The sequence below is a fragment of the Panicum virgatum genome, chromosome 6N, assembly GCF_016808335.1.
Source record: "Panicum virgatum strain AP13 chromosome 6N, P.virgatum_v5, whole genome shotgun sequence".
NCBI lineage: Eukaryota > Viridiplantae > Streptophyta > Magnoliopsida > Poales > Poaceae > Panicum > Panicum virgatum.
This window is the reverse complement of record NC_053150.1, coordinates 52767606-52838932: the sequence shown is the minus strand read 5'-3', so window position 1 is coordinate 52838932 and position 71327 is coordinate 52767606. Positions and strand designations below refer to the sequence as shown.

General features: G+C 48.6%; 4 protein-coding genes and 1 pseudogene across 5 annotated transcripts in view; 3 read left to right on the top strand and 2 right to left on the bottom strand.

The window, feature by feature from the left end:
- Positions 1-470, bottom strand: part of LOC120680254 (protein RGF1 INDUCIBLE TRANSCRIPTION FACTOR 1-like) — a 1902-nt gene extending 1432 nt beyond the window's left edge. The window contains exon 1 of one of the 2 annotated variants that reach the window (XM_039961864.1): positions 1-470. This exon is cut by the window's left edge and continues 264 nt beyond it. In XM_039961864.1, the coding sequence (XP_039817798.1) occupies positions 1-284 (284 nt within the window). In that variant the 5' untranslated portion in view covers positions 285-470. The other variant, XM_039961865.1, reaches the window with a different exon arrangement.
- Positions 471-26369: 25899 nt separating this feature from the next.
- Positions 26370-32773, top strand: LOC120679194 (annotated as a pseudogene).
- A 1540-nt stretch (positions 32774-34313) lies between these two features.
- LOC120679617 (serine carboxypeptidase-like 51) lies at positions 34314-39184 on the top strand. The gene is made up of 7 exons (XM_039961251.1): positions 34314-34564; positions 34648-35135; positions 35306-35373; positions 35474-35627; positions 36287-36339; positions 36463-36601; positions 38897-39184. The coding sequence occupies exons 1-7, from the start codon at positions 34438-34440 to the stop codon at positions 38966-38968; spliced, it is 1101 nt and encodes a 366-aa protein (XP_039817185.1). The 5' UTR covers positions 34314-34437; the 3' UTR covers positions 38969-39184.
- A 9987-nt stretch (positions 39185-49171) lies between these two features.
- On the bottom strand, positions 49172-51729 carry LOC120679908. Its single transcript, XM_039961566.1, has 2 exons — positions 51285-51729; positions 49172-49661 (listed from the first exon to the last, which is right to left on the bottom strand). The coding sequence occupies exons 1-2, from the start codon at positions 51599-51601 to the stop codon at positions 49280-49282; spliced, it is 699 nt and encodes a 232-aa protein (XP_039817500.1). The 5' UTR covers positions 51602-51729; the 3' UTR covers positions 49172-49279.
- A 34-nt stretch (positions 51730-51763) lies between these two features.
- Positions 51764-52712, top strand: LOC120679909 (polcalcin Phl p 7). Its single transcript, XM_039961567.1, has one exon. The coding sequence runs from the start codon at positions 52012-52014 to the stop codon at positions 52252-52254; it is 243 nt and encodes an 80-aa protein (XP_039817501.1). The 5' UTR covers positions 51764-52011; the 3' UTR covers positions 52255-52712.
- Positions 52713-71327: the final 18615 nt, after the last annotated feature.

Genomic DNA, 71327 nt, shown 5'->3' with positions numbered 1-71327 from the left:
TTGCATTCGCATTTGCATTGCAGAGACGAAGAAGGAGAACAAGATTGAAACAAAGAAACAAGCAGCGGGCAAACCTGGATGACCCTGTGGGATGCGTGTCGGTGCGCGCTGCAGTAGTAGCAGAAGGCCGGCGGCGGCGCCCCCCGGCAGTCGAGGCAGAACATGTTGCACTCGTTGCGCGGGGACGCCGGGTGCGCGCCGCAGGCCAGGAAGAAGCGCGTGCTGAGGAGCGCCTCCAGCCACTCGGGCACCGGCGTCGACGAGGCCACGCGCCGCAGCATCATGCTCTCTGGCTACCGGCGGCGGCGGGCTGCAGGCTGTTGGGTGGGCAATCTGGAGGCAAATAGGCAATGGCGGCCGCGGCCGGCCTTCCTTCCTCCCCTCCCCTGCCGGCCGGAGCCCAAGGGGGAGAGAGATTGAGAGAGATGGGGGAAAAGAGAGGGAGAGAGGGTGTGGGGTGGGGTAATGAGAGAGACTATGAGAGAGAGAAGGAGATGGGGTGGGGGATTGGATGGTAGCGTGGGCTTTTCGTTGCTTCCCCTGGCTTCCTTTTGGTGTTTGCTTGCGAGGGATTTGCAGCCAAGCCAAGCCAAGCTCGTGCGCATAATTTGCATTGCTTGGACAATGGACACGCACGCAGCCAGAGTAAGTAGTAGGTGCCTGTGACTGACTCACTCACTAGCTGCTGCTGTTGCCTTTGCCTGGTGGTGGTGGGGGCTCGCCTCCTCCCGATGCGGATTCACGTACTTGACTGCCGTCCGTCTCATGACTGGACTGACCATCCATCCGATCCGGCACCAATCCCGAGCTATCTATCACACACACCACAACTGAAACTGGGCAATGGTGAGTCACTGACACGCTGCCCCCCACCATTGTAAAAAAAAGGGGACAACAGTCGATCAGTATTCAGTACAGTACAGTTACAGTCAGGACAATCGGACATGCATGCAGCAGCACCTGAAAGAATCGAGAATTCCATGGCATGCCGCAACTGACCAAACAAAAGCTGACTCCCACCGCAGTGCAGTGCAGTCCAGTGCACAGACTTGTTTGGCTTGTTGGGCCGCTACTCATTCCAAAGCTGCTTTCCTCTCTCAAAAGCGGGATCTTTTCGGTTTTAACCACGCAAGTTAAGCATCTATCCCCCCCTAGCTAGCAGCTCGACCACACCTTCCTTCTCTAAAAAAAACACACAACACATCAGCTAGCACCTAGCAGCAGCAAGAAAAAGAGGAAGCAGACTGGCTTTCAGTTCGTCTCAAGAAAAAAAAAAGAAAAAGGTGGCTTTCAGTTTCAACACAGCAGCAGCATCGATCAGTTTGAGCGCAAATGCAAATGACCATGGCTAATAAGTTTGCTCCCTTTGCAATTCTAAAAGGAACAAGCCAAGCCAAGCAAGCGTCTCCCTTCTCTGCTCGCAGTGCTGCATGCTTTCTGCAAAGTTGCAAGCAAGGATTCCTCATGCCTTCTTTGCTGCCGTCTCCATCTCTCACCCAAGCAACTTGTGCACTTACTTGCCACGCCACAGGCCACTGCATCCATCTTGTGGCTGCAACTCATATATATGTGGCGGCCCACCTTAGCTTGTTACTTAATCTAATACACAAATAAATATATTAAAAATACTGTACAAATTGTTATGTGGGCCTCGATACATATATCTAATATATGCTCATGGTGTGTCGCCTCCATATATGATGGCTATAGATAGTCAAACGTGCCGCACGGCACGGCACAGCCCGGCTCGGCTCCGGCACGGCCCGGCTAAGCACGAAGGCTTAGCCGTGCTGTGCCGGCACTGCATGCCACCTTGCCGGCTGGCACGATAGGCGCGATATCGGCCGGCACGGTAGGCATAGGATGCTTACCATGTAGAGCGATAGAGCGAATCAATGCCGATGTAGACCATGCTTGCAAAGGTTGCGACTTCTCCAAACATGGCTCCGGCTTCGGCTCCTCTAGTAGAGCTGAAGCCTCATTTTTACACCTGTTTTGATCATGAATTGCGATTTTACCCCTATTTTTTTAGAACGAAGAGAGAGTTTATCCCTACTCTGTGAACAACACTTAACGGTGTGAAATGAGCTGGTAAGAGACGAGTTTACCCTTGAGAATTTGCCTCTAATTGTGCAAGTACTTTGTGATTTTACCTAGTAGTGGTAAAGGGTCTTAATTTTATTCTTGATAATCTAAGGATCTGACCCTAAAAGAGTGGGGCTATAATCTTATACGATTTTGAACTAAAATATGAAGGGCCAAGTTGGATTGTGAAGAGAGCATTAGGGTCATTGCCCATTACCACCCCTAATTGTACTCTTATTTTGACATTAAACAAATGGACAACAAATTGGCGGACAATGGCTGTGAATGTCCCCTATATTAAGGGATGGGGTATGGGTGTGAATGTATAAGGGGTATTGTTGTCTTTCCATACTATTATGAAGGATAAAATCCAAGAGTAACAAGACATTGACGCTTGCTTGAAGATTCCCTAGTGCCGCGAAGCACAAACTCTTGATGCAATGCATTATGATGCTCTCGCACTTACAAGGCCGCAAAACCCATCGAAATAGAGTTATCGCGAACTATCCGCCTCATAAAAATTGGAGTCCGTCATTCAAACCCAATGGCTAGAAAGCGCAATAAATGGGTCAGAGTCAACCATTTTAGACATGGCATCCCGTCAGCCTCACAAACAGCGAATTGTCCGCAACACAAAAATTATAAAGACACAGAACTACTCGAGTTCTGATTGGTTATAGGAAAAGATCGGCGGATCATCTGCGCAACCAAGGAAGACCATCGGCAGTTCATGTTTCACCCACAAGAACCAAGCTCACTTCTATCTGAAATTCTGTTAGCTGGCTGACTGACCGCCCATTAGGGCCGGACCATCTGCGGTTCATGTTTCGGCTCCAAACCAGAAACACCAAGTTTCTGTCCAAGATTTTACAAAGCTCGTGGATTGTCTGCCCCTCTGGATTAGATAGTCTGCCACTTCATGTCAGCACATACCTTTTCAACCAAGGATTACCATTTTCTCAAACGAAGTTAGCCCTCATGCATGCATTACAATTGTTTGAGCAAAATAGCACTGGAGAACTGTCAACTTAAGCTAAATCGTGTGATCTTTTTCAATTGTTGGTATCCTAAACTAGTCCTTTTATGTTATATGGAAGTGAGCAAGTTTCTCAGGCAGCATGCACGGACCATAGCTGGGAAGTCTCAGTTTTTTTGTTTTTTTATTTGCTAACGCCCTTGAGATATATCTTTCTGGCCTATTCTTTTCCATCCAATGTATATTCTCCTTGACTTTTTAAATCGTACTTGATGGAGGAGCTTTTAAGATGTGTCATCAAGGGTTGCTCAGATTTTAGAGCTCAAACCAAGGGTGGAATAACCTACGTAAGCCTCATAGTTCATGATTCGTACATCTTGAATGGGTAAACAATTATGTGTTTGCAGAAATACACGCAACATTAGAATTCACATATATCAATAGTTGAGTGCACGATGTCCTCCCCTCGGATGGCGCCAAACTATCAGTTCCGGAATGGCTGACTGCTAATCCTACTCGTTAGCATGTGATGTGCACCGTGATCAGAGGTGGTCTAGCACACAATAACTCGAGATTTTTATAATAGTTCAGATTTGAATGCTCTACATCCAGTCAGGGGTTGCTCTGTTGTATTACTCAAGCTTAGGTGCTCAAGAAAGTTGGGGAGTTACAAGCTCATGAGCGAGTATGGATGAGAGTTCTTGGTCTTGGACCGGATTTCTAATGTCTATTCGGATGTCTTTCTACGTGGAGGGCCCTCCCTTTTATAGCCTATAGGGGGCGGGTCCCCTTACAGAGAAACTAGTAAGAGATCGTGCGAGGAAAGGATTTAATGCTCCGCTAGTCGGGCCTTCCTGCTCCAACAGTCGGGGTCATCAAACTCGTCAGTCGGAGTGTACGAGCGGCCACTACCTTCATCCCTTGTCATGGGTCAGTCAACCCTGTTCATCATGCTTCGTCAGCTGGAGTGGCTGACCCGAGCGGGTATGGTGTGGCAGTCATTCGGGCTGTGCCCTGTCACTCCAATTGGTGATGGCGTGTCCGCAGCGTGTTGATGGTGTTGAAATGATGACTTCCTGCTCCATCCACTCGCGAGGACAGGTAGGTAGAATAGTGTTCCTTGCTGAGATGATGGGAAGAACTATTACCCTCGTGGGAGGAGTGGTTTGGCTTGTACGACAGTTTTACTTGAGCATTCATCCTTATCCATCGCGCCCATCCATGGGTTTGTCAGTGCGCTGAGTCCATCCGTGACCCCCGCCCTCAGTCGGGGAGGATGCCATGTGTAAGGTGGTGCTCAGTCGAAGTCCGCAAATGGGGTCATGGTACTTGCTCCTTGCCCGGCCGTCCCTTAGGCTGAGGATGTAAGTCCTGTTCCTCCCGACTGGCCGGTCGGTCAGTTTTGTAGGCCCAAGTGGAATTGCGGCCCATAAGAGCAGACGTTCTGCCAGGGGGCTATCTTAGCTGAGCGGATATGTCGGGTACCACGATTAGGGATACCCTAATCGGGGTACTAAGACCACCCTAAAAACGCAAACACATATTAGGCAACTGAGCCCACGAAGGCCCACGGCCTCATTCCCAATCTGGAAGAAAGAAAGGGACTCAAAGAAGCCCAGCACGCGGCCCATCCGCGCCCCTCTGGGACCCGCGGGGTGATCTCCGCCTCGCTCGAGGGCTCCGATCGAGACCCTCGACTGCGCCCCGCATCTCCGCCCCGCTCGAGGGTAGCGAACCTACCCTGGAGCGGGCAAAACATCTCCGCCTCGCTCGAGGGTAGCGAACCTACCCTCGAGCAGGGCGAATCATCTCCGCCTCGCTCGAGGCCACCCGTCGACGTAAAGGACAAACGGCCCTTCCGCTCACCCGCCCGTTGTACGGAGGCATTAAATGCCAACCACTCCTCCACAGCGCCCAGGACAGACGGCGTCAGACCGCCATTCCCCACAGTGGCTACGACCGGAGTCCCATCCGCCAACTCCGGTCACTGCTCCACCATCCCAGACGCTGTGGCAGTACTATGGAACCTACGATGCGGGATGAGACGTGCTCGGCACAGCTCCCGTTACTATTCTGCCAACTCCGGCTGTCCGGACTCCACCTCACTACACGTATGGCCCTGGACCCGCCCCCTGCTCGGGAAGGGGTCCGGTGTCGCCACGTGCCCCTCAAGGAGGGACGCTCAGCACTAGCAGCCGGAGGCCCGAACCTCCTCCCTCGAGGGGTCTGGGATCTCCATGTGACTCCCGGGCCTCCTTGGTGCACACGCCAGCACTCCGTCCAGGGGGGTCCGGGACCGCCACGCGCCCCATCACCGCTGGCGCACATACATATGCAAGACCCTGACCTGCAGGGCCCACGGAGCGCCACCACGCCACATCTGGAGGACTGTACACCCTACAGCGACGACCACGCTGACTGCTGGGGCAGGTAGGACGCCGGCGCGATCTCCGCAAGACCAAGGACGGTACCCAGGACGACTGCCATGCCCGACGCCATGCCCCACAGTGTACTTTCCACAGTGCTCGACCACTGCACCCCCGCGATTCGGGGGAAAACGACGACTTCCACGTTCCCCTGCGCATGTACACCGTCCCTCCTTGTGACTATAAAAGGAGGAGGCGGGCTTCCTTTAAAGGGGACGTTCGCGATCATCGTCACGCAATCTGATCACTCGATAGAACACAACACTCAGCACCCGATATTGGCACTCGCCTCAATCAACTTCTCCTCTAGCAGAGACTTGGGAGCTTCCCTCCCTCTCTCGCCTCGCCTGTACCCCTACTACAGGCACCTCCGGTGCAAGATAATACAGTGCCCTCGCACACCCCCTTTGCTCGACGTACGGCCCCGCGGCCGGAACCAGGATAAACTCGTGCGTTACTGTGTTGGCTCTTGCATCAACATCTGGGACGAGGAAACACACAACATTACTAGTTGGGATCCGGACCGCTGGGCCAGGACACCGACAGGATACTTCTAGAACGAAGTGGGTCCGTTGGGGACCCCGAGTCCTTGGATCACATATACACACTTCTTTATAAAATATCTAAGTCTAGCATTAATGCTTGCTTACTATTCTTTTGAACCAACCTATACTCATTTCTTCATTCTTCTCAAAAAATTGTTAGTCCACAAATATTTTTATTAATTACCAAAACTAGAATTAGGGTCTAGTTACTTTCATGCGCTCGCACCACCACCCCCGTTGGCTCGCCGCCCGGCCTCAGGCCTCCACCTCCACCTCAGTCTCGCGCCAACGGTCGCTGCCACCGCCTCGAGCTCTTGCCTGCTTGCACCTCAAGCTTGTGCCGAGGTCCGCCACCTCCGCCTTGGGCTCGTGCTGGCAAACTGCCTTAGCCTCAAGCCTCCACATTGGGCTTGCACCGGCAGCCGCCTCTATGCATGCCTCCTGCTTGCACCACGGACCTCCGCTCGTGCCACCCGAAGGTCAAAAAGATAAGTGAGGGGAAGGAGCCACGAGGAGCTAGTTTTTTGGGCTCCTCCTCCACCAAATAGCTTCAGAGAGAGAGCTGAAATTTAGGGGCTTCTCAGCCAGAGCCGCGCCTTAGGAAAGGAGCTGAAGCTGAAGCACTCCCAAAGAGGCCCGTAGTTGTACGAGTAAAGAACACATGCAGCAAGGGGTGGGCAGGAAATGGTCGAGGTCACAACATTCATCTTTTCAGCCAGCAGCTTCCTGTCGGGTACCAACAAAAGCTAGCGATGCATGTATACTGCGGCAATGCAAGGAGGAAGCTTCAGGCTTTGGGTCCATGAGTCGAAACACAATCCCTCCTTCCAGCTCAAAAGGCGCTAGATGCTTGCTCCCCGAATTATTAAACTTAAAACTTAATTAGTCTGAAATTAATTGAACTACTTGAAGCACTATAGATATGATGAAACTTTTCATCAGATGGATTTAGCCTAAGGGGAAGATATGATAGACCACCCCTACGTGCATAAATGGCATGCACATGGGAGATTGCAGTGCTTGCACGATGGGGTTAAATTTGCTCCTATATTGTAATAAGTTGCATCGTGATTGTAATTCTGTACTTGGAGTGCCCGTACGAGGCATCCAAACTTAATAAACAAACCTAGCTAGCTAGATTCAGCATACCCATGCATGAAGCGATGGCACGTGCTCCATCCGATCCGTCCGCTTGTAAGAAATTAAACAACTACTAGTAACATCAGAAGAATGCCTTTTCAGATGTTTCCTCTCATGGTGGCAAAAACAACTCAAAGCCCAACATATATAGTGATATATATGAATCTATACTATATATATGCACATGGCCAATGAAATTTTTCAGCAGCCTAGCTATCCCTTTTCACAGAATAATGCATTATATATTCTATCAAGATAAACAATTAATTGATGATTCAAATACCCAACTTGTATTGCCACTTGTTATTAGCCCCCGGTGCGTGTGTCAAGTCCTTCTACACCTTAGGTGTAGTGATTTATTCAACACCGATAGCTAAAATGGGCAGAATTACTGAGCAAATCTTCAGTAGTTCAGTAATCGGTGAGCTATTATTAAACATTGTTCAATAATTTGGTAAATTTAGTTCAGTATTTTGATGATTATTTCTACTTGTAATAGAAGGTGGATGTAGAATAATTATTTATATATATATATATATATATATACTATTCTACACCTTAGGTGTAGCGTTTATTCTACACCCAACAGTCAAATGACTGACCGAACTGACCATAAATCACTGAACCGAGTTACTGAATCACGTCAGTAAAATGGTGTTCAGCAATCTCGCTCAACGGTTATTACTGAAAATTTGTTCAGTAATTATTTGGGAGTAGCTACACCTGTGTGTATACTGTGTATGCATATATGTACATTGTATACTGCTATGCTAGCTAGTACACATGTGTATAGATATATTGCAGAGAAGGGTGCATAGAGATAGCAAAAGGCATGCACATGCATGGCATGACTGATGGTACGCGACAATGTCCAGCTAGACACAAAAGGAGACATTTCAGAACACATGTCTAGCTAGATCACAAAGTACAACGACTATATATCACAGGATCCAGTTCATCTTTTCAGAAGAAAATTCCACCATTGCCCGTGCAACGGATGCAATATAAATCAAGTACTAGTTGTGTCATCAGTGCAGTACACAGTTACTAGTAGCTGACTCTTAGGACTCACAAATTGATGAGCTCGATCATTTCCTACCATTGAAAAAAATAATTTTAGCAAAAAAAAACAAGAACTAGTATGTTACATCAATCTAACCAACCACTGCTACAAAACTGCACACTAGTACTGGTGAGGAACCCTCGATTAGTACCGGTTTTCAGACCGGTACCATCTGGTTAGTACTAAATGCACTTGCAATTTGTAACGGTTTGCTTGACTGATACTGAATGGTACATTTAGTACCGGTTGGTTACACCAACCACCAACCGGTGTCAGTGGCGCACTTTAGTGCCGGCTGAAGGGTAAATAGCTCACCGGGGCACTGTTCTTTTCAGCCCAGTACTAAATATGCGCATTAGTACCGGCTAAAAGGTAGCCCGGTACTAACAGCCGCAGACGAATGTAAAATTTTCTAGCAGTGAACTGAGCTAGCACAAGAGTTACTAGCTAGTACATAGATGATATATAGTATCATTCTGCTTGCGTATATATTTCTTCAGAATTAAGATCACTAGTACTCCTTAAGCCCGAAGCATGCATGTGCATTGCTAGGTGAGTAGCTAGCATGACTTGTCAACGGCAGGACAATATATATAGTACGGTTATTATGATTTATGTATGCACATTGAACCCTACATAATTACTTGGAGATTTTGCATTCACAACTTGCATTTGTGATACAACTCTTGCAAGAAATAAAAAAGGCCAAATAAAGACAAAACGCTGCCTTACTCAGATTAGCTGGAATTAATTTGCAGAAGAAATCAGTAATGGGTCATCAATCGCCTTAATTTTCGATGATGGCCCTACCTCACATGCATGAATATCATAATCAACAAATTAAACTTTTCTTATGATCAGTACCCCCCCCCCCCCTCCCCATTCTCCACTTTGCATGCTTGCATTGCACACGTGGCTCATTTCAATATCCAAACATGCATGCATGTATCCGAGAACATTGGAAAGGAACCCCCCATGAGAGGCAGCATATATGCAAATGCAATGCAGGTGGTAAGGTTCTGTGCAAGCTCACAAAAGGCTTATGTGGCACATGCATGCATGCCAGCCATGACAATGGATATTTAAATTATGGCATTTCCTACTCTTTTTTTTTTGGGAAAAAATGTGTATCTATCAAAGGAGGAGGGCCCATATGCATGCATGGTTAACTTAATAAATATACAAGCAGGCTCGATCTTGAATAATGTAATTGTTGAACAGCTGGTTACTACTTGAGCAGCTGACAGGCCCACGATGGGCCGTAAGTCGAGCACGAATCGGAATAAGATCAATACACATTCACCAACATGAATATGCACACACAACTCTACTTCTCCTCGCTGTTAGAGACTGTGCCAGCTCCCTAGCTAATTGAGGTTGACAAGTCACCACAATTCCTCTGCAATTATTCGAGTTACTGTTAGCCACAGTATATGATTATATTGTTAGCTTTAATTTTGGCACTAAATCATCAATTGGGCTTCCTTTAAACAAAAGATTGACTGGGCTCATTGTCAGTTTCAGCCCATGCGTATACGACATTTTAGCGCTTTTTTCTTTTTTATATTTAAAAAAATCAAAATTTCAAAAATATATGACCATTTTGAAATATTTCAAAACTACCCCCGGTCGCCCTGTGGGGGGCGACAGGGGTCCTATCGCCTAAGCCACGGGCGACAGGACCCTAATGTAATTTTTTTTGGAATTTGCAAAGAGGTCCCTGGTCCGGGGGAGGGGGCCTGTCGCCCCCCACCCTATATAAGCCCTGGCCGCCATTCCCTTGTCATTTGAGCCTAAAAATTCAGAAAAAAAGAGGGGTGAGGAGAAGAAAAGCGGCAAAGCTCTGCTGAATTCCGCACTTGTGATCTACCGGTAACTTCCATATGAATCCGTTGATATTGTATAACAATTTAATTTAATTAGCGGATTAGCTGAATTAGATTTGGTGCTTTAGAACACTCGTTTAGTATTACAATTTGAGTACTATTACAGACTTGTTTTTAAATTAATTATGCATTAGAATAGAATTATGACAGTACCTTATTGATATTGCTGCATAAGACAATAGAATTATGACAGTACCTGTATTTTCATGCATCGATTTGGTATACGATATGTGCATTATTTAAATCATTGTTCGTCATTTGGCGCACCACACTATAGCGCCAATGTCTTCATCAGGATCAACCTACATTCCGTGAAGCAAGTGTGAAGCCACCGTACCTGAAGGAATTGATGTGCCAATGTGCTTCTGCGGTTCGTTATGGAAGTTCATGTAATCTGAGGTTTTAGGAGATGACTACGACATGAGGTTCTTTATGTGTGAGAACTACGAATATGATCCATCTAAGCGATATGGCAAAGACCGGGCCAAAGTTGCAGGACAACATACGCTATTTTTCTTTGTTACCTAACATTGAGTTATGATTCTAACTTTTGTTGGACAAAGTCTCCTCCGCCTCTTTGTGATTTTATGCAGTGGTTCGACACCGTGCAGTCGCAGCAGGCAAAGGACTTTGTGGAACAACAAGCAAGGTGGGCTGCAGAACGTTGGCGCCGAATGAAGCACGAGGAACAGCAAGAGGAGAAGCGCAAGAAAGAGCAAGAAGAGATCTGCAAGAGGATGGAGGAGGTGGATCGTAAGGTGGCGGCCGAACGTGAAGCTGACAGGGAAAGAAAGCGAGAGAGGGCACGCCGTGCGAAGGAAGCCGGGCCCGAAGCAATTAGGAAGGGCAAATATCCTCGGTGCACTCAGTAGAGTAGTACCATGTAATCCCGGCATTTTACATTCCATAAGGCATGGTAGGTTTAGATGCAATAAGAAATTACCTTGTCGCGCGCACATGCTACTGCAATTAGTTGTTTATGTTTTCAGTTGAGAGCTTGACTCTGTGTGTTGTAACTTTTACCATTAATTTGCAGTTGTAGCCGAAAATCTATGAAATCTTTGAACTTGTCCTTAATATTTTCGGAGCTTGACTCAAATGAGGAGGAAATTGGGGTAGAATGCTTATATAGGGAAGCAAGCCCCGGTCGCCTGAGAGGGGGGGGTGACAGGCCCCCCTGTCGCCCGGGGGGGACATGCCCCCCTGTCGCGCCTGTGGGCGGGGCCCTCCGGTCGCCGGGGGGGGGGGGCGACAGGTCCCTTCATTTTTTTCGGCCAGGGACCTCGTTGCAAATTTGAAGAAAAAAAATACATTTAGGGTCTGTCGCCCCCCATAGGGCAACCAGGGTATATTTTTGAAATATTTCAAAACGGACATGTATTTTTGAAATTTTGATTTTTTTTAAATATAAAAAAAGCGCCGACATTTTAATAATATTGATGTTTCCATGGGCCATAAATATGCATAAGCCAGCCCAGCCCAACGGCATCTTTTTTTTTTCTGCCGGTTGAGTTGAGTACTGAAAGACCTAGCCTCTGAAAGAAAGAGTGAAAGCATTTTGCATTTCAGCACCCCCAGTGTAGTAAGTCTGAAAAATCTATATATAGGCCAGTTAACAGAGAAGAGGAAAAAATATAATAACCATGTGGCGCAACCAAATTTCTGGCCAAAAGATCCTTGAAACATGTACAAAACAGGGCTGGGTTCTTGAGTACTAAGCATGCATGTACCCGGACAATTGTGGTTGCTTAACTAACAAATTAGTGCTAATCAGATGCGTCCACGAACCCATGTCATGATTAACCCTCCTAGCTAGTACTTTTTTTCTTAAGAAATATCAAACAATCAAAATGGCTCTCTAAATTGATCTTTTCTGACAGGGAGCCCGACAAGACAAGGTAATCATGCTTGAGAAAATCCGTGGACCGCCAAGTAGCATCATCTTGCCCCACAACCCACCATATAGCGTGTCTGAACAGCTCTTTTTTTTTAAAAAAAAAGGTCTAGATTTAATGGGGGTTTTATTTTCAAAAAAGTTTTCTACGTAAAAGAGGTCCTTGCTTTCCACTAAAATATTTTTTTGCGAAGGTCAAAACGATTGTGCACACTGCTAGATGAATGTGACTAATTTCTAAAAAGAAAAAGATGTGGCTGCTACATGCCTAGTGGGAAAATGAGAAGCTGACTGATAAAGCAAACAAAAGCATCTCCTTCACTCCATCCCACAGTTGCAATCGCGTGTCGGGCTTCAATTTTGGAGTGCAGACGCATTGTCGTGGTGTTGCAAACCACGGCCGGGTGGCGGAAGGCACCCGCCCTAGCCCAGAGGGTGTGTACTCAGGGGGTAGCTAGTCTTAGATCGATCTCCCTCCAGAACACAAGAAACACAGCCGGATTTAGAGTGGTTCGGGCCGCCGGAGCGTAATACCCTACATCCACTGTGTGTTGTATTGCCTTCCCACAAGCGTGAGGAGGTGCGAGAGCTTGAGTCTGAATGGATCTGTCCTGTGCACAGCGAGCGCCTCCCTTTTATATCTCAAGGGGGCGCGTACACAGCCGTTGGATCCCCGACAGGTGGGTCCAACGATGTAGTATAACCTAACGCACTGTTCTTGCATTATGGCGTCGCAGGCAAAGGAGATCTTCCTCTTGGATTCCCTCGCCTGCTCCCGGAGCCCTTCGTCCATCATGTCCTAGCGTCGTCTTGTCAGGTCAGGCCCGTCGCAGCTAGTGACACCGCCCGTCACATTGCTTAAGCGGGCGGTGTAGCTTGCGGCGTAGGCGGCATGATGGAAAAGTGCCGTGCTGTCGTATCCGTTTAATGCTACAGGCGGGCTCTGCGCGGGCGCGGCTCAGGCGGCTGCACTGTGCTCCTTGGTAATACGCGGCGCGCAGCGGGGCCTGACAAAAGGCTGTCTTGTGTACCACGGCGGCAGAGCACGCCTTGTCTATCGCATTAAATGCGGTAGGTGGGCGAGTCTTCCTCCGGAAGGCTCGCGCACGATCCCACGCCTCCGGGACACGTGGCGGCTTCGGACCCCTACACGGTGAGGGGAGTCCGGACGGGCGTAGGAGGTCCCGGACCCCTCTGGGGGTCCGAGGCTTCGGCGGTCAGCTTGGAGCTTCCCTTCCATGGAGACACGTGGCGCCACCGGACCCATCCTCAGGCGGGGAACGGTCCGGGGCCGTTGGCCTGGTGAGGGAAAAGCCTGGCCTGTGGGGCCTGGCTACTCCGTCTCTCCCGCGCGGCTACGGATAACTACGCGGGTCCTGCTTTGCTGCAGTAAGAGTGGGTATCCCTGTTGCAGGGTACCGACAGTGGCCCCCGGGCCCACCTTGGGGGAGGTACGAGCCCACAGGTGGGGCCACTTCTGCGATTTGGCACTATATAGCTTGAAGCTCCTTTCTGCAGGTCTTGACCGGCTTTGACTACCCATTGGGTTGGTTGCTGCCTCATCACGTCGCAACGGATTACTGACTAAGGGCCCCACGATAAGCGGTTCACTTAGTCACACGCGCGACGTTCGGCATTGTTGCGGCCGGAGTAAACGGATCATTTACCACCGGCGCAGCTCCCGAAAAGCTCGGCCACGCCTATGATTAATGCGCGCACGTCAGCTCGGCTTCCGCCTTGCTTCACGCGCGCGGGCGACGGTTCGGATCCCGCCTTTTCGCACCCCCGTTGATTACCCACCCTCCCTGACAGGTGGGCCTGGGCCCCCCACGTCATGGACTGGGCGGCTAACTCCTGGTGCGAGCGTCGCTTGAGTTCCGGCGACGGTTCCGGGGCGCGCTGGTTGAGACAGGCTTTATAACGGGGCATACCGTATCCTACGGTTGCTTTCCCGCATTCGTCTTCTTCCTCCAGCCTTTGCGCCCCTTTGCCTCCGAGCCTTCCTTGACCTTCTCTCCCCCCTACACAGGCTCCTTCCTCGCCCGTCAGGAGATGGCATCCCTTGTTCATCCCCGTCGCTTCCAGACCGAGGGAGAGCTGAACACAGTGCGCCGCCTGCTTGGGTGGAGCGCTCAGGAGACCGGCTGGGGGGTGCGAGCAGGCTCGGTTCCCCTTGGCAACCTCCGCGCCGGGGAGTTCGTGCTATTTACCTCGCACGTCTCCGCCGGCGTGGGGCTGCCGATTTCTTCATTCTTGCTGCTGCTGCTGGAAGACTTCGGCCTCCAGCTTCAGCATCTGACGCCCCACTCCCTCCTCTTGGCGTCCATCTTTGTGCATTTATGCGAGATGTTCGTAGGAGTGCGTCCCTGCGTCATCCTCTTCCGCTACTTCTTCATCCTGGTGAGGTCCGGAAGGAGCAAGGACGAAGTGGGAGGGTACTACTTCCAGATAAGGAGCGACCTGCCGACTCCTTACATTCCGGGCCTTGCTGGCAGAAGGTGGGAGGAGTGGCGCAGGGATTGGGTGGTTGCCACCACCGAAGCCAACGAGCGCCTTGTCCTGCCGACCGCGGGGCCCGCCTCCGACAAAGCATCCTGGAGGGCCAAGCCATCGCTGCAGCCGGAGTTCGACTCCGTGCTGGATAAGATCAGGTCACTGGCAGGGAGCGGCCTCACCTCGTGGCATGTGCTCGGCGACTTCGTGAAGCGCCGGATCGCCCCCCTGAAGCAGCGGCCGCGACCGGCGTGGAGCTTCACCGGCCTCAACGATTGCAGCAGGACCCACCGCGGGGAGGGAAGCGACCTGACCCAGGAGGCCTTGGAGGTCCTGGTGCGGAACGTGACAGGAGACACCTTCATCGCAGAGAATCTGATCCTCCCGCAGAGCATAGTCCCCCTCTGCGAGGACCCAGCGAGGGTGGCGGTGCTGGCCACCCTGCCAACCCTGGACGACGGGGGACTGGCCCCGCGGCAGACCGGGGGTGACCCGAACCGTGGGCTCCGGATCCCTGGCTCGTCCGGGAATCAGGCTACGCTAAGCGCTGCGGGGTCCGGTGCCACTACGAAGGGGAAACAGGCCGCGGCTAGCAGCGCGGCTGCGGCCGGCTCCAGCCGGGCCCAGAGCAGCTCCGGTGTGTCGTCAGGGGACGTAGGCCGGCGGAGGCTACTCCGGGGCGACGGGACCCTGGTGTCGGAGCCCGCCGCGAAGCGCCTGAGGTCTTCCGAGGGCGCAGGCCAGGGTAGCTCCCGGGCTGCTGGCCCCCACGGGTCCTCTGGCGTAACTGGACCACCACCATCGCCGCCGAGGAATTCATCGCGCCGGCAGCAAGAGCAGCATCAGCAGGAGCAGCGGCAGCAGGCTCGCGGACGGCAGCAGCAGCAACAGGAGCGACCCCGGGTTGCACCCATGCCGCAGCCGCAGGTACAGCAGCAACGGGCGCAGGCCCGGGTTACGCCTGTATCGCAGCTGCAGGGACAACAACAGCAACAACAACAGCAGCAGCCGCAAGAGAAGAGGCCCGGGCTCCGGGGACGCTGGGTCCCCGGTTCTGCTGGGTTAGTGTCATCTTGCTCTCCTCCCTTGCGCCGGTGTTCTGTTCTGTTTTTTTTTTGTGTTGACGGCTTTTCTGCTTTGCTACCAGGGCTTCCCGCCCCAGCGGTTCTTCTACCACCGTTGGCACATCAGCAGGTGCCCGGGCGGCAGCGACCTCGGCATCGACAGCGACGGTGGCAGTAGGTGCGGGACCCTCAGGTACGGCATCCTGTTGCTAACTCCGTGACACATGATGCGATGCTGACTGTCATGCCATTTCCAGACTCTGCAGGGCTCAGTGCAGCAGCGGCAGCGGCGGTGGCGCCGGTGCTGGGTGCAGCCGCTCCTGACGTATTGGTGGCGGGGGCACTCGATGCGGCCGCGTCTGCCACGGCGGCAGCGGGAGCACCGAGGTTAGGCTCGGCCGCGCCCGACTTGTCGGCAGCGGGGGCACCAGAGCTGGGTCCGGCCGCGCCCGACTCGGCGGCAGCGGAGGCGCCGGAGCTGGGTCCGACGGCGCCCGACTCGGCGGCAGCGGAGGCGCCGGAGCTGGGTCCGACGGCGCCCGACTCGGCGGCAGCGGAGGCGCCGGAGCTGGGTCCGACGGCGCCCGACTCGGCGGCAGCGGAGGCGCCGGAGCTGGGCCCGGCCGCGCCTGACTCGGCGGCAGCGGAGGCGCCGGAGCTGGGCCCGGCCGCGCCTGACTCGGCGGCAGCGGAGGCGCCGGAGCTGGGCCCGGCCGCGCCCGACTCGGCGGCAGCGGAAGCGCCGGAGACAAGTGCTGCAGCGGAAGCCCCTACCTCCAGCTCCGGTCCTGCTGCGGAGGAAGAGTTGGAGGTGGTGTTTGGCAGGCGGCTCCTGCAGCTCCAATCCCCGGAGGAGGATGCGACTCCGCTTCCTCAGGTGCTGTTGCGAGTTCGGCGTTCGATTGAAGAGGCAACCTCCTCCGCCGAGGTGGCCTTCCGGCGGGAGTGGTCTGCGCTGGAGAGCGAGCGTCAGCGCCTCTCCGACTGGCACACCCGCCTGGAGGCGCACACGAAGGCGGAAGCCTCCCGCGCTGCGGAAGCTCGGTCGAAGCTCAAGTCGGACCAAGAGGCCTACCGAGCCAGCCTTAAGAAGGTGTTTGACCGAGAGCTCGCAGTGTCGAATCGGGAGAAATCCTTGGCACAGCGGGAGCAGGACTTCACCCTGGAGGTTGTTGGGTTTGCTGCTCAGCGGTCCGGCCTCGAGGCTCACCTCGCAGCCCAGCAGTCAGAACTGGAGACTCGCAGCGAGGACCTCGAGGTCCGGAGGCAGGAGCTCGACGTCTTCTCTGCGACTCTGCAGGGATGGCATGAACAACTGCAGGAGAGGGCCCGCCAGCTGACTGCCGACGAGGCGGACTTGGAAGAGGACCGGAAGTCTCTTGCCAAGCGGGAAGCTCACGCCACCGCCATAGAGAAGGAGCTTGGGCGCCAGCGAGAGTCGCTCAAGAAGCGGAAGGTATACGCGGAGCAGAAGGAGACCAAGCTGGAGGAGCGGTCCCGCGAACTCGAGGAGAGATCCCGCGAGCTGGAGGAGAGGTCCCGCGAGGTGGAGGTGGCCAAGGCGGCCTTGGACACCCGGGTGCAGGAGGCTGTCCGGGAGGCGGTCCAGAAGCACCAGGAAGACCAGCGCGCTGGAGCTCAGCGGATCGCTGACTGGGCGGCCGAAGCGAGCCTCGCACTGGTGCCATTTGGAATGAGCCCGATCCAGGTGGCGGAGCCGCCAGCTTCGATAGCTGACGCCCTCCCAGTGTTGAGCTCCGCTTCGGATAGGCTCCAGCGCCTGGGGCCGGTCCTTACTGGACAGCTTGAAACCGAGGGCCGCGAGCTGATCCGGATGGTGGCGGAGCACATCCTGACCTGCCTCCGGAGCCACGACCCGGCCATCTCGCTGGCGCCCGTGGTCGATGGCCCTGTAGCAGAGACGGAGGCCGCCGCTCGGGACAGCGTGCGGGAGGTCGTTGACTTCGTCGCCGCCTACTTCAAGCGAGAGCCTGCGGACCCTTAGGCTGGGGATTGTATCTTTTTTCTTTTGCATTATGTAACAAACATTGTATTAGTTGAAAGTTTTTGAAATAGAAGAAACTTCAACTTAGCTGTTTGGCGGTTGTTGATTTGCGGTATGCGGCACCCCGGCGCCCTGGCCCCCTGGCGGGTAGGTTCAGTTGTTTGGACCTGTCTGCCACCTTGGGCATAGGTGTCACAAAGCGGATGCCTGGGCCCCCTGGGAGAGAGACTCAGCTGCTGTGAGTCTGTCTACCACCGAGATTGGCTCTTATCCTGCATGAAAGCTTTGAAGCAGATACTCGGCCCCCCTGGTAGATAGGCTCAATGGTTTGAGACTGTCTACCACTGGCCAGGTTTGAACCTGTGTACCACCTCAAAGTTATAGCTTAGAGCAGACCCGCGGGGCTCATTCCTGACCAATCCCAGGCTTGGTACCAGGTCTAGGACTCTAGATGCGCAGGTCCAGGTAGCTCTGTGCTTGTTACAGAGTGGGGGAGTGCGTAGGCTTAGGGTCGGAACCAGGCTAAGGTGCTACGCAGGGCTCCGGACCACTCCAGGAAACAGTACGATCTTTCCGGACCTGGCTTCTTCGTCCTAGACCCTTCGCAGCAGTGGGTGAGGTCACTTTGCTGTGCTCGATCCTTTGAGATATAGTGCTGGACACGCCGTGTTGGACTTAGGAAGCCAGCTCTTGAGCTGGGTCGAGGTCCGGGCCCCCAATTACCTGGCTTCAGGTACTAGAGTACTCGTTACAGGGTGGTGGAGAGTGCAGGCTTTTGGGTACGGAACCAGCTAAGCGGCTACACTGTACTCCGAACCACCCCAGGAAACAAGTACCCGCTCCCCAGAGTAGGTCCCTAGGGGTCCGGACCCCTCTCCTGCAGCAAGAGGGTCCGGACCTGTACGGTAGTCCAGCAGCTCAATGCAGATCTTAGTTGCAGCAACAAGAGTAGAGGTCCCGCGGGGGTTAGAAAAAAGCGAAAATTACGAGAATCGAAATGCGTAATTTAACTTTGACACAAAGACAGTATTAGGAAAAAATCTTTCCTTTGCAATCTCGATGTACATGGCTTGCGCGATGGATGTCAGAGGCCGGGTTTATGAGGTCGGACCTCTACCGCTCTGAGCCGCGCGTTAGCCGCTAGTGCGATGGATGCCAGAGGTCGGGTTTACGAGGGTGGCCCTCAACCGCTCCGGGCCGCACGCTAACTCTATCTTATTACAAAGGAAAGGTTATTTCCCTGCTCTGCCTAGGTGTAAAACTTACGCAGATGCTCTATGTTCCACGGGTTGGGCAGCGGTACTCCGTCTTCTGTGGCGAGGCGAACACATCCGGGCCGGCATACCTCTGTAACCTTGAAAGGCCCCTCCCAGCTGGGGGAGAGTTTGTGGAGCCCCGCTCGGTTCAGGATCCGCCTGAGGACGAGGTCGCCAGCCCGGAGCTCCCTACTGTGCACGAACCGTTGACGGTAGCGCCGGAGCGCCTGGTTGTAGCGTGCATTTCGGATCGCTGCTCGCCACCTTCGCTCGTCAACGAAGTCCACGTCGTCGCACCGCAGCTGCTCCTGCATGGATTCGTCAAAGGCCTGGACCCGTGGTGAGCCCAGGTGAATTTCTGGGGGAAGGCATGCTTCAGCCCCGTAGACCAGGAAGAACGGAGTCTCCCCGGTGGCTCGGCTGGGTGTGGTCCGGTTGCCCCATAGTACACATGGAAGCTCGTCAACCCATTTGGCACCATGCTTTTTCAAGCAGTTGTAGGTGCGGGTCTTGAGTCCCCTGAGGATCTCTGCATTCGCTCTCTCAACCTGTCCATTGCTGCGGGGATGTGCCACGGACGCAAAGCATAGCTGGATGCCAATGTCCTCACAGTACTCTTGGAAAAGTCTGCTTTTGAATTGGGTCCCGTTGTCCGCGATGATGCGGTTTGGGACGCCAAATCTGCACACAATGGACCTGAGGAATGCGACTGCTGATTTCTTAGTAATATTCACCACAGGAGTAACCTCCGGCCACTTAGTGAACTTGTCGATGGCAACATAGAGGAACCGGTACCCGCCGACAGCCCGGGGGAAAGGCCCCAGGATATCCACACCCCACACAGCAAATGGCCATGAGGGCGGGATCATCTGTAGAGCTTGAGCTGGGGTGTGTATTTGCTTTGCATGGAACTGGCATGCTTTGCAGGACCTTACCAGCTCAGCCGCATCCTGGAGTGCTGTTGGCCAGTAGAAGCCGTGCCGAAAGGCCTTGCCAACAAGCGTGCGAGAGGAGGAATGACTTCCGCACTCGCCTCCATGGATCTCCGCAAGCAGTTCGCGGCCCTCTCCCTGGGAAATGCATCGCATGAGGACTCCGTTGGCGCCACGGCGGTAGAGATCCCCTTCTACCACCGCGTAGCGTTTAGCCAATCGGACTATGCGCTCAGCGGACACATCGTCATCAGGGAGGATGTTATCTTTCAGGTAGTCCCGGATCTCGGAGATCCATGCATCGGGAGCTCCCAAAGCAGATAGGGGTGGTTCTGTGAGGACAACAGGCTCCTCAACAGAACACACGGCCCTAGTTGGGCACCATAGGTGGAATACTGCCGGGACCGCTAGCTTCGAGGTGCCAGCTTGATCCCCGTCACCCGGCTCGGCAGGCTGGGCGGTAGGTTTCAGCAGCCGTCTTTCAAAGACACCCTCAGGCACAGAAGCCCAGGTAGATGCTCTCGCAGAGAGATCATCTGCTGCTGAGTTGTGCTCGCGGGGAACGTGTTGTAGTTCCAAAGCGTCGAAGTCCTTCTCGAGCTTCCTCACGTGTATGAGGTATGCCGCGAGCTGGGGATTATTGCAGTTGCAATCCCCTCGGACCTGCTTAATGATTAGCTGGGAGTCCCCCTTCACCAGAAGCTGCCGGACCCCCAATGAGAGGGCTTGGGTCAGGCCGAAGATCAGAGCCTCGTATTCCGCCATGTTGTTGGTGGCCTTGAACTCAAGGTGCACCATGTACTTTAGCTGATCTTCGTTTGGGTCGATGAGGACCACACCAGCTCCGGCCCACTTCTCGCGGGCGGACCCATCAAAGAAGAGTGTCCAGTGAGGCTCGGTGAAGACTGGTGTCCTGATTTCCGGCTCCGGGGGTCCAACATTTATGGCCGGACCTCCAGGGTTGCTTGGGGAAGGAGTCCACTCTGCTATGAAATCAGCCAGGATCTGGCTTTTTACCGCATGGCGTGGCTGGAATTCCAGTTGGAACTCTGCCAGCTCTGCTGCCCACTTGGCGATATTGCCTGTGGCGTTGGAATTGTGTAGAATCGCTCTTAATGGGTAAGAGGTCACTACAACAACTCGGTGTGCTTGAAAGTAGTGGCGCAGTTTCCTGGACGCAATAAGTATTGCATAGATAAGCTTATGCGTCTCAAGATACCTGGCCTTTGCCTCGTGGAGGACTTCACTGACGTAGTAGACTGGCTTTTGGACGGTCCGGACCCTAGTTCCTGGGTCCGGTTCGCCCTTGTCCACCGCATCTGTCCCTTGGGCCCCCAGTGGTTCTGGGCTCCCAATGGGATGAGGCTCCTCCGGGCCTGCCTGTGCGGGGCCCGGACCTTCAAGCTGGGGTAAGGCTGACGGGCCCCCGTGTCCGGGGTCCGGCTCACCATCCTTGGCCAAGAGGACCTTAGTGCTCCCCTGGCGGGTTTGCTCCATCCTTTCGGCGACCAGCACCATGCTGACCGCCTCCGCAGATGCAGCAAGATACAGAAACAACGGCTCACCGGGTTCTGGTGCCACCAATACTGGCAGCGAGGTGAGGTGCTGCTTCAGCTCCTGGAAGGCCTGTTCAGCCTCTTCGGTCCATGAAAATGGACCGGACCTCCTCAACAGCTTGAAGAAGGGAAGGGCCCTCTCAGCCAGCCTCGATATGAAGCGGCTAAGAGCAGCGAGAGATCCAGTAAGCTTCTGGACGTCCTTGATGCGGCCAGGAGGCCTCATTGCTTCGATCGCCTTGATCTTGGCTGGGTTTGCCTCGATGCCTCGATGCGAGACCAGGAAACCCAGCAGCTTCCCTGCTGAGACGCCGAAGATGCACTTCTCTGGGTTCAGCTTCGTGCGGGTGGCGCGAAGACGGTCGAAGACGAGGGACAGGTCCTCCACTAGTGTTGATCCTACCCTAGTCTTGACCACAATGTCATCGACATAAACCTCAACAATATCTCTAATTAGATTACAGAAGGTTTTGTTCATAGCTCGCACAAACGTGGGTAAGGCATTCCTTAGACCATACGGCATGACAATGTAGCAATAAAGCCCATCTACTGTTACAAAGGCAGTATGCTTCCTATCCTCTCTAGACATCTGAATCTGGTGGAAACCAGAGTATGCATCTAGGAAAGACAAAAGATCACACCCGGAGGTGGAGTCCACGATCTGATCGATACGCGGAAGAGGGTAGGGGTCTCTTGGACATGCCTTGTTGAGGCTGGTGTAGTCGATGCACATCCGGAGCTTCCCGTTGGCTTTTGGGACGACGACCGGATTGGCCAACCACTCGGGATGGTGGACCTCCTCGATGAAGCCAGCGTGTAGGAGCTTGTGGACTTCTTCGCGGATGAAGTTCTGCCGCTCCACAGACTGCTTCCGAGGTTTTTGGCGCACCGGCGTGGCGTCGGGGTAGATCCTCAGATTGTGCTCGATCACTTCCCTGGGGATCCCGGGCATCTGCGACGGTTCCCAGGCGAACACGTCGACATTTGCCCGGAGGAAAGCGATGAGCGCGTCTTCCTATTTCTCCTCCAGGTTCCCCGCGATGCGGGTGGTCCTGGTGGTGTCTGCCCCAATCTGTACCGACTTCACGGGAACTTGGTCCGGATCAGATGGTTGGACCTTGGAAGCCTTTGCAGGCGCCCTGGGTTGCGAGGTGGACGGATCCTCCTCGGAGCGTGCAGCCTCTGCCGCCAGAGTGTGCAGTCTCTCAACTGCAGCAACGGCAGCGGTGCGGTCGCCCTGCACGGTGAGGACTCCGGCAGGGGAAGGCATCTTCAAGACCAAATACCCATAGTGGGCAATGGCCATGAAGCGGTAGAGTGCCGGTCGGCCAATGATAGCGTTGAACGGGAGGTTTACCTCCGCAACATCAAACATGACGCTTCCTGTGCGGAAGTTTTCCTCGGTCCCGAACGTGACCGGCAATGTGATGCTCCCCAGGGGGAACACCGGATGTGGGCCCACTCCGGAGAATGGGCGAGAGGGAGTCAGCTTGGACTCTGGGATCTGCAGCTGCTTAAATGCTGCATAACTGATGACGTTGAGGCCAGCCCCACCGTCAATCAGCACGTGGTAGAGCCTCACGTTGGATATGACAGGAGCAGTGACTAAAGGTAGCACACCAGCTCCAGCCATATTCTCCGGGCAGTCGGATGGCCCGAAAGAGATGGTGGTGTTCATCCACCTCTGGTGCGGCGCCGCCCTCGGGACCCCCGGCTTCGCCGAAAGGACCTCCCGGCGAAGGGTCTTCACGTCCCGCCGGGAGACAAGCTCCCAGCTCCCGCCATACATCACGTACAGCTTCTTGCGGCGGTCGCCGTTGTCGGAATCGGAGTCGTCGTTGTGATAGACGCCCTTCAGCTCTCGAGCGGGGGATTGGTACCCCAGCTCCTTCTCCCCGGCTGCGGCCCTGCTGTCAGAGGCCTTCTCCTTGCCGGCCCGCTGGCGAGGAGGGGGTGAGTCATCCTTAGAGGACTGCTCCCGCCGCCCACTGACCCGTTTCGCGAGCTTTTGGATCTCGCGGCAGTCAGCAGCGCTGTGGCGAGCGGTGGGATGCACTGGGCATGAACCTCCGCTTCCACCTTGCGGGCGAGGGCGTTTGCCGTGTGTATTCTGGCCCCCAGCCGCTGCCGCCGCAGCCGGCGCCGCTGGTGGCGCTGCTGCTGCAACGACTGGTCCGCCAGAATGCGGCTCCCCACGACCCCGGTTCTTCTTCTTCTTCTTGCCACCGCCCTGAGCGGTAGCGCTGGAGCCACCAGCCTTGGTGTCTCCGTCTTGGGGAGCTGAGTGCCATGCACGGCCCTCGGCGGCCCTGGCACACTTGTCTGCCAGGGAGAAAAGCGTAGTGACGCTTTCCACCTCGTGCGTCGCCAGCTTCTCGAGCATCTTCTCATCACGCACCCCCTGACGGAAAGCAGTAATAATAGATGCATCTGAGATACGAGGAATGGTACCCCGTACCTTAGTGAAGCGCAAGATGAAAGCCCGAAGCGTTTCCCCGGGTTTTTGCCTCACGGCGTGAAGGTGTGCCTCCACACCATGCTGCTGGTAGGCGCTGGCGAAGTTCGCTGTGAACCTTGCACAGAGCTCTTCCCAGGACTGGATCGTCCCAGGTGTGAGGTTCATGAGCCAGGTCCGGGCTGGCCCAGACAAGGCTACATGAAAGTAGCTTGCCATGACGGCGCCGTTGCCACCAGCTGCTGTGATGGCGGTAACGTACACCTGCAGGAATTCCGACGGGTTAGTAGTACCGTCGTACTTTTCCGGCAAGTGGGGGCGGAACTTGGGTGGCCACGCCACGGCGCGGAGGTGCTCCGCAAGCGCAGCACAGCCCACCCCGGCCACCGGTGCCCCTGGCTGAATCCGGGCGTTCACCGGAGGCCTGGGTGCCGCCGCGTCCAGATCGACATTGAGGTTGCGTCCCTCAATGTTGAGACGGCGCTCTCGCGCCCTCTCGACAGCGATGCGGGCATCCTCCCCCGCGCGCCGGCGGTTGAGCTCCGCCCGCAAGTCTTCTGTTCGTGCACCCCTCACGATGGGGGAGCGCACAGATGCCGACGCACCGCCCTGACGCTGGTGGTAAGGTACCACCGCGTTGCCAGGCGGAGGTCGTTGCCCAGTCTTTGCAGAACTGGGGGAGGCCTGAGCCAGGTGGAGGAGACGGTCGACGTCGTCTCGCCACTGCCTCAGGGCGTCTGGCGAGGCTGCCTCAGCCGGAGGGTTGCGAAGCAACTCCCTAGCCGCGGCTAGAGCTCCGCCGCTCGCAGTCTGTGAGGGGGCCCTTGATGGGCGCCCTGACTCTTGCCGGCGGGCGGCTCGCGCCACCGCCAACGGTGGCTGCTCCACAGGCACGGTTGCCCCTGGAGCAGGAACGCGAGGGGCGTGCGGCGTGGAGGACGCCACCCCCTCCGTCATCTCCACGTCGTCCACACGAACCATGGGGACGAAGAGGATGATGAAATGCGACCAGCTAGCTGCCCCTACCCTGGCGCGCCAAATGTCGTGGTGTTGCAAACCACGGCCGGGTGGCGGAAGGCACCCGCCCTAGCCCAGAGGGTGTGTACTCAGGGGGTAGCTAGTCTTAGATCGATCTCCCTCCAGAACACAAGAAACACAGCCGGATTTAGAGTGGTTCGGGCCGCCGGAGCGTAATACCCTACATCCACTGTGTGTTGTATTGCCTTCCCACAAGCGTGAGGAGGTGCGAGAGCTTGAGTCTGAATGGATCTGTCCTGTGCACAGCGAGCGCCTCCCTTTTATATCTCAAGGGGGCGCGTACACAGCCGTTGGATCCCCGACAGGTGGGTCCAACGATGTAGTATAACCTAACGCACTGTTCTTGCATTATGGCGTCGCAGGCAAAGGAGATCTTCCTCTTGGATTCCCTCGCCTGCTCCCGGAGCCCTTCGTCCATCATGTCCTAGCGTCGTCTTGTCAGGTCAGGCCCGTCGCAGCTAGTGACACCGCCCGTCACATTGCTTAAGCGGGCGGTGTAGCTTGCGGCGTAGGCGGCATGATGGAAAAGTGCCGTGCTGTCGTATCCGTTTAATGCTACAGGCGGGCTCTGCGCGGGCGCGGCTCAGGCGGCTGCACTGTGCTCCTTGGTAATACGCGGCGCGCAGCGGGGCCTGACAAAAGGCTGTCTTGTGTACCACGGCGGCAGAGCACGCCTTGTCTATCGCATTAAATGCGGTAGGTGGGCGAGTCTTCCTCCGGAAGGCTCGCGCACGATCCCACGCCTCCGGGACACGTGGCGGCTTCGGACCCCTACACGGTGAGGGGAGTCCGGACGGGCGTAGGAGGTCCCGGACCCCTCTGGGGGTCCGAGGCTTCGGCGGTCAGCTTGGAGCTTCCCTTCCATGGAGACACGTGGCGCCACCGGACCCATCCTCAGGCGGGGAACGGTCCGGGGCCGTTGGCCTGGTGAGGGAAAAGCCTGGCCTGTGGGGCCTGGCTACTCCGTCTCTCCCGCGCGGCTACGGATAACTACGCGGGTCCTGCTTTGCTGCAGTAAGAGTGGGTATCCCTGTTGCAGGGTACCGACACGCATCATATCTATACCGGTCCTATCAACGAAGAAGCTATCACTCCCTATTCAAAAAAAAAGAAGAAGCTATCACTCCGTTCGGCAGCCAGTTTCAGCTCCAGACTAATATTATTTTTCTCTTACCACTCCAGCCATCAGCTCCAGCCAATCCAATACTATTTTTCTCTCGCATCATTCCAGCTCCGACATCCAACTCCAACCTGCCAAACGCAATGTATATGTTCGAATCGTGGGGGCCATTTTTTCCCCGTAGCTTTTTTTTTCCCTCCCTGCCGCGGCCGCTCGCCGGTGCGCCTGCGCCCTAGCAGCCGCTCGCCTGCGCCGGCAGCCGCGGTCGCCCTCGCCCCCATCGCGCGCGGCGCCGGGGCGAAGCGCCGTCCGAGCTCCCGCGCGCCCTCTCCTCCTGCTCGCTCCTCTCTTCCCCCAACCCTCGAGCCCAGGCACCTCCGAGCTCGTCGGCCCCTCACGCCCCACCCGCGAACGTGAAGCTCGACGGCGCGGGCAGCTGCCTCTGGGCTCCCCGGCCTTTTCGCCTCCCGCGCGCCCCGCGGCTCTCCGCGCGAGGTCCACGGCCCACCGCGCCGCTCACCGCCGAAGAAGATCCGTGCCGGGATTCCATCTTCCCCTCGCTCTCCAGCCTCCGAGCGCACCGGCCGGCGGGCCCCTCCGGCCTCCCCAGCGCTCCGCGGCTCCCCGACGCGAGGCCCACGGCGCCTGCCGGCTCCGAGCAGTCGGCGCCTCCAAGCTCCTCCACCCCCACCCCGACTCGGTGAGTAATCAAGCTAGCGTTTTTTTGGTTCAATTGTTCCTTTTACTGTTTGTCTTCCTCCTTGGGCGAGCGCGGGATCCTGGTTTTTTAGTCATGCGGTTCCGTTCCAGCACCTGAAACACCCATTCGATTTGATTTGTTCTGATTCGATTTGCAAGGATGGGAACTTGTGGGAAACATCTAATTAGCTCTTTTGATTGAAAGTCAGCTTGGTAAACAATGTACAGGGATTGGAACAACGGTTTGCAATGGTATCAAACATAACTTTGAAGATAAAAAAATTGCAAAATTGCAAGCTGACATGGCCAGAGATGAATTTGTTCACCCGTGACACATCTATTGGTTCAGGCCCTCATTAGAATTTTAGATCATCTTTATATTCCAAGTACTATATGATAGTACTGTTGCATATCATCATAGAAGTTTGGTGACCGTCCAGCCTTATTTTCTTGACTACAAAGAAGGAAAAGGAAAAGAAAAATAAAAGCCATAACTTGGTAAAAGGCATAAGGGTGATTAATATTCGTGGACCAGGCTATAGAGTAACCAGTTAGCATCACTACTCTTTTTATGGAAAAAATATACTGATTTTGGTCACACTTGAGATCACAAATTCACAATGAAAACTAGATAGGCTTATAAACAACCAGCTAGCACTCTCTGTCTTTAAGGATTTGTATGGTAAGCCAGGATGTGAACTTAAGTGAAACAGTTCTACCCTGTACTAAATCACTATAGGCTAGAGTGGTGATGCGATGTGTAAACACATTTGCTGACTTGTTCTATGGTGATTTGTTGTTTGTTCCAGGGATGTTGCACCGCAAGGAGAACAACTCGGCGGACGCGCAAGCTGGCACCTCCGCCCGGACAGGGAGGCAGCTGCTCTCCACGGCCGCGCCGCCGCCGCCGCCGGACGAGGAGGAGCCCACCATCTTCGCGGTCATGGCAGATGTCGATGCCCTTATCAACAAGATGGAGGGCGAGGTGAAGATGGATTACAAGGTTCACCCAGACCCTCTGCCTGTGCTTTCATGTTATTATGTTCAAACAAATTGAACTGTTTCTTTCCCCCGTTGCTCCACCAATTGGCTATGCAGGGAAATAGTGAGAAAATGATGGAATTCATCAAGAAGCTGCGGACCTGTATCAAATGGTTGCTCGAGACAGAGAATAAACACCTCTCTAAGATTTTCACTAGCCAGTTTGAGGAGAAACAAAACTCCGAGACAGGTACCAGCATTTTCAAGTTAAGTCATAATAGATATGTCTTTTTTTTCTTCTGTATATATGTTCTACTGACTGAATTTTTATTGCATCATCTAGTTGTTAAGTGGATTAATACTCTTAACGAAGCAAGAGTGGTGAATGTTGGGATTCAAGAACAGCATGCATCTCTGCAAAAGATCCTGAAGAAAGTTGAAGCTGAAAAAATGGTAGGTGGCTTGTGCTTGTGCCTTAATGTCATCTTGTTACTATTGTGACATTCTATGAGTTTTATTAAAATGCAGGATGCTTTACGGGATCTAGAAGATGAAAAGGAGGCATCCGTTGAATCATCACGGAACCTGCTTTTGGAAGATCTCAGAAGAATCAAGTTGGAGAGAAAATGCCTTAATGAACAGGTATAAGTTAACCCTTTTTGTTAATGCTTAACCACTCAAGATGGGCGTGGTTGAACCACGGGGCGAACCGCAACTGAACCGTTGTTTTTTTTAGAATAACAAGGCAGCAATATATTAAATCAAACGTTCATTACATATTATATTCCGAATAATCTCAGGAGACTCGTTAAACCAAACTACATCTTTAAACACATCAGCTTGCTTAGCTAACACATGAGCTGCCTTATTACACCCCCTACTAACATAGGTTAAGGTTACAGAAGGATTTTCACAGATCAAGTTTTTAACATCCTGGACAATAACTCCCACATTAGATCTATCATAGACCTTGGATTTTATCTTCTTGATAACACCTAAGCAGTCAGAGGCCACAACAACTTGCTGCAAGTTGTACTCTGAGGAAAAGGAGACAGCTCTCCTTATGGCAATTGCTTCAGCTAGCTCTGGATCATCAAATCTTTGTATTAACTGACAGCAAGCAGCAATGAAATCGCCTCTATGATCACGAACCACAAAGCCAACACCCATACGAGATGGCTTTTTAAATGTTGTTGCATCAACATTAATCATCAACCATCCATCCGGCGGTGGAATCCACTTTGGAGCAGAGTATTCAGATTCACACCTATGCGATGTTGGTGATTTAAATAAGTGCAGCAATGCCATTTGTACATAAGCTTTCGCCCTTTCTGCAACTCTATTGGGATGAATATGGTTTTCACCATTACGTACAACATTTCTTGCCTCCCAAATATGCCAAGCTTTGATGGTAAAGACCGTTGCATCCTCATCAGTAGCATCATCCAGGAAATCAAAGAGCCATTGTTTGATTGAAGCCAAATATTGGATTTTGCATCTGATGCCAAAACACTTTTTTATTTCATGCCAAACTTCATATACATATTGGCACGTTAAAATAGCATGTTGCACCGTTTCTTCCCTACCACAGTAGCAGCACAGATTCTTTAATCTGTTAGCTAACACTTTGGAAGCTATTTTGTAGCAACTGAACCATTGTTTTCTTTAGGTTAAGATGCTTCAGAACACAAACAAGAGGATTCAGGAATATGAGACAAGTTTGCTGCAATATCTCCAAGCAGATGCTACTAAGAATTCTGAAACAATCGCAAAGTTGCAAAAAGAGAAGAATACCATTGTGGAGACAATGAACACTCTGAAGGATCATCTACAAATGCAGCTAGACTTGGAAAAAGTAAAAATCTTAGTCACATTCTATCAGTATACCCTTTACGTCCATTCTTTTCTATTGCATGTATCGATAATTGTTCTGATGTCTTTATAATGTTGTGTCTTTCTAGTCGTTGCAATCTGAAGCTACAAAACAAATTAATGATTTATTGAAGGAGCTTGAAGGTCTTAAAATAACAAACAAAGAAATGACTGGGAATAGTGCCATGGAGTTAGATGATGCCATGACAAGAATAACCGCTCTTGAGGTATGATTATGTCCAGATGTTTTGATTCCTATCAACATGGGCAAAATTGGCTAACATGTTCTCAACAAAATAGGAAACTTGTTCATCCCAAAGAGAGATAATAAAGACATTGGAAATTAAGCTTGAGGCTGCTAGCGAACTGCTAAAGGTGTGCAATGGCCTATTTCTTTATTCTATATGATGTGCTAATGTTGTGTTATATATAAGTAATTCATGATTATCTATATGTTTTTAATGCATGAAGTGTTTGCATTGGGTAGGGGGAAAATGCATAGATGCCTAATATCTTGAACCTTCGTTTAACTGTATAGAGGTCTGATTTGACGGCATTGAAGTTTCAGTCGCGCCTAGAAGAAGCAGATCAACAGATTTTGGATGGAGAGAAATTACGAAAAAAATTACATAACACAATCCTTGTAAGGAATTTTCTCTTGAACTCTCAAAACTCCATTATATATATATATATATATATATATTATTGCCTATTCTTAGAACTATTTCTTTGCAGGAGCTAAAGGGAAACATAAGAGTTTTCTGTAGAGTGAGGCACTGAGGCCGTTGATGTCAAACGAATCAGGAGCTGTCTCATATCCAAACAGTGGAGAAAACATAGGCATGGGTATTAAGTTAATGCATAATGGTAAAGTCAAACCTACAATCATTTCTGTCACTTTGATAATTGTTTTTTTTGAATATTTATTTTGGTCTGATTGCATTTATATTGTTTTCATCTCAAGCATATTCATTTACTTTTGATAAAGTATTTGAACATTCAGCTTCACAAGAACACGTGTTCATTGAAATATCCCAACTAGTACAAAGCGCGCTAGATGGTTATAAGGTACAATGGATGACTGTAAGAGAGATAACCTTTATTGAGTTTTGAAACAGTTTTTCTTCCTTTCCTGTAATAACTTACACCTTTCTTAGAATGGAACTAACCAAAGTTAATTATTCAGGTATGCATATTTGCATATGGCCAAACTGGTTCTGGTAAGACATACACAATGATGGGTAATCCAGAGTTAGATGATCAGAAAGGAATGATACCCAGATCTCTGGAACAAATTTTCCAAGCTAGTCAAGCTCTCAACTCACAGGGTTGGAAATATAAGATACAAGTGCGTCCCTGTTAGTTTTGTTATTTAACTGAACTAACATTTTCGACCAAGTTTTCTGTCACTGTCATCATAATATTTTTTTTGTGGAAATTTTAGGCCTCAATGTTGGAGATCTACAATGAGACCCTACGTGACTTGCTTGTTATGAACCGAATGGCTGCTCAAGATGGTACTTCTTCAAAGTGCAGCATCAAGCATGATGACAGTGGTAACATTCAGGTGTCGAACCTCACGGTTGTTGACGTTACTAGTATCAGTCAATTTTCTTTGCTCCTTAGGCAGGCTGCTCGAAGAAGGTAACACACTTACTTAGTTTCAGATATCCACCATAAATATTTGCTTGTAAGAGTAGAAAACATAAAAAATTCTTCCGATCCTGAATGTTTGTTACTTTCTTCTTTTTTATGATATGATTTTTGGCAACACTTTGTAATATATAATGCAGCTATGTGAATTAAGAAGTCAGTAAATTATATTCTGTTGACTGTCATTATGACAAGACTCAGAATTGTAATAGGGTCTTTTCTTTGCGCTCAGACTTCAGACCTGTCCCACTTGTTTGATATCCATTCTATAATTAATATCAACATATATATAAGAATTATTATGACACTGTATTATATTTTCTAACTCAAAAGAAAAATATAAATCTGGATGATGCTCACAACCAGCTCTGGATTAAGCCCTTCCCAAGACACTTTATTGTATACTCACTATAATCCCCTCACTGTTGATTTTCTAAAATTGTTTGGTAAAATCTGCATCGCTCATATCTCTGTAACTGTATTACCAAACTTGCACTATTTGAATTTTGTGAGTTGGTTTAGTACATTGTAACTAAATCACTTATGCATTCCTTGGGTTTTCAGATCAGTTGGGAGAACACACATGAACGAGGAATCTAGAAGAAGTCATTGTGTTTACACTCTTCGGATTTTTGGTGTAAACAAGGTATGAACTAATTTTTTGGTGCACAATCTTTTTCCACTATAACTGATTCTTTTTTTGGGTTCAGGGTACGGCTCAGCAAGTTCATGGTGTTCTGAATCTCATTGATCTAGCAGGCAGTCAGTGCCTCAACAAAAGTCGTGCCACTGGTGAACGTTTGAAAGAGACTGAGGTAGTTTGCATCCAGTCCCTTAGCATTCTTTGCGTTTTAAGTTATAATATTCTGGAACAATGCATAACCATGTGTTTGCTCCGACTTAGGCTATCAATACAAGCCTGTCATCCTTAAATGCTGTGATCTTGTCAATCGCGAGAAAGGAGAAACATGTTCCATTTAGGAACTCAATGTTAACCAGTCTGCTCGAGGTAATGCACCCTTGTTGTGATGCATAGGTATAGTTCCTGTTCCGATACATAGGTATAGCTACGGTATCGACTGAAGTTTCCTTTTCCTTGCAACACAGCCATGCCTTGGGGGGGATTCCAAGACATTGATGATCCTGAATCTGTCTCCTGAAGTGTCTTCCACGGAAGAGTCACTTTGCTCGTTGCGGGTTGCTGCAAGGGTGAACTCTTGCGAGATTGGGATCCCTCGGCGGGAAACCCAGCTGGGGAGCAAGGACGGTGGCGCGGAGCAGGACGGCGGCGCGGCCGAGGAGGGAGGCTGACCTCCTGGACGCCAGGCACGTTCTCCCGGAGCCGGAGAAGGCATGGCAGCCGCTGTAGCAGCAGCAGCTGTCTGGTGTGGGTGATGAGGCCGGCGGGTTTGCTGTTGTCTTTGTTCTATTTAGAGGAAACTATTGGGCTCACACTTGACTGTGTTTCTCCTCAACGGGCCGAACTGGATTTGGTCCATACATGACAAGGGACTAGGTCCACGGATGATACTAGTGAGACTGACGTTGGGCATACTTGACGGTGTTTTTGCTTTTCTAGATTCATAAATATTATTATACATCTAGATATGAAATGGTTCCAATTGCAGTAGGTATTTTTGCTTTCAAATACGAAATGGTTCCAGGAAGTCAAGTACGTGAATTTTTCTTTCGCCCTGCATTTTTAGGAGAGCGTGGTGTAGAGGCATCACTACATTTTCAGCATATGGATTGCAAGGTGGCAGAGAGGAGCTTCCGTCTACTGTTGTGGCTAAGGGTATCAGAAAGCACGGACTTGGTTAGGATTGCTATTAGATGCACATAGTCATTAACATTTCTGTCGAAGCCTGCAGCAGAATCTGCAATTGCCGAACTTACCCTACTACCAAATTTACTGGACAGTGCCTATGCTATGCCGTGGGTTGGCGATAACGAGCTCTATGTCCTAATAACAAAACTTTCTCGCCAAGATCCAGTATGGTGCACGGTAGATGGGCAGTGCTCTAACAACATCATGTTGTCAGAGTTATCACAGGCATTTCCAGAGCAAGTCATTGCATTCCGTTTTGAGCCCTTAATTTCAGCACCGAAATATTGCTTGTGTTGCATCAAAGTACAGCCCCCAACTCTTGTGCTGTCAGCTTCTTTTTGGCCTCATACAGAGCTCATGATAGAAACAACGGAGTTTAGACGTGGTAGCTAGAAGAAACAAGCAATACGGCTAGCAATGGAGTGTCTTATCAGTCAGGGCCTGATTGGTTTGTTGCCAAAAAATTGGCATGCCACAGTTTTGGCAAGCCAAGTCATATGTGTGTGAAGGAGTACTCCTCTAACCCTTGATAAGTGTCACTAGAGCAACACTGGTAGGGGACGGAGGCAGTAGTAGCTAGAGGCACGCATTTCAATTCAACTCAGAATATGCGTGCATGTCGCCGTCCTTGTCAATGCAAGACGAAAAAAAATCTTGGCAATGGCAGGCCGGGCGGCGAGCGTGCATCGCCTCCATGCTCTACGCATCAATCTCATTCGCTGGTTCGCTCTCAAGACTCGAGTCATCAAGATTCAAGAGAAGAAACGACACAAGAGAAGGGAGGGAATGATGATTGCGATGTGAATTATCCCTGAAGATCAAATAATCAGACCGACCTAGGGGAACGTACTCTTGATCGATCTGTGTTATTAGACTCTGGAGCCTCCTACTGACTGTATTTACTAATAATAGGCTCACCTGATGGATCGAGCAGCTGAAGCAGTTGTGTTGTAAACCAGCAACTAACAACCATGACATTCATATTTTGCTGGCATATATATAGTATATAAGAACGTGCTCCTGTTTGTTTTGGATGTGTCATATATATTGCATTTGACTGACCCCTTCAATTAATGCAACAAACTTCTCTTCTACAAATAAACAAACAAATCTATTACGACGTGTTCTTCAAAACTCCCACGGAGCGGTATTTAATTTGTTTGGATATTTGCCCGCCCGCCCGCCCGCCCGCCCGCCGCAGTCGTCCTCATTTATCGTCTCCATCAATAATAATCCGTCGTCTCCTCTACAAACTCATCCTATATTTTTATTTTATTCTATATATTGGAGAGAGAAAAAAATACAAGACGGCGGGCAGGGAAGGGAAGGGAAGGGAATCCTTGTAGCGCTGCATGTCGGCATCAGAATACATAGATATGATATATGGATAGGTAGCATAGCCTCCTACTAGCAACAAGAAGAGAGGAGCAGAGCAGAGCAGCCTGTAGAGGAGAGGCAGAGGCAGAGGCAATGGCGGCCGCGGGGCCTTCCGCCGCGCTGGTCCTGCTCTTGTGCTCCGTCGCCGCGGTGGCCTTGGCCGACGCCGCCGGCACGCCGGACGGCTCCGAGGAGTGGGGCTACGTCCAAGTCCGACCCAGTAAGCGCACGCATCTACTAGCTAGCTAGCTATATAGTACTAGAATGTATTTGTCATCTGATGATTCGGCAATCGGCGGGCAGAGGCGCACATGTTCTGGTGGCTCTACCACAGCCCGCAGCGCGTGGACACGACGCCATGGCCGACCGTGCTCTGGCTGCAGGGAGGCCCTGGCGCGTCCGGCGTCGGGTACGGCAACTTCATGGAGATCGGGCCGCTGGACGACGAGCTCAAGCCCCGCGCCACCACCTGGCTCGCCAAGGCCGACCTCCTCTTCGTCGACAACCCCGTCGGCACCGGCTTCAGCTACGTCGACGGCGGCGACAGGAGCCTCATGGCGCGCACGGACGCCGAGGCGGCGCGCGACCTCACCGCGCTGCTCTGCGCGCTCTACCGCGACAAACCCCGCCTCCGGGCCAGCCCGCTCTACATCGTCGCCGAGTCCTACGGCGGCAAGTTCGCCGTCACCACGGCGCTGGCCGCGCTCAGGGCCATCGACCAGGGCCGCCTCCGCGCCAACCTCGCCGGGGTCGCCCTCGGAGACAGCTGGATATCGCCCCTCGACTTCGTGGTCAGTCTTCTTTCTTCTTATTCTTAATTGTTCTTGTTCTAGTACTTGCTTCGGAATTGACTCACTGTGGTGTACGTTGTTGTTTGACTGCTGCTGCTACTTGACAAATAAAATTAACTAGTGTTTTCATTAGGTTCGGTCAATGCATGATTAGCTTTTGTTCGGTGCAGTTGTCGTGGGGGCCCTTGCTGTACCAAGTGTCCAGGGTCGACGAGATGGGCCTGCAGCAATGCAACAGGTATGCTGCTAGTTGTTGTTTTTTTTTCTTTTTTCTCCGGATCGAGTATTCGATGGAGTTGAATGCTAGCTAGCTGATCGATGAACGCAACGCAATGCAGTGTGTCAGCCAAGATCAAGGACCAGGTGGAGAAGAAGCAGTTCACGGACGCCGAGGCGTCGTGGTCGGAGCTGGAGAACGCCGAGTCTACGGATCACCGATTCACCGTCTGCTTGTTATACCCGATTGCCAATTTGACTTCTTCTATTTTTATGGTAAATGGGGCCTTCATTTTTTTTCTTGCACCGGGCCACCAAAAAGTTAGGGCCGGCCCTGTGTCAGGTCAGCAGTGCATGTGCGTTTTGTTTGTCCGTCCGTCCTACTTACTGGACACGCACACACACGATGTAGTGTACAGTAGTAGACTAGTACTAGCGCATAAGCAGCCAAATGGAGTGGCACGTATACTTGCAGCTTAATTGCTAGGGCCCAGTAGATGATCGAGAATGAGATGCTGTGCTCATCTGCACTGCACGGCTGGAATGGATAAGCAGCAGGTGCCCTCTTCCGGTCCGTGAGTCTCGTCCCCATATATATATGCGATGCGATGCGATGCGGTTGCCATGCGATCGATGTCCTCATTAGGCTCATCACGCCGTTTTTATTAGTCCTTCTTGTTTTCATTTGTGTTTTAAAAAGTTGCAAGTCTGCATGCCTGAGTCCATCGTACAAGACAACGACGGTCTGTCCGTCACAAGGAAGCCATCTGACCGCTGGCTGACTGTTGTGACTCTGCTGCATGTGTACCTAGCTAGCTTTATTGCTAATAAACCATCAGAAGCAAGCCATTTCGATCGTAAGATCTGCTGCAACTTGTTACAACAAACTCTGCCTTGCCAGTTAATCCAGTCTGTCTCTCTATTGCATCATGCAGCTCGATCTCATCTGCGCCACCAAAGGCACCATGGACTGGGTTCAGAAGCTCAAGTAATGCACCCATCAATTACCTCTTGTTTGGTTCTGCAGTCTGTCTCTCGTCATACATACGCCAAAGTTCGCAAGGAAGCTAGGTCAACTGAGCTTTGATGCTGCTGCTGCTTGCATTGCCAGGTGGGGCGGCCTCAACAGCTTCATCAACTCGCCCAGGACGCCCATCTACTGCAGCAAGGAAGGCCAGTCCGGCACCCAAGCCTTCGTCAAGTCGTACAAGAATCTCAAATTCTACTGGATACTCGGAGCTGGACACATGGTAAGTTTATTTATTATATCCTATCCTTTTTTTTTTCAACAACGAAAGTTTATAGTAAAACTTCAAGATTGTTGTTACACCAAGATGCATGATACAAAGACCTTAAAACACACCCGGCCTCTGCATAACCAACAATAACAAATTGCTGAATATCTATCTATCCATCGCCGTTGCACATTGCTGTCGACAAGCTTCATATGTATAGGGTTGAAAACGGTCGGAAACGGTAATTATTCGGTAATCAGTTTTTTGGTCGTTTTTCTTTGATTGCGAATAAATAGGATATAGAATCTTGTATACAAATTTGTATTCTTGTTTTGAGCATTGAGCTTGTAAAGATTCAAAAAAGGTAAACCTCAAATTCATCCTATATTTTCTCAAATGATAGATATAAAATTCGGTATGGATTCGGAAACAAATTCGGTATGTTTTTCACTTTTTTTTGTTGTAGGGAGCAAATAATGCATAAAATAATTTATGCAGAATTTTATTCTTATTTGTAATAATGTGCTTGATAATATAAGAAATGATCACCATCCAATTTTATACATATCTATTTTAAAATATTAAATTTGTTCGAACAGTTCAGATTACCGTTTTCAACCCTACATATGTATGTGTGCTGAGCTGATGAGAAGGTGACGCATCCACCCTCAACTCATAGGATCCTAGCTAGGTAGGAGGGATTCCTTTTCTGCGTGAGCTGGAAAGTGTACATGTGCATCATTGATGCAGTTGGTGAGAGAGGCTTTTCATGGCCACGTGCACAAGAAATGTCCTCATTTCTGTGATACAAAGAGAGACAAGACCTAGGGCGCAGCCCAGGGAGCCACACATGCGCCGACAGTAATAGATACTCCTTGTAGCAGGCAGCTAGAACAGCTGAAGTGCTTCAGGGCCAGCCTTCTTCAATGCTTACGGGACGTGCATGTCTTCCGAATAGAAAAAAAAGGGAAATTTATCTGTGGCACATTTTTAAATGGTGATTTTGTGTACAACACACTTCATTCTTTGATTTTGTGCACAACACAATGTGATTTTGTATTTTTGTCTTCAACACACCACAGCACATAAAAGGTTTTATGTGCCCTTTCCAAAACTGGGCCCACTCGTCAGCTCTCTCTCCCTCTCCTCCTTCCGCTGGAGCTGCTGCTGCCCGCGCCACCGAGCTGCCCCTGCTCCGGGCGTGGCGGAGCAGCCGAGGCGGCTCCGTTCGCCGCCGCCGCCCGTGGATCCACGCAGCCAGTGGCAGGGCGCCGCTCGCCCGCGTGGGCAGCACCCTGCCGCTGCAGGGCGTTGACCTGCTAGCAGGCAAGGGCCGCACCCAGCTGCGTAGGGGCTAGCGCCGCCGCTGCCAGCTGCACCGGCCGGGGACGCCTGCCCCGCGCCTGAGCGCAGGTGAGCGCACGCCCACACGCCGCTGCTGGCCTCCCTCGAGCGGCCACTGCGGGGAGGACGAGATCCGGAGCTGCGCCGGCTCGCCTGCTCCAGCTCCGCCCGGCGGCCGGCGGGCGGGCCTCCCTGCTTCGCCACCGAGGCCGGCGTGCGCGCGAGCTCCAGCTCCGGCGGCCAGCGTGCGAGGGAGCGGAGGGGCGAGGACTAGAGGAGGGGCGATGCGTTCGTGGCCATGCGCTCGCCGGCGCCGCGGAAAGGGTCCTGCAGGCCGAGGAGGACGAGGAGCTCGCGGGGCCCTGCACGCCGCGCCGAGCTTTGCCGACGCCCCAGGCGGCCGTCCGCCGCCGACGAAAGGGAGGATGGAGGGGGGCGCCTTCCGTCCACCCGCTGCCCCGGCGACCTCCAAGGCTGGTGTGCCTCGCGGGGAGCGGGATCAGAGGGGCGCGCGCGGCCCTGCGGCTCACTGGAGGCCGCCAGGGGCCTGCCTCGCCGCGTGCCGCTCCTACCGAAGCCCCGCGCGCCGCGCCTTGTTCAGAGGGGAAGGAGGAAGGAGGAGAGGGAGAAAGCTGACGGGTGGGCCCAGTTTTTGCAAGGGCAAAGAAGTCCTTTTATGTGCTGCGGTGTGTTGGAGACAAAAACACAAAATCACTGTGTGCTGTGCACAAAATCAAAGAATGGAGTGTGATGTGCACAAAATCAACTTTTGAGGATGTGCCACATACAAATTTCCCAAAAAAAAGGAAACTTTATGCAGGGGGCGTGCATAGTGATGAACAAAATAATTACTATTATGTTTATATAGGAAATTAATTACTAGATGCTAAGATGGCGTACTAATGCTCAGCCTTTTGTTTTGTTTTTGTTTTTGTTTTTGTTTTTGTGGCAACAACAATGAACCAGGTTCCCATCGACAACCCATGCCCTGCACTCAAGATGCTGGCTGACATTACGCGATCTCCTGCCAAGGAGTAGGAGTACAGAGCTGGCCTGACACCAATTCTTCAAGATTCTTTTCCTGTTTAATTAGTTTTGTAGTAGTACTCCATTTAGTTTTCTTAATTTACACAAATACAGTCATGCAGAAAAAAAAAAGTAAGCAGTGCGAGCTGGTGATGATAGTATAAATTTACTGTTGTACCAAGCAGACATGCAAGGAATACAAAAGAAAGGGATATGACATGACAGAGAGGGAAGTGTGTTTGTCGACTACTGTACATACTGTAGCAGTAGCACCGCACGCTGCATTTCCGGTGACAGCGAACAATCCGAAGCCGATATTTATTGCGTCAGAGACTGACAGTGGCCTCGTAACTCCTGAGCTGACTGAACCTCACCTGCTTCTTGCTTCTGCACCTACACTACGTACCAAAATTTTCCTTTTTACCGGTCAGTCACTCGTCATGCTCTATTTTTCTCTTCTAAAAAAATATTTTTGTCTGGTCATCGAGATTATTTCCTCTATCTCTATTTCTCCTGTACTCATTTATACTCTATATCTCTCCTCTATATCCCAATCACCAACATTTTTTACTCAAATCTAATCTACCCACCCTTTCTATAGTCATTGACGAGTGGGACCCACCCATCCACTCCATCCCCCACGTCCACCTCTCTCCTCCCCTGCTCCTCCGCCGGCGAGCGGCCCGATCTCCCTCTCCTGTGCCGGTCCTTCCCGGCAGCCCTCCCTGCGTCAGACCGTCCCCGGCGGCCAAGGTCGCCACCGCCGCCCATGCTTCTCGCCTCCGCGGCCGAGCCCTCCGTGGCCAGGGCCCTGCGCGGCCGAGCCTTCCGCGGCCTGGGCGGCGGGTCCCTGCGCTGCTGCTCCCGCACGCACGGCGTGACGTGGCGGCTCTCGACGCGGAGGAGGCCAGCGGCGCACGGCGGTGGCGCGGCAGCTCGCGGCGCGGAGGAGGCCGGAGGTGCACGGCGTGGACGGCGGCGTGCGGAGGCACGGCACGACGCAGACGGCGGGGCGGTGAAGCGCCCCGACCCGAAGATCAAGGCTAAACCATGTATTAATAACCGAAGCAAGTCTCCGGTACAATACATGTTACATCAAGTGGAGTCCAAAGTCATACAAAGCTTTATTCAACCCGTACACGAGGAGTAAAGTGACAACACAAAGCTACCGCAAATAACCACAGGATAATGAGTAGCATAATGACATGCAAGACTAGCTCTTCGTCCATTACGGCTCCACTCGATCAGCTTGGGTGCAGACACGACTTACTCGTACTCTTCAGGCACAAAGTCAGGATCCTTTGAAAAAAAAATAATCAACAAGGATTGAGTACGAAAGTATTCAGCAAGTCCCACCTCACCCTTACGGGGAGGGAGTTACAGATTAATATGCAAAGGTCCATTAATCAACTAGAATAAATAATAAATGTTGTATTAAAGGTAACCCAAACAGTCATCCATCTCAGGGCTAGGTGGCTCAGCTAGTTGAGATGTCCACACCGTAACCTGTCCAAACCGAGGACACGGACCATTCGAATGGATTGTACACTCTGTAGAGATTGTACGCTTTACCCACACGCACTTCACCGTCCAGAGACGGCTCCGTCATAGCCGACACCCAGCCGTGGCTCAAACCCCGACTAGTCGCCCACAAACCCCCGGGGTCTTGACCAATCCAGGTATCACCCCAAAATATATCCACCCCGGACGACTATCAGGTTAGCCAGTGGGATTAGACTAAGGTTTGCCCATACAAACTCATGTGGTCGTACTGAAAGTAGCTTAGGTGAGATGGCACCACAACACACGGTCCTTAAGGTTTATCAGGGCAGTCAACAACCACAACCAACCAAACCCGAGGTGTCACCACAACAACCCTCGGTCGCAAGTCTACCACCACGTTAGCGCATGCTCCAACACATTCCACACTGCCCTGATCTCATTCCCATTCCCTTTTCATTAATTAACAAGATATGATAATATGCCAGTCTGATGGTAAATCGACATGCAACATGGCTTCAGTCAATGGTTTCTCTCAATCCCTCAGTGTATCGTCTCATGAAATCCCTAAATCTAGCAAATTTTATATTTAACCTTACTTGGGATCAATCATAGTCAACGTAAGGGATCGATGAGACTTGCCCTCGCTTTCGTACGCGTCGGCGTCGGCGGTCTCCTGATCTCCCGGCTCCTCTGGTTTCTCTTTTGGAATCGGTTCTACTTCGTCATACGTGGCGGAAATAGCATAACCGACAAACAACATAAGCAAGCATAAACATAAAATAAAATGAGCTCAAATTGGAAACAATTTAAGATATGGGGATAGGAATAATATTTTTTTTGGAGATTTTCTAATGGTATGGCCAAAACTATGTTAGAAACGGCGTGATAAAGTTTCAGGTCGATCGGAGATTGTTTGGCGCATGAAATGATAGGCCGAAGAGGGGTTAAGGATTAACTAAGGATCCAGGGCTCACTTGTAAATAGTTTTGTAATAGAAAAGAACTTAGTTGTAATTTCTAGAATTATTTGGGGCATATTATAAAGGTGTAGGGGTTCATTTGATATTAAGTTTATATGGCGGAGGCTAGTTCCTTGAATAAATAAAAGTGGAAGGGTCTTTATATGAATGTGACATATAGAGGGGGGCTCTTTAGGAAATAGAGGGAAGGCGGGGGATCTTTGGGCAAAAATGCCCTTCTCCTTCCTCTCCCCCGCGCAGAACAGAGGAGGGGGGGGGGGGGCTCGGCGCCGGCGTCGATCCCGGCGTCCTGGGGGACGGTGGCGGCCGGGGATGGGGCAAGAAAGAGAGGGGACTGAGGGGGTTCGACTCTCCCTCTTACCTCGGGCTGGGGTGGAGCATGGAGGGCGGGCCACGAGGACCGGCGGCGGCGGCGTTAGGCGGCTCTGGCTACGGCGCTAGGGGCAGGGAGGCGCTGGGCTGGGCGGCTCTGCGGGTTGTGGTGGTGGTTGCGGAGCTCGGAGGCGAGGCAGGGCCTCTTTATAGCTGAGGGAAGGCGGTGGAGCGGCGGGGCGTCGGTGGTGGCCGGCCGGCGGCCATTAATGGCGCTCAGGGTGTCGCGGAGCGGCGTGACGCGTAATTTGCGGCTGACCAGGGTGAAGTGACGGCTCGGGCAGGCGCGGCGAGTACTGTAGGCATGCTGTTCGGGCACAGGGAGGTGGCAGCGGCGGTGGCATGCTTGCGCGGCGAGCTTGCTCCGCGTGGCGGGGCCGGGCGCAAGCGGCGAGGCGCGGCGCTGTCGGTGAGCACATGCGCGTGCGTGTGCTGGCGCTGGCCAGGGAGCAGGGCAGGGCAGCGACGAGCGGCGCGGCGGGCGCTGCGGCCACGCGGTGCGCGTGGAGCGCGTGGGCACAGGTGTACGCGCGCGCGGGGCAGGCTCGGGGTGTGCGCGCGGGCGAGCGGGTGCGGTGTGCGCGGCTCGGCGTGTCGGGGTGCGGCGAGCGCGAGCCGAGGGAGGCTGCGGCGTCGCATGCGCGGGGGCAGGCGGCTGGGCTGGGCAGGCGGCCACGACGTCGCGGTTCGGTGCGCCGAGCGCCGCGTGTGTGCGCGAGTGTGCGCACGGGCAGGCCAAGGGCGGCGCGGCGAGCGGGCCACTCTGTAGCGCGCGGGAGAGGAGAGGGGGAGCCGGGCCGGGCTGCACGTGCGGGGCAGAGCAGAAGGAGGGAGAAGGAGAGTGAGGGAGAAAGAGAAGGAAAATGGGAAAAGAAAAAGAAAAAGAAAAGGAAGAAATGGAGAAAAAGAAAAAAGGAAAGGGAGAGAGAGAGCTGGCGGGAAATCCGGCGGCGACCGCGACGGGCGGTCGCGCGTGGGCAACCGGCAGCCGCGCCACGCGGGATGTGACGGCAGCGAGGAAAAAGAGGGAGGGTACGGTCGGCGGAAAAGATGGGACAACGATTGAAATCGGACATCAGGACGGCGGAAACTCTGGGAGGGGATTAGGGTTAACTGGGCTCAACGATGAAAAAGTTTTGAAAAGAAATATTTTAGCGCGTGATTTGATTTGGCAAATTTTTGGGATGTTACAGGCGGGCGCGGTGGTGGCGGGCAGCCCGCGATGGTGGAGCGCCTGGAGGCGGCGGCGGCGGCGCGCGGGCTGGTGCGTGACGGGCCAGCGGCGTGCGCGGAGCGGCGAGGCAGGGCGGGACGGCTGTGGCAGAACCGCCTAAATTATTCCGGCTCAAGTGCGCAGGCCATCACCATAAAGGCAACATTAGCTTAAACGCACTTCAAACGGAACAATTCTTGGTCTGTCGAGTAACGTCCCGATACAACCAGCGATTCTCGGATCGAACAAGCATACCCCGCACGAAGGCGAGTCCAGAGATATTACAACCACAAATTTTACAACACAAGCAAGTTCAGTAGTGATTACAAACCAGTTCAAACCATTAAAACAAAACCAACTTAAGTAAAGCAGTTATACAAACTATAAGTGTAAGTTCAGAGTTTAAATAGCGGAAGATAAAAACACGACGGCTACAACACGTCGTAAAAAGGATACCAGGCTAGCCCAAGCATGGTATCACTCGTCATAGTCATTGCCGGTCGAAGACGTGTCCCACTCTACGGACCAGCCAGGAGGCAACGAGCAAGGATAGGTCAAGCTAGCGACTTGATCCTCAAAATTGATACCTGAAAAAGAGTTTCAACAGCAAGGCTGAGTATTCTAATACTCAGCAAGACTTAACCGTCAACGGGTATAAGTAGCCCACTTTAACTAGACTATGCAAGGTTTTGTGAGGCTCTGGTTTTCCTTTTGCTGAAAAGCAATAAAGAGTATGTCCTTACTTTCAAGTTTTAGCTTTCAAGATTCTAGTTGATTAACCATTCTATGTAAGCAACTACTATCCAATCATGGTAGAAATCTAAGCAAACATCAAGATTGATTAAAATATTGTTGCTCTTCTTACTCTGTGTGGCAAAGAGATCAAGCAGTCTCATTTCATCGTGAGAGGCGGACGATTCTGAATCGAAATTCAACCTTGCAAGGATAACCTAGCACACACGTCTGGAACACCGTCGGGTCATCCCCAAACAGCCGTTGACCTTTCTTTCCGGCTTGTGGATAGGAACACTCTCCCCGACTACAGGGCTCCAAGGTCCACCCTTCTACGAGGTCCACCCTTGTCCCTTGAAGTCGCAGTGTTGCGCAACATAAAAATAAAACCTATCCCTAAGAGAGAGTGTCAGGTATATCCACTCCCCAGTCCAATCGGCTACTAGGCTTGCCGCGTACCATATTTACGGCATGTGGCTAGTACTTTCAAAAACTTAACCACCGCTACCACACACCGCGACCTTAGCAAGTTCATTAATACAGACGGGGTCTCACCAAAGGTCATGATATCGAACACGACCCCGTCAGTCGTCCTTATATTGATAACAGAAAGTAAACAAGTAATTCCTATAAAGCTCGTGAGTGACAAGCAATCACTCGACTTTTACCGGTCCTATAAGCTTAGCAAGTAGTCAAACTCAGGTCTAGTGTTCAGTTCATAGGTTCCTAGGATCATGCATCTATGGTTTCAATTCAAATCCTAAGAACTGTAAATGCACAAGTAAATAAAACAATAAGTGATAATAATTTGAAATATATGTTATGTCCGAGGCTTGCCTTCTCGATAGTTGCTAACTATTTCAGCCCTAGGCTCTTCCGAACTTTGGTTCGGGGTTTCAGTTAGTTCAGCAGTGTTTACTTGAGCTTCGAGATCACATCCGTCAGACTCCGGGATCAGCTCGTACGTCCCGTCCGATAAGGCAGTCGTGTCTATATGTAATGCAAGAACAGTATTATAAGCACACATGAGCAATCGTTTATAGAGTAGTTAAATAACAAATCTAACTACACAAGGCATCATGATCAACAGCACAAAAGAAGTTGACTAACTTCATAAACAAGTGGGGGTGGTTTTCTTATAACAAACAAAACATAGTTTGCTAACAAAACAACTACTCATAGTACAAACAGTAATAAAATTCTGCCAAAATTACACTAAACAGAACATGAACAAATCAATCTACCCTGTAAAAATCATGCCAAGACATGTAGCCATTTAATCACAACAACTCCTTCATGCAGGCAACACATAGAACAAACTTGAATTATACAGGTCAAATTAGAACAAAGAAGAACCTCAAAATTTAACAGGAGCTTGATACAGAAAAGAACTAACTATAGTGAATTTTTCAAGATTTTATCTATACATAAATAAATATGAGAAAATAAACAACACAGACAACAGATTAGCAAGATTTATTTTTAGCTCCTGATCTAGCCATGAACTGAAGCTCAAACTTCCTGGAAAAGCTAATATATTCCAGATGAACACTCAAGAATAAAATCAGGATTTATCAAGAACAGAAACTATTTATCATAAATAAAGTCTATTAAACAAGGATTAAAACAAAGGAAAAGCTACACATAAGAACTGAGCACGAAATTTTTATAGAAACACCAAATACATATGAGTAAACCACCATAAAAATTTCATGGCAAGATCAGGCTTCACACAGTAGATAAGAAAAAGATAAAATCAGCCAATATTTATGCACTAGTAACACAAATCAAAGTCTACAGCAAAAACTTGCAACTAAAGCCTAACATATTATGGTTCTACTGCATAGAGTTCTTCAAGATGATTCCAAAACATCGAGATTTGCTATTTTACGAATTTTCCACGAATTGATATTGAATTTCAAAGATCACAGCAAACTATTACAAACAAGTCCTTAGTGCACTATTCACATGAGTCTAGGCCTATTCAAATAACACCCTGAAGTTTTGTTTCTTCCACCCCGAGGTCCCTGGGCCGGGTCAGAGAGAGGGGGCGGCGGTTGACCGGCCAAATCCCGGCGAGGGGCTCACCGGCGGCGAGGGGTGGGTTGGGGAAAACGGAGAGGAAGTCGAGGCGGTTCTCGGGATATGCTTGGGTCGCGAAATGAGGGCGAGAAGAGTTCGGTCCACGGCGAGCGGCGGCCGGTGGAGCTCGGAGCACGGCGGCGGGGTGGCTCCGATGGGTTTCGGGCGATGGGAGATGGTCTGGGAGTTGCGCGAGGGCGAGGCGGTGCTTGCTAGGGGGTCAGAGCGGGCGGAGGAGCGGCGGTGAGGCGGCTCCGCGGCGGGGGTGAGCTTGTCGGGGTTCAAGCGGGGCGGCGGCGGCGTTCTGCGGTGTGAGAGCGAGGAGAGGGCAAAAGAACGAATGGAATCGACTTCTGGGGTTTGTGTAGTGCTCAGGCGCTCGCTAGAAGAGGCCGGCGGCTGCTGCAGCTGGCTCTCCACCGCGACGGCGAGGTGGCGGCCGTCGGGGCGGTTCTGGAAGCGGCAGGGCGCGTGGCACGGCCGGGGAGCTCCAGCGCGAGGCAACAGGCGGGGGAGGAGCTACGGGGCGACGCGTGGGTGACAGCGCGAGGCGAAGTAATGGCCGGGATGGCCGGAAAAGCTTTCCCCGGCGCCGGCGGGGGCGCTGTTGGTGGGCGGCGGCGCGAAACAGAGCAGGGGGGTGGAGGTGGAAGACAAGGGCAGTTTTGCAATTTCCAAAAATTCCAGGGACCCCACTGTAAAATAGCGATAACTTTTAAAATAAGGCTCAAATGAAAAAGTGCCCAACATGAAAGTTGTTCAACTTTTCAAGATCTATAACTTTGATGTTGTGCAAAAATTTATTTGACCAAAGATTCAAGAGCTAAAATTAAAAACATTGAAGGGATTTTGAATTCTAGGAATTTTGTCTTTTTCAAAACAATTTCACTTCAAACATAGACTTACAAGCAAAATTGGCTGCCATGCATTAAATGCACTGAAATTTTACAAAAACACCCTCCACAAAAGCTATATTCAGAAATAACTATATAAAGGACCTTGCATAAAAATCATAATTACACATATAACCTTTCATAATTACAAAAAGATCCTTTTTAACCAATTCAAGCATATGATGCATAGCAAACATACACAATTACTGTGCAGACACCTTTTTAATTACTGTGCAGACACCCAGGGTGTTACAACGGCGCGGCGTGGTGGACCGTTGGCGGCGCGCGCGGGGCGGAGCTCGCGATCATGGCGCACGGCTGCGCGCAGGGCGGGTCGGCGGTGGCGCGTTCAGAGCTGCGCGCAGGGTTCACCAAACCGGTCAAACCGATCCGGCCCGGTTCCGGTTTGGGCCGGTACCAAATCGGCCCAAATTCAAAATTCAAATTTGAATTCAAAAAATGAAAAATTCCCAAAAAATTTCTAAAAATACTTTAAGGTGCGACGAATCTAATGGTGTCAAATTTTCTCAAAAATTCGTTCATTTAGTATAGTTTGCGGAAATTTGAAGTTAAATCAAAAAAGAAAAAGAAAAAAACGAACGGCCCATTAAGACCCATGCCGCGCGAGCATCCAGTTAACCCCACTAGGGTTACTCAGCCCCGATGCGCCCCCCTCAGTCCGCACCCCCTCACTCGCGCCAGGTCCGCCGCCAGGACGCCCCGTCCGACGCTCTACCCCGGCAAGCCGGCCGCGGCGCGCGGCTAGCCGGTTAGGCGCGCCGGTAAGCCGCGCCGGTAGCGGATCTACCGGCCCCGACCGGTTAACCGCCTGGGAAGCTCGGTTTACCGGCCCGGAGAGGTGGTAAACCGGCCACGAGCGGCGGTAAGCCGCGGCCAGGTAAGATTTCCCCCCCTATGATTTAGAGTATTAGATGATTTGTTTTAGGATTTTGGTGTATGACTTAGATGTATTTAGAATGTAGGTAAGATTTATTTGTATTAGATGATTGTTTGCACTATGTAGTAGGTTTTATGTAGCTTTGATTTAGATGTATTAGATGATTTGTGACACTATGAATTAGGAGTTAGAATATTAGATGATATGTTTTTGTTGTCCATGTATGCAGATAGACAATAGCAGGGAGAGATGTTGTATGGGAACACGGTGAAAATCTTTATGCCGGATGGCGGTGCAATTTTTGTCGTACGTAGAAAGGAGGAGGTGGTGCGACTAGATTGAAACAACATGGAATGTTTCTTCAAATCACCGGTATACCAGCCAAACCGGCCGGTATACCGGTCTAACCGGCCGGTATACCGGTACGAACCGGTTGAACTGCGTATTTTGAATTCAAATTTGAATTCCACCGGTACCGACCGGTTTCCAGCCAAACCGGACCGGTATACCGGTACCGGACCACGACAGTTTGGTCGGTCCGGTCGGTAAATGAAACCCTGGCTGCGCGCGGGGCGGAGCGGCGGCGGCATGCGCGTGGGAGGAACGACGAGGAGGAGGAGCAGGGTCTGCGGCGGGTCTCCTCCCCAGCGACAACGGCGCACGACACGGCGGCGCACGGCGGCGAACGTCGAGCGCGGGGCGCGGCGTGGAGCAGGAAAGGGGCAGGCAGCGCCGGAAGGCAGGCCCGAGCCACGTCAGCCGATAGCGGCCTCCTCTGTCTCCGCCGAGAATAGAGGAAACGGAGTGCTCCGCTGAAGTAGCGAACCTTTTAGCCTGTCCCGCTGCAGCTGAAATCCCGCTATTTGGCTCCTGCAAGGAGCGGTAGAGGGCGCCGGTGCGGACAGCCTCAACTGCACGCTCGCTACTCCACATTCAGCTCAACCCTTCCATTCGGAAGCGCAGCCCCTCCTTGATCTTTATTTTTTTGCGGGTAACCCTTCCTTGATCCTTGAAAGTATCCTTCCTGTAAATAAAGGGTGGCCATATTCTTTGTTCCTGTAAATAAAGGGAGTCTACCGAGCATTGCACTGACACGAAGCAAAGGTATCGGAATGCATTGATAAGCTTGATTGTAGTGAGTACTCTACATATCAGTAATTTAACTAGGAAATGGAGCCGAGCCATCTATTTCTCAGCTGACACCATTTTAGAATTTTTCACTTTGGCAAGGACAATTGCAGTGTTATTAACGGGTTAGCAGGGCCAGAAAGCTTTAGGTGAAATATAAAGTCCACAACATTGGCCGGCCAGCAATTTGGTCCTCATCACATCATAGGTAGCGAAAAACAACGGCACTTAGTGCAGCCAACTTACAAAGTCCGATGACCCTCTGCAGTAACTGCAGAGAGATTCGTGCCACAAAGTCATACATAAATTTTCACCACTCGCTACTTATGCCCTGTTTGGTTCCAAACTTTTTTCAAAAATCCCTATCACATCAAAAGGAATCTTACTATTTTATAATATTAAATAAAATCTGTTTATAAATATTTTTTTACAGCTGAGTGATAATTCGCGAGACGAATCTAATGAGGCTTATTAATTCATAATTTGCTACAGTGATGCTACAGTGTTTCCTTATCATTCCATTTCAGTGTTTCCAGTAACGAAAAGAGATATGTGAGCTGGTGCCAAGTAGCACCTTATCATTTATCTGGCGAATTTGTTCCTGGAGAATCCTGCAGTCATCATTCCAGCTAGAACCATCAACTTCAGATTGGTTTGCCCAAGCCTTCTTTAATGCTGACCTCCAGCCAGCAATCATGCCACGGATTTCCTTATTAAGTTCAACCCATTCAGGTGCACAACCGTTCCTTGAAAGTATCCGGTAAAGGGTATCTTCAGCAGGATCAGCATGAGGATTGGAATTGAGATTCAGGGGTTTGCCCTTTCCTGGTAGATTTTCAAAGTGCCCTTCTTCCATTGAGTGCCATATTCTTTGTTCAACGACATTTACGATGTCGGTCTCAGACCTGAAATTGGCAAACAAGCTGCAGTTTATTAGGGGAAAATTAAATCCTAGGACAAGTAAAGCACTGAGTGTCAGAACCTCGGTGTCTCAACGAGATACCAGCTTTAACATCTATTCAGTTTTAAATTCTGAAATTATTGGTTCAAGAATCTACTGCTGACATCAAGGCATATAGCCCAAAAGTACTGGCTTGCATGATCATGATGTTCTTTGCGCACTCTTATGAGTAATCAAACAGAGTGATTGACAAGTAACTAAAACAAGTAACTAAAAGAAACTTGCGAGGTGCAGGCCAACTAAGCTCATGATATAATCTCTTACATTATATTTTATTTACAGCATGAGACCAAGGATGCATAAAGGGAACTTGGACCAAACATAGGAATCAGCAGGTTTGGCTCATTTATGCCTAACCTGGCTTCAGCAGATCATGAATAAGGCATCCTATACGCATTACCAGTTATCAAGCTAGGTTGAGGTTTCAAGCAGCTTCATTTCTTCACTGACACCATTGAGACTTATCTATATATTGTAGGGGTGTAAATTGATGACCCTTAGGCGCACCTCCAAGGCTCCAACCCTCTTTAGTTCAAATATTTGTGCTACTTTTCCAAAATAGGACCTCATTTTGGACAAGCAGTACAAATATTTGAACTAGAGGATTGAAGGTGCACCTAAGGGTCACCAATTTACACCCCTAATATATTGAGAAAGGACCAAATATTTGAACTAAAGGTGCACCTAAGGGTCACCAATTTACACCCCTAATATATTGAGAAAGGACACTGTTGATGATCTACTAAAGTGGTAAGGATAATCATAGTGTTATTAGCAGCGGCAAAGGGGACTCTAATCATTACTTCACAGTACCTGAAGGACAACAAGGTACCAAACAAACATAATATCCAAATCAGGTGCCCGTAATTTGGTCAACATCATCCCAGAGGAAGCTTAAACCAACACTCGGTGCGGCAATGGTATATAATTCGCATACAATGTCATGATTTGAAGAAAAAACGGATTGTTAATCAGTCTCACATGCAAGAACAGGTTGGTAATATTACTTTCGAAATGCATACTAAGTTGGTAAAAATTTACAAAAAAATAATAATATTGGAACTTACAACCGGGAACCTAAAATAAGAAAATCCCAATTTACTCAAGAATAAACAAGATATCACACTACAATATGAATGAGGCAATTGAACGTACCATCAATTTCATGTTTGGCATGGTAGATTGGTAGTACAAGGGAAAACATCTAGCTTTTACACTCCTACAGTAGTGGGGCTCACATCCTCTAGAAACGTCTATCTAGTAAATAATTGCGAGACTAACGTTTGTGAAGTTAACCTGCAAATTGTGCATATGTCCACATGGTGGATTTTGTTCGCTGTAACATCTTGTGCATCAAAATGCACATAATTAGCAGTAGCAGTACTTTTGGCCACATATGCTTGCATCATTAATCATGTTTAATCTAAATTAGAAATTTGCACCGCACATGAGCAGAATGAGCAAATAATAAAGATAAAGCTACAATTTTTTTCCTACGAGTTTATTGGGGAGTCCCGTACGGTATCTAGAGGAGAGAATCAGTGATGGAGGATTGGAGGTGCCTGACCTTACTGCGTTGCCTCGCCCGCGGAGCTCGGGAGGGAGCTTGCGCTCGTTGACGGCGTCCATGACGGCGGCGAGGCGGTGGGGGCCGGACCCCGACGGTGCCTTCTTCTTGCGGTCCGTGTCCTGGGGCGGCGACGAGGCGGAGGGGGCGGCCTGCGGCCGCCGGCACGGCCATTGGAGACCCGGCGGCGATCGATGGATGGCGCGGCGACGGACGGACGGGCCCGGCCTGTGGCTGCGCAGACACCACGCTCCGCCCCGAGTCGGTGGGTTGGAGGGGCTGACTTGAGTGGGCCGAGCTGGTGCTTTTGCATCCATACATAGATGGGCTCTGGCTAAAGTTATGGTGGGCCTTGAAGCCTAGGTGCCTAGTTGGGCCTAGGTGCAGCAGGCAGGCATGGCATGCTTGGCTTGTGTCCTCTCCTCTCCTCTGCTCTGCTCTGGAAGTCTGGATGGCGGTGAGGTGCCCCGACAATTTCTCCCCGGCGTCTTCTCTCCTCCACAAACTGAAAACGTAGTGAGGCTCGTTCGCTCCTCCATGGCTATACTATATAGCGGGAAGAACAAGTCGAGGAAACGCGCTAACGCGTGGACACAAACGCGCGCAGTGATCGAGTACTGTCAGAACTTGGGTACCTGCAGCTTTAACGGTATCTATCTGCAGAGAGGGATCGATCGGTACGGTACAGATCGAGAGGAGAGGAGATACCATACGATCGACGGCGACAATGGCGGAGGCGGCGGACATGGAGCGGATCTTCAAGCGGTTCGACACCAACGGCGACGGCAAGATCTCGCTGTCGGAGCTGACGGAGGCGCTGCGGACGCTGGGGTCCACCTCCGCCGACGAGGTGCAGCGCATGATGGCCGAGATCGACACCGACGGCGACGGCTGCATCGACTTCAACGAGTTCATCACCTTCTGCAACGCCAACCCGGGGCTCATGAAGGACGTCGCCAAGGTCTTCTGAATTCTGATGATGCGTGATCGATCCAACACCTACTACCACAATCAATCAAGATGGAGTATCATCGCCGTCGCTCCATCCATCTGCTGGCTCGCCGATCATATATATATATATATCGTCTTTGATTATTTCATCTATCATTTCGGGTGGTTTATTTATTACCAACAAATTATTAAGCACTGCTAGCTAGTACGAGCTCCATCAGTTTGATTATATTCTGATGATGAGTCTCTGCTTTTTTTTTCTTCCCCATATTGTTGCATCGGCTTCCATTCCAATATATATGGACGAATTTTCTTTTTTTTTTCCCGTGTTCATCTTCATCATATGATATGCCTCCGATAAGTAAATTGTACTGTCTGGCAGGCCAGCTTAATTTCTATGTAATTCATCATTGGAGAAACGAACCATGTATTTGCATCCTAAGAAAAACGTATATCCATGATTTAATTAATGGAATATATATGATTGTTTCTTTCTTTGCAGCCACTCTAATTTTAGTTTCATTGTTTTATTTATGATGACCAAAAAATTTTTAGTAGTGTATGTATTTTCCTTTGCTTAATTAAGAGGGGAAAATTCAGTTTATTTCTATCTTCAGAATTAATTTTTTAATTAAGGAAAATCCGGTCTCGACATCTCACGAGCGAGGGTTCACATCCAACAAAGGAATGCAGTGCACAGACTGCTAACCAAAATGCTACAAACATCAAACCGAAGAAATTAATCCGAACAATAAAAGAAGACAAGCAACTAGTATACATGCTTCATTTGACTCCAATGCGCAGTAACTAACTGTAGTGGACATACTAATTAAGATTGCAAATCCACTAGCCTGAGATACCGTCAGATTCGCAATACTGATCGATGAAGGGAACTGAGGTGCAGTGGTGGGCAATGCCTCCCACCGGGGAGTCACCATCATTCCTACCCTTGAATGAATCAACTAGTAAAGATATGATACCTGCTGGTGGGTAAAGCAAGCAAGCAAAGTAGCAGAGCATGCGCGCGGTGCAGGGAGGACGATAGATATGATCCACCTCCTCCCTCGATCGCGTCTTTCATCAGACAGGACACAGGACAGGACTGGCCGGCCGACGAGGAATCTCTCTGCTAGCTCACTCACTCGAAAAGGTAGAAAAAGTTATACAGGCTGCCAAGATCGAGTGGCCAGCGTATAGCCACAGCATGCAGATAGAATACTACTAGTTGAGACGCCTATTGTTTAGTCCACGATCCCATCCCATCCATCTTCATTCTATCCTGCTGTTTGCCTGGTCTAGCCCTGAAGATTCAGATGCAGTGCGATCCATCCAACTAGCTATTTGCTACTAAGTATTACCATTGTCCTAATAATGTGATCGATAACCACATGACCTGTCTGCTGTCAGTTGCAACCAACCACGCATGCACGGATGTGCAGCTGCAACATACTACTTCATCGGCCTGCTAATAGCTTTTCCGGGAATATTCTCTTCATCGGCCTGCACCTGGATATATACCCTTTCGGGTTCGCAGACAACTCGATCATCAGGCCGGAGTAACCAGAGGCGACCACGCAGGATTGAGGGCCTGTTTGAATGTGTTAAAGTTGAATGCTAAATTTAGCACATATTACCACTCACATCTTGGCTGAAATTTTTAAGTTTTGGTTAAAGTTTAATCCACCCCATTATTACTCGTATTTGGATAAACTACACTTTTTTTTGGACATTAGCACTTGAATCCAAACAGTCCCCCCTGATTCTTTCTAGTTTCGACAACACTGCTAGAGAGATAAGGCTCCATTTCTAGATCAGATTGCACGTAATTTTAACAATATCAGTAGATATTTTAGTTGGTTATATATTTATATGATGAATTGCTTCAATTTCGTCACCCGGTATGTTGGCTCTGCCATGCCTAGGGGTGGTAAAGGGCCCAAGATTTTGAACTACAAAATCTAAGGGCCGGGCCCTAAAAGGACCGGGCTCTAATCTTATACAATTTTAAACTAAATAATTTAAGGGCCTTGTTGGGCTGTGAAGATGCCACTAGGGCTATGACCCATTACCACCCCTAGCCATGCCCCTCGATGTCTAATGTCATATCGCTTTCTTATTATTGTAACAAACTGAAGTATCGATTGATGCATCATGCATGGTTGATGCATCATGGTGGAAGGAAGTCAAAATTCACAATGCAAGCCTTTTGATTGATCATGGTTGTTCAATCCTCCGTGCGTTAGTGGCGAACGCAACTTTGAGGGCGGGGCATTTTTTTTCTCTGAATTCTGATAAACGTATATTTGGCCCTCTGATCTATCAAAAGAGAATGAATCGCGCATACATGCAGCATAAGAGTATTGTGTTAGTTATCTATCATGTCGCTGGTCCACGTCGATCAATATCATTTATGCAGCACTGCGGCTATAGAATGCTCTGTGTCGATCTACTATTGGTGGATTCGAGAATCAAAGGAGAGAAAGTGCATCATGTACTTATAGAGGTGCATGCGTACTATATATATTGTATCGTCAGGGCTGTACCGGTAAATCCGGAGGTCCTGTGCGAAACTATGAACTAGGCCCTAGTACCGTCACTGCGGCCTGCGAGTGCCCAATGAAATCTGAAAGGTGAAAGTGCAGATGTCACGACTCGTGTTGTGCCTGGCGGCGGTGATGGTGGAAGCGGAAAAGATTGCACTGCATGTGGTCCGCAAATTCGATCGAAAGACAATGATCGAACAGCATATTTCTTTTTCTATGATATATTTAGGCTACAATTTGCTTCGTATTGGATCAAAAGATAGCTAAAATATAGTCTACTATATAACTATACCTAGTATATTCATTATATTTTGGGAGCCCTGTGCGGTCGCACGGGCCGCATGGCCCTAGATACGGGCCTGTGTATCGTAGAAAAATTAGAAGAGAAAGAAAATGACCCTTAAAAAGGAGACGTATGAGATATGTGGATTATATAAAATTTATTTTAAAAATAGGCTATAACATGCCGCGCTATAAGGGAATGCAAACTTTGCTATTTCTGATGACTACGTGCTAAAAGAAAATCCAATGAACCCCTAATAAGAGATGCAAAAAGCAAAGACATGAACACCTGAATTCTTCTAACATTGCAGCGCTGCATTTAAATTTGCGGATGTTCTGCAAAGTTGTGCAATACTGTTTAAATTTCCAAAATTTTGCAAACTTCCACGGAGGTTGTGCGCATATTCATTTGGAATTGCAGTGCTGGTATGGCCAACCACATGCCTTAATCCTCTAAAATTTAATAGCAACCCTCAACGTGCCTAAAAAGTAGTTATAACTCAATGAATTTAAGGGATCCTAAACTCTTCCACTATGCCATAACAGATAGGAAAGGAAAAAAAGAAAGAACTATGTAGGTCAGAATTGGTGCCATATATCCTAGAATATAAAACTCCTCAAGAAACCGTAAAATTACTAGTAATAAGGCTGAAAACACGTAGCCTACAGATCATGTTGAAAGCTATCAATCCTCTGAAATTCAAAAATATGCAAACTTCTTGAACAAATCCAGACCGGATAGAAAGGATGAAAAACATGAACTATAGCTCATGCTTGAGGCTAGATATCCTTTGAAATTCAAACATCCTAAAACACCTTTGGTAATACCAGAATAATGAACTAGTAAGTCTATAATTAAATATTATATATAGGTTATGGATAAGGCCAGTCCTCTTTAATTAAAGTCTCCATACTCCTTAGCAACCCCAAAGGATTACAAATAAAAAACATGAGCTATAACTCATGCTTAAAACTATATATTCTTATAAACGAAAAATAATCTCAAAACACCTCTGCGACCTGGAATGACTAAGAGGGCCTTGAGACCAAATATTCTCTAAAATTATAAAATCCCTAAAGCTCTTTCTGAAAAACTAGTGACAATTACAAAGAAACATGAATAAATAGGTTATATTTGAGGCCAAATATCCTCAGAATTTAATATTAAGAAACTCCTCCAGTAAAACTAGGATGACGAGCAAGGCTAAAGGAAACGTGAGCAATATGTGATGTTGAAGTTAAATATTCTCTATTTTTTTAGAAAAAATCTCAAACTGCTCTGGCAACTCTAGAATATCTAGGAACAGTGCCGGCCCTAGGGGTAGGCCACCATGTGCGATGGCCGAGGGCCCAAGCTAGGCGGGGGCCCAAGCTAAGGTATATATTATGTACATACAATATGGCTACTGATCAGCTAGTCTATGTGATCGCAGTCTAAGAGGTCAAGAGGTAAGCATTAAAGATACTGCAAGTAACTTTGCCAGATTCTTTGATGTTAGCGCTTGAGATTCTGAAGTTTGTTATGGCTATAGATTGCTGTCTAAATATTTTGGTTGCTTATCGAATCCTATTAACTGTAACTGTGACTGTAGCTTCAGCTTAAAATTTTTCCTCAAAACTAAAGTTGTTGAACAATTATTTGAGATCATCTATATCACAAGAAAGATTAGATGGCTTTGCAATGTGCAACATCGAGAAGGCTATATTGGACACTATTGATCTCAATGCTATCTTATTTATTTTGCATCAAGAAACACAAGAAGAAGTATCTTTTTGTGAGCCAATGGATATTATGGAGTGCAAATATATGGTAATCAAATTAATTCTAGAAGTACAAATAAACTATTATTTAGTTCTACAATTGAAAGGATCTTGATCACACGATGTCGTAGTATTTGAGATCATCTATATCACAAGAAAGATTAGATGGCTTTGCAATGTGCAACATCGAGAAGGCTATATTGGACACTATTGATCTCAATGCTATCTTATTTATTTTGCATCAAGAAACGCCAGAAGAAGTATCTTTTTGTGAGCCAATGGATATTATGGAGTGCAAATATATGGTAGTCAAATTAATTCTAGAAGTACAAATAAACTATTATTTAGTTCTACAATTGAAAGGATCTTGATCACACGATGTCGTAGTATTTGAGATCATCTATATCACAAGAAAGATTAGATGGCTTTGCAATGTGCAACATTGAGAAGGCTATATTGGACACTATTGATCTCAATGCTATCTTATTTATTTTGCATCAAGAAACGCCAGAAGAAGTATCTTTTTGTGAGCCAATGTATATTATGGAGTGCAAATATATGGTAATCAAATTAATTCTAGAAGTACAAATAAACTATTATTTAGTTCTACAATTGAAAGGATCTTGATCGCACGATGTCGTAGTATTTGAGATCATCTATATCACAAGAAAGATAAGATGGCTTTGCAATGTGCAACATCGAGAAGGCTATATTGGACACTATTGATCTCAATGCTATCTTATTTATTTTGCATCAAGAAACGCCAAAAGAAGTATCTTTTTGTGAGCCAATGGATATTATGGAGTGCAAATATATGGTAATCAAATTAATTCTAGAAGTACAAATAAACTATTATTTAGTTCTACAATTGAAAGAATCTTGATCACACGATGTCGTAGCCTAGAGGGGGGCCTAGAGGGGGGGTGAATAGGCTTTTCTTCAAATTTTAGCACTTAACCCTGCTGACACTGTCTAGACCGGTCAGAACGGTCCACCAGAACGGTCTAAGCAGACAGGCAGTCACCAGCAGGGAAAATCCCCTCTCGAGCTTGAACCTATACAAAACTTGTAGGATGTCTTTTGCAGGTTAATTATATCAGTAGAAGTATTTCCCTGCACGCAAATGAAGCACACACAAGTAGATCAAGCGGAAGCACAATTCAAACTCAAAGACTATAATGCAAGGTAAGTAAAATAAATCGAAGTAAAGATGATGCAAAGGAGACATGATGATTTGTTTTACCGAAGTTCGGATTCACTCCGTGCACCCACGTGTGAATCCTAGTCTCCGTTGATAAGTTTATGATGACCGCAAGGTCAAGCTATCTCCTCTCTCCACTATATGATCATGCGTCCTCGTGGCACACAATCGCTGCAGCAACAAACTTGTCGTTGCTCAACACAATCTTGGGAGCTAGCCGGCGACACCTAGCCGTTTAGGAGCCAATGCTCCAAGAGTAACAAATGTTTCAATCGAGTTGGCCAACGCAACCTCAAGTGCTCAAAGCTAGGGATGTTTCTCTCTTGCTCAAATGACTCAAGGATTGGATTCACTCAACCCAACTCAAGGATTCAACTTGAATCAAGCAACTCTTACAAAGAGATGTTGGGGAGGATGCTCCAAGTGCTCACAAGGCTTTCATAAGTGTTCTGAAAAGGAGTGGCATCAGCACCCACGAATGGGTGAAGTCATGGGGTATAAATACCTCCTCTCATAAAACTAGCCATTGTCCTGTCAGTACCAGACCGGTCAGACCGGTCGATTTGAATTATAGCCGTTAGAGCTTTTGCTTGCTCAGAGCGGTCAGAGGGACCGGTCAGACCGGTCACTCTCTGATTTTTCTAATGTTAGCTTTCTCTCCGGCTAATCTCACTCGGGACTTGCTATGAGCACTTTTGGCATTGTCTAAACCCACTGATGTTGCATCCCTCTTGATAGTACGGCATACCTATACTCAAGTGCAAATGAAATATATAATTATCACAATCCTCACTTGAGCTTCGCTTTATCATCATGCCGACCCTTCTTCGATCAATACCGTGAGGGCATCAACATCATCAATTCTTTGAGCATACCCGCTTTGAGATAGTAATTTTGAATCTTTAATTGCATAAGAATAAAATCCAACATTGATTCACAAATCACCTTCTTCAATCAAATAATGACACTCCTCAACAAAGAGCTCTCCATGACTCTAGGATCTCCGGCCTTTGACCCATATCGGTTTCCTTGCTCCCCCCAAGCCGTCGCTTGTGTAGCTTCTTAAAACATGCCTCTTGGTCTTCTACCTTTATCCTAGCCATCCATCTTGAACTCATGTTGATTTATGTCATGCATGAAATATTCTTTATCAATTTGAATTCTCAATTCAATCTTACATGCAAGCTTTCCTATTTTAGACATTATCTTTGCATAAGCTCATGCCTCATTTACTTTGACTTGCTTGCTTCTTTTATTAATCAATATTTATCACCAATGACAAGTTCTTTCAATTGAGACTATGCGCAAGCATATCATGTCTCATTCACAAAATCTTTTCTTGTCACTTTGAATCCCATCATAAGTCAAACAAGTCTTAGCAAATACAAGAGCCTTCATATCAACCATGAATACCTTGCTTTATCTTTTCCTTTCATGTTGTGTTTGTCACTTTGAATCCCATCATAAGTTGAATGAGCCTTAAGCAAATATTAGAGCCTTCACATTAACCATGAATACCTTGCTGTATCTTTTTTCTTTCTTATTTTGCTTGTCATGTATTTATAATGTCAATGGGATAAACACACTTGCTTGCAACACATAAGCCATCTCATTTAATATTAATTTCTCAATTAAATTCCTGCTTATAATCTTATGCAAATAAGTTAGTCCTTTAATTGTGTTGTCAATCAATACTCCAAACCCACTGGGGGCCTAGATTCTTTCAATCTCCTCTTTTTTGGTGATTGATGACAACCCGATTAAAGCTTACAAAGATAAATATTCAATAAAATTTTTGAATTCTCGAATTTATTTGGAACTCCCTCTCAATATGTGCAAATGAATGGAATTCATCACAAGTTGGCCTCACATGCCAAATTACACATACTGAGCACAAATGAGACTCCCCCAAAATCTCAGCATCCGTGGGGTGCAACAAGTGTGTGTGAACATCATATAAACCCGTGATGCAATATGACATTTAAAGCATACACAAAAATTAAAATGCAGTGTTGCTGCCCCAGACCGGTCAGACCAGTCCATGAGACCGGTCAGATCGGTCAACACCAGCCAGCACAGCACATGGCTTAGACCGGTCCCTCCGACCCGTCAAACCGGTCAGAGACAACCAGAATAGCCCAAGGCTGAAAACAAAGCAACACATCTCATAAAAAATTTCACACTACCACAAATGTCTCTTATGCATTTAAAATATGATAAATACACCCAGTAGCACACAATACAAGAGTCTCAAGTCCACAAGTCCTTAATGTGATAAAGATACATTTTTACAAGATGAGACAAGATTACTCAACATATCCAAATCAACACGAACACATTCATACATCCACAAATGTCTCTTATGCATTTAAAACATGATAAATACACCTGGTAACACACAATACAAGAGTCTCAAGTCCACAAGTCTTTAACGTGATAGAGATATGTTTTTACAAGACGAGACAAGATTACTCAACATACCCAAATCAACACGAACACATCCATACATCCACCATCCATGTCCAACTCAATACATCACATCATTACTCAACATCCACACGCTACACACACACACACATCTAAGATTTATAAGCTTTAATCCTCCTTTCTTCTCCTCCTTTGTCATCCATCAACAAAAAGCGCACAAGAGGAGAAGAATGTGCTGCCGTCTAAACTCACTGTACACCCGAAGAGAAGCCACCAGAAGGATATCCGGATGAAGAACCACCGGGATAAGCAAAGATCGAGTCACACCAACTGGCCACTATCTCCTTAACAGAGTCAGGAGCTGAAGAAGGTGAAGGTGTTGTCCCTGCACATCCCATATCTGGTGATGACAAAGTCCCTCCAAACCCAAAGTGCGGTGGAGGTGCATAAGCTATAGGAAATGTCGCCGACTATCCTAGAACTGTCGACGCACTGACATAAGTCCCAAACTAAGCTCCCGCACTAAATGGTGGAATCTGCCCCATAAAACTGGAAGTGTAAGGCGGGGGCCCTGAGAACGGTCCAGAAAGCTGAGATCCCACAAACTATCCTGCAAACATCTGTGGACCTGATGCAAATAGCTGGGGACCTGGACGATACTAAGGTGCAAAGTGTCGTGGTGGTCCATGTTCAAACTGCTGAGCTGAAAAAGATCCACATGGCTGACTCTGCTGCTCAAAGAACATCCTCTCTCCCAAGTGATCATACTGCCCAAAATCCATGCCCTGAAAGTTCTCAATCATCTGCGCCCCAGAGGGTATCACGGCTGCCTCAGGCTCTAGAGAAATAGGTGAGAGTGGTGGCTGCATAACAGTGTGCATCCTCTTCTGATTATCTCTCAATTTCTTATTATTCCTCCTTTCTATTTCTTGATTAACCAGAATATCCCTCTGGTTCTTTATCATGCCTGCAAAGGTCCGGAACATCCGTCTAAAGGAAGAAGATGACCTGTGTGGAGGGGAATCATCTCTACCCTCGTGTGGCACATAGCCTCCAGCTGGTGTCTGCTGCAGAGGCATATCCTCAGCGTGCTGAAACGGTGCATCTGCACCCTGATCATCCTGCGGACCCTGATCATCCTGATTGTCCTCCTGTACCTCATCAAATCTGCCATCTGAGGGAACTCTCACATGCTTAGGATGTTTAATCCTAAGCGGCTCATGCTTCACATCTATGCCAAAGTTTCTTCTGTTGACCTTTAGTATGACCCTCATAATATATGGTGCATATCAACATGTCTTCAAGGGAGTCTTTGAAATGTGCTTGATTTCCTCCTAGATAAATTCACCAACACTGAAGTCACTGCCCCTCGGATCTGGCTGCATCCTGCTCATCAGATTCTTGGCATGCGCTAATATGTCACTGGGATTCTCATCCCGGGGTGTGAGTGTCTTCCTGAATAGCCTGTTCAGGATAGAGTAGTATGTGTACAACCTCGTGACCTTGCCTGCACTGCCAACCCTATCCCTCGGATACATAAATGTCACCTGATCAGCTGCCAGAGGTGGGTCGTAGTGAATCTTAGGACGATCCACGTCCTCAGCATCGAGCCCGAAGTACCGACAGAAGGAGGTGAAGGAGCACCGGTAGCGTTGTCCCTCTGTCATCCAGTAGATAGTCCTCTCATTGTCATTCTGTGAATCATGCTGTTGACGCAAAAATCAACACACTGAAATCCGAGGACAAGTGTTCGCTAAGCTTCGGAAAGTAGACCAAGCGTGCCAGTCAATTTGACCTGTAATTGACAAGGGATAAACAAAGTAAAATTCGGGAGCGTATCGGCTGGAATTCCGAATGTCTCTCAAGTGGCGTATCGGCAAGACTCTACCAATACAGAAAACGATAACAGATCGGGTACTCTGCCAATATAGAAAACGATAACAGATGTAGTATGAAAGGCTCATGCTTCGAAACTCTATAAATCCAATACCTCAATTTGCTTGATCACTGTACCGACTTGACACCTCGGCCTTTCTGATATTGTTCTTCCATAGCCGAAGTCTTCTTTCAGTTTCCACTAGAATTTAGCTGATGTCTCCTGAATAACCACCATGATACGTCAAAAACTGACAGATGAGTCCATACAAACGTTAACGATGTGCCCAAAAGTTAAAGCCTAGAACACCTGATAGATGAAGTCCGCAGTGAACTGGAAACCGTGATAAACTTTTCTAGCACATCCCTTTTTATAGCCGATGATCCTCTCCAAACTTCTTTATCATAATTTTTTAAAGCCAACATGAAGAATCAAATCAACCACACTCTTCCTGCTAAACCACTTGGGTCTTTGAAAGATTTTTAAAATCAAAATAAAACTTTGCTCCTCAAATGATTCTCTTAGATCGCTCAATGTGTATGATTCCTCACCAAAGCATTGGATTGCTTCTTTCCTCCCTATTTCTAATAAGGCTTTTTAGTGGAGCTCAGGGTAGGGGATGAAAATAAGCACACATGTTTCGCATATATTGCAAAGTTAAAAACTGGACCCAAAAGAGAAAACAGATCATACAATCAGATCAAGATGTGCAAGTGTGTGGAATTTTTCTGGATGGAACTTGCACCCCTTTCTGCATGACTCTATCTCTTTTTTTTGAAATATGGGCTATCTTTCTTTTTTTTTCTTTTTTCCCATGCTTCTGGGCACAGATATTTTTCTTCTGCTTTTCTCTTGCATAGCCCATATTATTTTTGCAACATGAAGAGTTATGTCAAAGTGATGGAGTATTTTTGTGTGGATGGGAGGCATATTTTTGTGTAACTTCCAGTGTAGAAGTCAGCATGAATATATATGGAGTGTACTTGATCTTGACCTTAAAAGCATGAAACGAATCTCATAAGGATCACAAACAATTTGACAAAGCTCAATGTAAAACAAGCAGTACATGTGTAAGGTTTTCAAAGATATCAATATATGGCTCTGGTAGGAATTTCGTGTCATTTAGGAGCTGAGTATTTTATTTTTTTCACAAAATAAAAACCCCAAGTAATTTTGCAGTAAGAAGTAAGGTTTCGCTAATCATACCAGTATGGGGCAGTGGAGCGGCAGCATCATAATCAGTCCCTGATGCTCAACAATCATCGGCTGCAGCATAACTAGAGCACCGGCTAATCATCGGCTTCTTGTATCTCCATCAGCCAATACCTGAATCCACGGCCCCTTCCGAGCTGGGTTAGAGTAAGCAACCAGCCACAATGCCTCTTTGCTTCGTGGAGTGTATGTACATGCCACCACACAAGTATTGACTTGCTCATATTGGACTCCAATCCTGCAGCTACTGCATCATCAGCTAATCTTTCTGTTTCATCATGAAACCCTCATTTGATAAGGACGAAGTCATCTTCAATAGGCTGCCATCAGGTTATTCTCTGAATGTTGATCCGATCAAAAATAAGATTTCCATCTTTTCTCATGACATGCATGTTATTCTTGCAGAATCCGGACCTAATAAAACCTACTGTATCTGTAGCTTCCTGACTTCGCCTTATTAGCCTATAATAAAAGAGACTTCCACTGGCCGGTGCCTCTGTATATGTGATATATATATATATATATATATATATATATATATATATATATATATATATATATATATATATATATATATATATATATATATATATACACCTCCTTCTAGGCAGCATAGCTTGGATATCGGCCACGTACACACCCCTAACGGCTTCATCGTGTGTGAGATAATTTCTGCTAGCCGACTACTACACAATCGGCTCCAATTATTTGGGCCATCATCTCTTTGACGATCATCGTTATATTCATCGGCCTCGCGCTGTATCCAGATTATGCATACTGAGATGAGATCTCTCGAGCACACGCTGAGTTGCTTGATAATTAATCTGCAGACAGCCAAATTCTCTATCGATCTTGTAATGCTCTGATCACTTCTAAATTGATCGCCGATGCTGCCCCTGGGATACGCGTTCAGAACAGGTTACCCAGAGTCATAGACATCGGCTCCTTTCTTTGCTATCTATCGGCTATGAGTTTTCTGTATGGGACGAGCCGATAAAAGCAGATACCATATATAACATAATATTGATGCTCAAAAACATCACGTCACCATTGATGCCCTATTTCTTTTTCTCATTGTAATATATTGAGGAAATTAACTTCAATGATCCAACTCGATCAATGGCCAATGAATTCCGGAACAGTCGGCCAAGCCAAAAGGTAAGCATCTTCACATATCCAATGGAATTTGAGATCAGATAATGCTCAATCTGGACCATCGGCTGTGTATCATCGGCCATGGAGAATAATATTATATGCCTCTTGCTGCCTATCCATCTTCCAAAAAAAAACAGGGCAACCGATGAACTAGTACAACAACTCCATCGGCCATTTTTTATTATTAGCAGCAGAAACTCAAATGGCTGGTCTGTCATGTTTTCTGTAGCGGTTGATATACCACGAACCGAAGAGCTTATTGCCGGCATCCCAACAGTTCTAATTTTTCCAAAGTGCCAACATGCCCCTTCGACATCTATATTTTAGAATTATCTTTAGGAAGGATAATGAATACAGACATCGGTCTCTCTCTGGCCACTGATCGTTTGCATGATTGGCTTCTTTCTTGATCTTTCAACCATGGATCCGATGAGCATCTTGTGCTTGTTGACCTTGACTATATTAATTTCCTGAGCCGAAGCAACATCCCCCTGATCTATTCGGTATGAATCCAAGATTCTTCGATTCAGCGTGACGCAGCTGGGCTTGCTGATGTGTGTATGCAAAGCCTTCTACTTTGAATCCGCCGATGCCTAGTCATTACAGCTACAAGAGATATCTGGCCTTGTCATCAAGGATCGGCTGATGTCAACACTTATTTATTCGTCACGTACTTCTGACTGAAGAATCTGATATCCGACCAAGTATGTTCAGACATCATATATCTTCCATATGCACATGCTAGTTCCACTTCATCGGCTCAAACTTTACGGGCAACATGCTGAGACTTATGCTAGCCGATGATCCTGGGATTCTTCATCCCACCTCGTGTACATTATGAATTGGCCGATCATACCATGTATATCCAAATCGGCCGCATTTGCACCTCCGAGCTACCATAAGGCTGATGTCTGGTGCTTGGCTATGAGCACATCTCGCAGTATGATACAAAAGAATGAATACTCTTCTTCAACGAGGCCTCTGCAATTAGATAATAGTATCCCTTGCTGCTGCTGTAATCTTATCGCCGGGATGACCAGGGCGCCACAGCTTCCGTGACCATGCTCAGCAGCCTGCCTGCATTAACGTTGAAGGGGAAGTCCAAGTTTTGCCTTCATCAACCTCATCGGCTGTTCCTCCCCGTTCTCTCTTTTACATGGTAACTCCATTGACGTCCTCTCATTCTGGGCCATCGGCTCTACACAAATCATTTCTTCTAATGACTATTCAGCCGATGCATACAAATTATAGTCTTCTCAGCCGATGTATGCAGTTTTCCCTAACATATGCATGGTATAGGATTCACTGCAGCCCTTTGTCGGCTTTCCATCATACTATTTATCATTTATTTGTTCTCGAACAGCTATATCCAGCCCGTGCGCATGTACGTGTGTCTTGGTGGCAATGTGCCGTTGTACAAAGAGCTTATATACAAACCAACCTTGCTTGCTCGGTCACACTGCTGACATGCTCTGTCACCTGCTCATCATCAGCCTTCACGCTCGCAACGGCAATATATGTTACATAGCCGATCAAGTGAGAATAATTCATTGATGAGGGTCCTCATCCTGTTTCTTCTAGCCGATAGCATTCAAACTCATCGGATTTATTCTGAACACCGATCAAGTGAGAATAATTCATTGATGAGGGTCCTCATCCTGTTTCTTCTAGCCGATAGCATTCAAACTCATCGGATTTATTCTGAACAATAGTGATACGCCCGGAAGTCAAAGCCTAAATATAATTCGATAACTTTTGAATAGATCTGAACGAAGCGACAGCGATGCACCCGGAAGCTAAAGCTCGGATTTATTCTGTAAACGAAAACTTACCAGCAGATCAAGTCGCTCGAATGTGAGGTATCCTTGATCAACTCGAAAGAACTCGCCGAATAGAAAAGAAAAGTGGCGAAGTCGCCGAAAAGTAAATTGTAAGTAAAAAGTAGAGTTTGTTTGTTGATCGTGTGATAAATCTTTTACAACGGACGGGGTACATATTTATAGCCTAGACATCTTAACCGGTTACGGCACACCAAACTTGCTATAAAAAAAACATCTAAACAAACTAATATTAAGATACACGGATTCTAATTCCCTTTCTGTAGAATCCTTTCTAATAATAGCCTTTGCCGATCCGTCGACGAGAAGAGATAATTCCATATGTATGACCAACCAGACCCCTTACGCGTGGCGTGGACCAGCACTCCAGCCGTAGCCTTCCCTTTCTTTATTCAATCACCTCTTGCTTGCACGTGTAACTACCCTGCTAATGGTTTGGAAACCAATCCAAAACCACACCAAACCATTTCATTATCAATATACTTTAGAAATCAAACCAACTCCATCCACTTGCTATTCCACCCAAACCAATCCAAACTAATTCCTATTTACTCCCAAAGCAAACCAAACCAATAGTTTCAACCCAAGCAAACCGGTTTCGAACTGCTGCGTCTAATTCTCTTCAACTAGTTTAGTGCATCCACTCTTGACATGGGGCTCACGTGTAGTATTTGCCACACTGCTTTTCATAGAGTAGCTGCCAGCCATATTGAGTCATCTACAACAAGTTTCAGTCAATTTCGATAAAATTTTATAGTGTGAACGCGAGGTTTTATTTCCAGGGTCCGACTCTTGACGTGGGGCCCACGTGTAGTTTTAGCCACACTGTTTTGCACAGAGTAGCTGCCAGTCATACTGAGTCATCTCCAACAAGTTCCAGTCAATTTCGATAAAAATTTATAGTGTGAACGCGATGTTTTATTTCCAGGGTCCGACACTTGACGTGGGGCCCACGTGTAATTTTAGCCACACTGTTTGCACAAAGTAGCTGCCAGTCATACTGAGTCATCTCCAACAAGTTTCAGTCAATTCTGATAAAATTTTATAGTGTGAACACGATGTTTTATTTTTAGGATCCGACCCTTGATGTGGGGCCCACATGTAGTTTTATCTACACTGCTTTGCACAAAGTAGCTGTCAGTTATACTGAGTCATCTCCAACAAATTTTGGTCAATTTCGATAAAATTTTATAATGTGAACGCGAGGTTTTATATCGAGGGTCCGACTCTTGACATGAGACCCACGTCTAGTTTTAGCCACACTGTTTTGCACAGAGTAGCTGCCAGTTATACTGAGTCATATCCAACAAGTTTCAGTCATTTGCGATAAAATTTTATAGTGTGAACGCGAGGTTTTATTTTTGTGGTCCGGCTCTTTATGTGGGGCCCACGTTTAGATCTAACCGCACTGTCTTACCAAGAGTATCTGCGAGTCATATTGAGCCATCTTCAATAAATTTAAGTCAATTTCAAAAATTATATGGTGTGAATTTTTAGTTTTAGGGTCCATACTATTTTGGACAAAATATTCATTTCAATCCATTCCAACCCATCTCAACCCGTATTTATACAGAACCCACTCCAATCCAACCCACTACTTAATTCAACCCATTTCAACCCACCCAAACATAATCCATCTTAAAACCCAATCCACAAAACTCATTTCAGCCCAAACCATTAACAGGATGACGTGTAAGCCTTTCCTTTAATCTTGCCTTCTCTTTATTCTAATCAGATTCGCATGCACGAGCTTCCTTCATAGTTAATTAATCCGGCCACTACCTTTAATCACCTTGTATGCAAATTAGGAGCACCTCCCTAATATACGTGCATGTATGCTCGCCCATGTTCCCAACCTTCCTGGAAGAACCGACGCCATTAGAAACTTGCCGATTGCTGCCCATGCATGCTTGATCCTTCTTGCTACGACTCCAGCGCACGTATGCCACTAGCCGATAATCTTCATAATTCAGATTACATTGGATTTGTCAAAATCCGGTGTCAACACATGCCCAAAGTAGACTGTAGCATAGAACTGGGCTATCAACTCCTTGTTCCCATCATGCTGGAAACCCATGATATCCTTGATGTGTCTATCCTGACACATCTGAGCCACCTCATCACGAATCTCATGGCCCAAATTAGCCATGTGGCTCCAATCAACCCACTGAGCCTCTGAAGCAATGCTTGCCTTGGCTAGAATCACTGACTGATAGAAGTCGTGCTGGAAGCGAGTCTGAAACCTATAGTCCACTGTGTCCTTTGGGACATCCACAGGACTCTGCCGCCTTAGCAAACGAGCAGCCGCTGTCATCCCGGTGTTGTAATAGCTGACCATCTCTACGCCGGCCTGCCTGACAGATACCTGAATAGCAGGGGTCACTAGAGGACCCTCCAAGTCTGAGCTATCTGCTGCACTCTCCTCAGATCCATCCTCACTGTCATCATCATCGACATCCTCCTCATCCTCATCCATATCATCTAGAGTAAGGCAACCTTCTAGAGTATTCTCCACAAGACAATGAGAAGATATTTTTATGGAGTACTCTAGAATTAGTAATAAATAAATTAAAAAATCTTGTAATATTGAGGAATTCTCTAGAAAGGGAGACACATGTCACCACCCTATGATCCGTCTTGTCCTATAAATAGATGACCCCCTCCTTGCCATGCCATCTATCTAAAAGCATGGTAGATGAGAAGGGTGAGTGCTAGGATAGCCACAAAGAGAGAGTGTGTTGTGTACTCTTGTTATATAGCAAATATTTTGTAAGTGTTAGTGTCGGTGTTTTACCGTCACGTCTACCTAGGGATACCCTTAGGTAGAGAGATGATCCTGGGGGATTGCCGAGATTAAGAACACGATGGTGCAAGTAACACAAGGGTTAGACAGGTCCGGGCTGTAAATGTTGCGTAATACCCTACGTCCTGTGTGGTTTGTATTGCCTTGATTACGCGTAGAGAGGAAGTCTCTATGCGTTAAGGGTTTTGGCTAATGTCTAGACGAATGGAAGAGGAGCAGAGATGCATGTTCTTTCTGAATACCCACATTTACTGCTCTTGCTTCGTTAAGAGTATTCCTCCACTTAGCAACTAGATGATGCAATAAAAATTCAGTCAGTAGAACTTATATACAGAAAAAAGACATATCCATGATGGCTTAACTTGAAAATGCTGATACCTGTCTCGGAGTTTTGTTTCCCTTGAACCTCAAGCTTGCCAATGATGTTCAAAATCTCAAAGAGGTGTTCGTTCTCTGTCTCAAGCAACCATTTGATACCGGTCCGTAGCTTCTTCTTGTATTACATCATTTTCTCACTATTTCCCTACATAGCCAATTGGTGGAGCAAGGGAGAGAGAACAGGGCATCAGTGTCAATGTTTTACCGTCACATTTACCTAGGATACCCTTAGGTAGAGAGATGATCGTTGGGATCGCCGAGATCAAGGACATGATGGTATAAGCTACACAAGGATTAGACAAGTTTAGGCCGCAAGTGTTGTGTAATACCCTATGTCCTTTGTGGTTTGTATTGCCTTGGATACGTGTAGAGAGGAAGTTTCTATGCGTTAAGGGTTTTGGATAATGTCTAGATGAATGGAAGAGGTCCCTGCCCGCCCTTAGCCGGAAGAGCAGGGTTACTGGAAACCCTAAGTCGGTCTATCTCCTGGAGTTTATCCCGAGTAATTTCCATCTAATCCGACTGGTGCAAGATATGTGTGGTTACATGCTATACATAATATCTCCTCCTATATCTCGCACAAGACCATGCCACGTGAGATATCACGTGGCCCCGGACCTGACAGTTAGTCTCACATTTTATAAGTATTTAGTGTATAACATAAATATTTATGCTTGAGGCCAAAACCCTTTAAAAATAAGAAATCAATAAACTCCTCCAGCAAACACTGGAACATCCAGGAAGGTAGCAAATATCTACAGGACATGCTGGAGGCCACATATCCTTTGAAATTAATAAAAAGTTATATATCTAAACTCCTCTAACACCAACAAAACGATTAGGTAGTCCGAAATTATCCTTGGCCCAGATAACCTTTGAAGTTCAAAAATAGCAAATTCCTCTAGTAACTCAGAAGGACTAGGAAGGTCATGGTTAATGTCAGATATCCTCTTAAATTCGTAAATCTCCAAAGTCCTCTGGCAACCCCGGAACAACTAGAAGTCCAATAAAAATGAGGGTGCGAAAGAGCCACTGCACACATGTAGGATTGAAATCCAATAAAATTCCTCCATGAAAATCTAAAATGTTTGTTTGCCCAATATAATAAATAAATGCACTTGTACATTAATATTTACTTGGTAGATATATATGTCGGCATTGTGTCGTCAACTCATGCGTGGAGCATCTGCACGCGCGTACGTACGGTTTCTCTTGAATTATATTTTGTGCGCGCGTGCTTGAACATGTTGCTGGCTATACGGATCGATCGAGTAGTAGTCGTCCATCCCTGTCTAGTTTGTCGGGATGCAGACAGCAGCAAGCAGCAGCTTGCCTGTGTTGATCGATATGATGTCCTGCTCCAGCTTGACAGAAGAGCCGGCCGGCCGGCCGGCATGCACTTGCATAGATGCTTGCTGCCGCTTCTTTCTCGGCCGGCCGGCCGGTTACCTTTAGCAGCTTGCTAGCTGCTAGCACATACTACCTGCTCTACTATGCATGCATTGCATACCCCCGTTGCTAGCTGATCTGTATTAGCTTGATCGATCCATCCATGTGTGTTGCTGTTGTTGGGGTGCAGAGTACGTTGATCAGAATGATCAGCAGTGTCGCATGCA

What these genes read in the sequence shown, in the direction of transcription:
- LOC120679617 (XM_039961251.1), top strand. Translation starts at nt 34,438, where the DNA reads ATGGCGGCCGCGGGGCCTTCCGCCGCGCTGGTCCTGCTCTTGTGCTCC. An exon ending in GGCCTGCAGCAATGCAACAG is followed by an intron (nt 35,374 to 35,473) that starts GTATGCTGCTAG and finishes AACGCAATGCAG; the next exon opens with TGTGTCAGCCAAGATCAAGG. An exon ending in TGACTTCTTCTATTTTTATG is followed by an intron (nt 35,628 to 36,286) that starts GTAAATGGGGCC and finishes TGCATCATGCAG; the next exon opens with CTCGATCTCATCTGCGCCAC.
- LOC120679908 (XM_039961566.1), bottom strand. Translation starts at nt 51,601, where the DNA reads ATGGATGCAAAAGCACCAGCTCGGCCCACTCAAGTCAGCCCCTCCAAC. An exon ending in GGGCGAGGCAACGCAGTAAG is followed by an intron (nt 49,662 to 51,284) that starts GTCAGGCACCTC and finishes TGCCAATTTCAG; the next exon opens with GTCTGAGACCGACATCGTAA.
- LOC120679909 (XM_039961567.1), top strand. Translation starts at nt 52,012, where the DNA reads ATGGCGGAGGCGGCGGACATGGAGCGGATCTTCAAGCGGTTCGACACC.